General features: G+C 41.4%; 1 protein-coding gene across 1 annotated transcript; it reads left to right on the top strand.

Moving 5' to 3' along the window:
• Positions 1-20349: 20349 nt before the first annotated feature.
• LOC149319286 (acetylserotonin O-methyltransferase-like) lies at positions 20350-50191 on the top strand. The gene is made up of 13 exons (XM_089508408.1): positions 20350-20415; positions 21385-21559; positions 23670-23799; positions 23922-23990; positions 25176-25294; positions 26799-26936; positions 31454-31576; positions 32962-33147; positions 35208-35265; positions 44874-44992; positions 46214-46351; positions 48121-48243; positions 49956-50191. Exons 1-13 carry the CDS (start codon positions 20350-20352, stop codon positions 50162-50164), a joined length of 1653 nt encoding a protein of 550 aa, XP_089364534.1. The 3' UTR covers positions 50165-50191.
• Positions 50192-51342: the final 1151 nt, after the last annotated feature.

The following is a 51342-nucleotide window of genomic DNA, read 5'->3' as shown; positions in this document are numbered from 1 at the left end:
GTAACCAGCTGTGGGCGGGGCTGGTGTTCCAGGCTGCATGCTGCCCTAGGAAAAGGGGAAGTTCTGGCCCACGTGCGAAACAAACTTACTGGACTCCAACAGAACTACTCTTCCCTTTCCCTTGTGCCAAACAAACAAAAGCCCAATTGGTCAACAAGTCTCCCTTTCCTAAGTCCTGGGAGTCAACACTTTAGTCCACCCTCTTCTCGGCCCCGGCGTCCTCAGGGTCTCGGCCTTTCTGCCCTCCAGAGTCGGCCTTGTCGTGTTCCTGGGGAGGAGGGCCAAACTCCCACCTCTCCCCTTTTGGGTCCCACCACTCGTCCTCCAGATCCCTGGCTGGCGGTTGTGCCCAGTCCTCCTCGTCTGAGTAGGAATAGACACCCTCTGTCCGCAGGTTCTGCAACTCTACCTCCTGGTGAGGTCCACGCCTTCGGAAGCTGGGTCTGGTTTGGAGAGACACTGGGACACCGTCCCTCCCTGGGCTCCTCTTGACCTGCACTGTCCCTCTCTTGTCCGCTGCTCCCCGACCTCCTCTTCCGTGACGTCTCCCTCTCCCCGTGCACCACTGTCCCTCCTCCTTTATTTCCCCCTCAGGGACCCTTGGCTCCTCCCTCTCTAGCTCCGCCCCATGGAACGTCCCTCCCTCCTCCTCCACCTGGTCCACTTCTGTCCTCTCAGCTCTCCCAGCTTCAGGGCTCCCCTCACAACATAACCCCCCCTCCAAGAGTGTTGATGGGCGTGATGCTGTCCAGGTGGCCTGTCGGGAGAAAAAATCAGCATTAGCATGTAACAGGCCTTGCCGATGTTGTACCGTGAAGGCACATGGTTGCAATGCTAAGTACCATCTAGTAATACGAGGGTTAGTATCCTTCATTGAGGCCAACCATGTCAATGGAGCATGATCCGTTATAAGCTGAAATGGGCCCCCCCCACAAATAGTAGCGAAGCGTTGTAACCGCCCATTTGATAGCTAGCGCTTCTCTCTCTATGGCCGCATACCGTTGTTCGGCCAGCTTCAACTTTTTGCTTAAATACAGTATCGGATGTTCTCCATCCTCACCCTGCTGTGACAGCACTGCCCCCAACCCCCACTCTGAGGCGTCCGTTTGCAAAATAAAAGGTTTAGAGAAATCAGGAGCTCTCAAAACGGGGTAACTGCACAAATGTGCCTTCAATTTTTCAAAGACTTCTTGCTCCACTCTTCCCCACCTAACCCTTTGGGGTTGCCCCTTTTTGGTTAAGTTGGTCAAAGGGGATGCCAAGTGCGCAAAATGGGGAATAAATCACCTATAATACCCCGCTAAGCCCAAAAATTGTCAAATTTGTTTTTTTGTTTGTGGAATCCCCCACTCCTGTACCTTCTCCACCTTGTCTTCTAAAGGCTTGATACCACCTTGCCCCACCCTACGTCCCAAGTACTTCACCTCCTTGCAGGCTATGGCACACTTTTTTGGGTTGGCCGTTAGCCCTGCTTGCCGCAAGGCCTCTAACACCTTGCCTAAGTGTATTAAGTGCTCCTCCCAGGAATCACTAAAAATAATGATGTCATCTATGTATGCGGCTGCACAAAAGGATAAATCCTGCAAAACCTTATCCATTAACCGTTGGAAGGTAGCTGCCGCCCCATGTAAGCCAAAGGGCATCTGGGTGAACTGGAACACCCTTTAGGGGTGGCAAACGCTGTTTTTTCTTTGTCCTCTGGTCGTAACATGATCTGCCAATACCCCTTTGTGAGGTCAATGGAGGAGAGGTACTTAGCTTGCCCCAAACGCTCTAGCAAATTTATGGCCCCCGGCATTGGGTAAGCATCAAACTTCGAGACCCTATTTACCTGCCTGAAGTCCACACAGAACCTGACTGACCCATCCGGTTTGGGCACCATCACAGGTAGACTACGCCAAGGACTTTTAGACGGCTCAATCACCCCCAGTTTCAGCATTGCCTCCACTTCCTTATTAATAAGCTCCTGCACCCGCCAGGGCCAAGAACGCAATGGCAACCTCACTACTGTACCAGGCTCCGTGTATATGGCATGCTGTATCACCCCAGTGCAGCCTGGTTCCCCTTGAAAGACTTCTTTGAAACGATTTTGCAAACCTCTCACCTGTTGTTGTTGTTCGTTTAAAGGTGATAAGATGGGAATGTCTCCTGTTTCAAAGAAGTCTTCTGCCTGGGGCCCTATTAACCACTCCTCCTCTTCCTCCGACTCCGTTTCAACTTACCCGAACAGAGCCTCTCGAACCCTCCAGGCCTTCAGGAGATTAATGTGAAAAATCCTGGTCTTAGGCGGATCTCCTCCCATCTTCACCTCATAATCCACAGGGCCTAGTCTCCTTACCACCTCGAAGGGCCCTTGCCACCTCGCAAACAACTTCGCCTTCTGGGCCGGTAACAACACCAACACTTGCTGGCCCACTTGTAAGCTTCTCTCCTTCACTTTACCATCAAAATAGCGCTTTTGCCCCTCCTGAGCTTTTTCCAAATTTTCACAAGCTAACTGCCCTATTTCTTTAAGATGCTGCCTCATCCTTAAGACAAACTGGAGCTCTTACTGAGAGGTGGGGGCTTCCTCTTCCCATCCTTCCTTGAGAATATCTAATATTCCCCTGGGTCTCCGCCCATAAACCAACTCAAAGGGGGAAAACCCCAACAACGACTAGGGTACTTCCCGGAAGGCAAACAACAATGGTTCCACCAATTGAGGCCAAGTCTTGGGGTGTTTCTCCACGAACTTCTTCAACATCCCTTTTAAGGTTCTATTAAAGGGTTCCACCAAGCCATTGGCCTGCGGGTGGTAAACTGTCGTCCTTAGGGGTCTAACCTTCAAAAGTTCCCACATCTTCTTGAGGGTCTGACTCATGAAATTGGACCCTTGGTCTGTCAAAATCTCCCTTGGGAACCTTACTCGGGAAAATATCTTTACCAGCCCCTGTGCAACTCTAGTCGCCTGGGTCGACCTTAAGGGTATGGCCTCTGGATAGCGAGTGGCGCAGTCTACAACCACCAACAGGTAGCGGAATCTCCCCGTGGCTTGTTCCAAGGGCCCCACGAGATCCGGGAAAAAGGTTCTTCAATGATGGGCATGGGAATCAGTTTTCCCCCAGGCGGCCCCTTTTCCTGAAACAACTGAGACTGGTGGCACGAGTTACAAAAGGCCTTTACCTCAGCGTACACCCCTGGCCAAAAAAATCACTGCAGTACCCTTTGTGTTGTTTTCTCTACCCCTAAATGTCCAGCCATGGGAACCTCATGTGCCAGTCACATCACCTCCCCTCTTAAGGCTTTTAGGCGTTAATACTTTTTATTGGTTATATCACAACATAAGTATTCAATAATAAACAATACAGAGAGTTTAAAGCTTGTTTTACCAAGCTATTAAGATAAACAAATCACATAATATACGTCTTCTGTGTTTTTTTAGATCAAATTATGACTCAATAATAAAAACAAGACTTCCGTCTCTTTCTTGGGGTATTTACATCAAATCACTTCCTCTAGGATGGTTACATAACAGGATTAAGAAAAAAAGCTGAAGAGGAAAAGAAACATTCATGAGTAATAATGTTACAAGTCAAGAGAACACTCTAGTCTTTATAACAAATTATCCATAGCAAATCCAATTGTATCATAGACACAACATTTCTGCTTTGAAGGCTCTAAAACCAATCCACTAGATACTGAAAACAAATGGAAAAATTACTTCTACCCTTTAGTCTCAGTTTAAACCATTGATTATATATTGGTTAAAGAGAAAAGCCAGAGAGGGTAATAGAAATTGAGGCATTTACAAAGCTCTGAAGAAATGAGACAACCGAAGATTAATCCAGACAGTTGTAGGAAACGGATCACAACAGTTGAAGTTGAAGATCAGCAGTGGTCAAGTGCGAATTCAGGGGTTTCTAGCCCTTAAACAAATTCACGAACAAGGCCCCCTTTGTGAACAACTGCACTCTCCCCTGGCACTGCTGAGTTAAGGGTCTTGGGGAAAGATTTAAAGTATATCCATCTTTGGGATTTCATATTTCAAAGCTAGCTTTATTCAGTTCCCATTCCCCCCCCCCCCCCCCCGACATTTACCACACTTTCCCATTCTTCTTTTCTCCTATACCTACTATAGTTTTTAACATTGCAAGAAATCTTGTCTAAGTCTCTATACTCTTCGATCTTCTGCATCCAAATATCCCAAGATGGGGTTTTGTCCGTTTTCCACCTTTTGGCAATTTCAATCCTTGCTGCGGTTATACAATATAATAAAACTCTCCAACATTGTTTCTCATCATGTTTTTTAAGTAAAGATGTCATATTTAAAAGGTAGAGCCTTGGATCGTGTGGTATATTTATTTTAAACATCTTTTGCATAGTATCGTGAACAAGCCTCCAAAATGACTGAATTTCCTTACATGTCCACCAAATGTGAATCATATCACCTCTTTCATATCCACACCTCCAACAATTCCCATTTCCTGAGCAATATTTTTTTTTTAATTTTCCAAGGAGTGCAGTACCATCTATTATGCATTTTCATTAGATTTTCCTTAGGCTCTTGAGCTATTGTAAACTTATTAGTGTTTGCACAGGCATTATGCCACTCCTCCAACATTATTTCGTGTCCAACATCCTGAGCCCATTTGACCATATAGTCCTTAATTACGTCGTGTTCTAGTATTCTACTTTTAAGCAGTTTGTAGAACTTAGATTTTTTTTTTTATATCAGGCTGCCAAATTAACTAATCCAGTTCATTCGTCGTGGTTTCAATCCCTCCATGATCTTTATCTTTCTTAAATTGCATTTTGATTTGAAGATAACTAAACCAATGCAAATTATATCCCTCTTTGATAAGTCTCTCTCTGGTTTTTAAATCCATATTCCCCTGATGGTTTTTAACTAATAAATCCTTATAGGAAAGCCAGTTGTTGTTGCCTTTAATTTGCCAGTTAGAAAAAAAGGCTTCCTGGGGAGACATCCAAATCGGAATCTTAAAGTAAAAAAATTCTTTAATTTTGTTCCAGACCATTAATAACGGTTTCCTGAAAGGGTGGTTATAAAAGGTCTTATCATTAACTGATTTATTATAACATAGATATGCGTGCCAACCATAGTTTAGTTGGATGTTTTCAAAATCTATACTCTCGTGATCGTCTAATTTTATCCAACTTTGAATCCACATTAATGAGCAAGACCAATAGTAAGATTTTAGATCGGGGAGGGCCTGACCACCATTGTCTTTCGAATCTTTTAAATTATTCCATTTAATCCTGGGTTTGGAGCCTTTCCACACATATTGTTTCAAATCTCTTTCCCATTCCAATTTTTTTTAATGTTTTATTTCAATTGATAAATTTAGAAACAAAAACATTAATTTGGGTAAAACCTTCATTTTTGTAACCGCAATCCTTCCTAAAATTGACAGGTTTAAATTATTCCATCTAGCTAATTTTTCTTTGATTTCTTTCCATACTGTTTTATAGTTGTTGTCAAAAAATTGTCTGTTATCGTTTGTTAGTATAACACCTAAATACCTAATCTGTTTTTCAATCTTAAAACCAGATTTCTCCACTAACTTTCGTTTTTCCTCATTATTTAAGTTTTTAGTGATCATTACAGTTTTATTTTTATTAATTTTTAACCCTGCGGTTTTGCCAAATTGATTAAGCTCCTGTTGGAGTGTGTCTATATTAACTAACGGGTCTTCCAATAAGATCGCCACATTGTCCGCGAACGCCTTGGCTTTTGAATGCTTTCCTTTACTTTTGATTCCTACTAATTTGTCATTGTGGTTAATGGCCAACATCAAAATTTCAATTGCCGAAATAAATAACAGAGGGGACAGGGGGCATCCTTGTCTCACACCTCTCTTGATTTCAAACTCTTGGGTTTTCTGATCATTAATCCAAATGAAAGCTTTTTGTCTAGTGTAGATTTGTTGTATAATGTTGATAAATCTTTCACCTATATTCATATCTTTTAAAACTTTCAACAAAAAATCCCATCTTAGACTATCAAAAGCTTTCTCCATATCGACTGTAATCAGCGCAAACTTTCTTTCTTTATGGATATGGTAATAGTGGAGGGAGTTCACAATCGATCTAATATTATATCTTAATTGTCTCCCGGGAAGAAAGCCATTCTGATCTTTACCAATTACGTTATTTAGAATGTTTTTAAATCTGGCAGCAAGGATGTCCATGTACATTTTATAATCAACATTAAGTAAACTAATGGGTCTGTAATTTGAGAGTTTAGTGTCGTCTTTGCCTGGTTTAGGAATAACCGAAATCCTAGCTAACTGCCAAGTATGGGGTGTTCCTTCTTTTTCTATAGAATTATATAAGGCGTGCAGTGGATCCAGTAATTCTGACTTAAACAATTTATAAAAAGCAGAAGAATAGCCATCAACCCCAGGAGCTTTACCCTCCTTTAATCTCCCTATTGCGTCCAGTATTTCCTGTTTAGATATCTCCTTGTCTAGGGCAATCCTCTGTTCCGGGGTGATTTTCTTAATATTTTTAGACTTTAAATATTGGCTAATAGAATCTCCTGACGTTTCCTCATGTTTCTGATCGTACAATAATTTGTAATAATTTCTAAATGCTTTCACAATTTCTTTCTGGTCTGTAATGATTTTATCACCAAGATTAATTTTAGCAATGACTTTTTTTGTTCTAGTTCCCGCTAATTTCCTCGCGAGCCATTTCCCTGCTTTGTTACTATTCTCAAAAAAAATTGTTTAGATTGTCTCAGATCTTTTGTAATTTCATCATTAAATTTGGCTTGTATTTGTCTTTGGAGAATTTTAATTTCATTCAGAAGTTTTTTATTATTAGGGTGATGTATCAATTCCTCCTCTTTCTTTTTTAAAGACTCTAGAGTTTTCTTTTCCTTTGCTCATCTTTCCTTCTTAATTTCGTAATTTCTTTTCATAAACAGGCCCCTAAAAACTGCTTTGCCTGCATCCCAAACAAACTTCGTAGGAGTTTCTGGAACAGAGTTCAAACAAAACTTTTGATCTCTCCTTTCATATAATCCACAAATGTTTCATCTCTAAATAACCCATTCTGTAATTTCCACACAAACTCTTTTTTTTTCTTCTAAGTCCAATGTCATATCAATAAGACTGTGGTCTGAAATGGCTCTGGGGTCTATTTCCATTTTTTTAAACTTTGATAGCTAAATTTCTTGAAACCAAAAATAAGTCAATTCTCGACCACGCTTTATGAACACTTGAAAAAAAGGTGAAACCAGGTTTTTCATTATTCTTATAAGTCCACAGATCTTCCAATTCATGATCAGAGATCATGTCAAAACAACTTTTAGGTAAATTTCTTTGAGTTCTATTTTTCCTACTCTTCTCAGATTTCCTGTCTCTCTTAGATTTTATAACCCCATTTAAGTCTCCCGCTACTATAATACGTTCTTTATTAATCGACTTAAGTTCTGTATTTAATTTGCAAAAAAAAGTGTCTTTGTTTGACAGAGGGCCATACACATTGGCAATAACAAATGTCTTATATCCTGTATTTATTTCTAAAATAATATACCTTCCTTCCGGATCTTTTTTCAGTAAATTAACAAGAAAATTTTTATTAACATATATCGCCACACCTCTCTTTCTTTTTTCTAAAGAAGCTTCAAAATAATTTCCCAATATTGGATTTTTCATGAATTTCTGGTCTCTACTATTTATTTTTGTCTCCTGAAGACAAACAACATCATATCTCCTCCTCTCTAGTAAATGGAAAACCTGTTTCCTTTTTATTATTATTATTAATACCCCCTACGTTCCAAGACGCAATAGTAATCATTATGGATCAGTGTAGAAATGAGGTTATAATATCAACAATGAACTAATAATAACAATGAGATAGTATTACAATTATTCTAATAGCATGTACAACCAAGAGAAGAAAGGTAACAACCTTATCCCTCGACATGGCTCCCTTTTATTCGCCCGACTCTTCAATTAATTCCGTTATGTTTTCTGCTAGCTCTGCAGGTCCTTCTTTGAGGCTAGTATTTGGCTTCTTTCTGTGCTTTTTATAGGAGGCCGGGTTGTTTTCCTCCGTTTGTTCTTCTCCTTTCGTTTCCTTGAGTAAACACTTTTTGTAAAATTCTTTAGCCTTTTCCAATGAAAACGTCTTTTATTATTGAAATAAAAAATCAGTCCTTCCAGGAATTCCCAGCGGTAAGAAATATCGTTCTTCTGCAACAGCGCTACTAGAAATTTATATTGTTGCCTTAATTTCAAAGTTTGAACAGGTAGGTCTTTGAAGATACCCACTTGGATGTCATCTATGACCAACTTTTCCTTGTAGTTCTTTTGAATAATTTTATCTTTCAATCTTGTGCTATTAAAGGCAATAAGAATGTCCCTCGGTAGACCTTTATCTTTGGCCACTCTAGAGTTCACTCTAAACAAAAAATCTAATTGAGCTTCAATAGTATCTTGGAATGTTTCCAAAAAATCAGCCAGAGCAGGTATTAATCTTTCGTCCAGTCTTTCATTTTCCTCCTCTGGTAAACCTCAGATTTTTAAAGATTTATTTCTTTGCTTTAATTCATGGCTTATAAAGAACCGTTCTTTATTCCTTTGTAAGTTCTCCACCCCCTCCACTCTTTCCTCTAATTCCTCTGTCTTCCTCACAATTTCTTGAACATCCTCTCTGATTTCCTGGAAGTCTTTACTCAAGTTGTCAAATCTATTTACTAACTCTTGCAGTTTTTTTTGTAAATCCTGTCTTATCTCTTCTCTAAGAGATTTCTGTTCTTCCCTGATTTCAGCTTTGAAATTTTTCTTAAATTCCCGCAGTTCCTCAAGGATAATAACATTCAAGTCTTGTTGATAATTTCCCCATTCCGGGAAGTCTTTTTTATTACCTTGTTGGGAACCACGCATGTTTTCTTTCCTATTTTTATTATGTCTGGTTTCCATTCAAGTGATTACAAAAAGAGACTTTAGCTTAAACCCCAGTAGATTAATAAAGGTTTAAACTGTTGGAATCGTACCGTAATGAGGAGGAGGAGTGGAAATCAGGACTAGATAAAGAGGGGAAGAGTGAAGGCAAAAGCAAAAAAAAAAAAAAAAGTCTCTCAAGTCCAGCTGAGTCAACTCTAAATCTGGGTTACCTAATGAGGTGTTAATTAAAGGCCAATTCCCAGCGCTGCTATCAAAGTTCTTCTCAGGTTAATTATAATCCAAAAAATACTTAAAACAAACTTTGTAGGTCGCTCTACCAAATTACTTCTGAATTCTTCTCTTTCTCCTCCAGCGAAATATAACAAGGCAACAAAGAAAGGCGTTTTCTAAAGTGTCTTCAAACTCTAGGGGGAAAAAAAAGTTCAATTCCTGCCTCTTTTAAACAGAGGCTCCTTCTCTTGTGTATGCACTTCAACAAAACTGAGGAGAGGCAATTATTCCACTAGTTCTTTTCTCCCAAGATATAACTTATATTCTTATTACCCTGCTTGAGTCTTCACAGGATTCCTTATCTTGTGGGGAGGATAATTGCCAAGGCAAATGTCTCAGACGAAATCCTTCACGCCGGCTGTCGAACAGCTTTCTTGCAGCCTCTCCCCTCTCCCCCGCAATGGCTCCCTGGTGCGGGCGAAAGAAAGGAAAACCTCTCGAGCTATTGGCTGACCCTCTTCCCCCCGTCTCTCTGACTGGGGGGTACTCCAAAATAAAACCTTAGATGGTAAAAATATATCGGAGTATTCGCGAACAGAGAAAAGGGAGACAGAGCAAATCCAGCTTGCCTCCATATGCCTCGGTTCCTCCCCCGGAAGTCCCCTCTTAAGGCTTTTGAGATCACCAGTTGTTCCTCGCTTTCCCCCCCACCAGTCGCTGGTGGGACCCAATAGAGTAGATCCCCTCTCAGCTCAAAACGGGGTCTCGTTTCTCCCATCCCCACCTGAGCTTGCCTCAAAGCCTCTCTCAGAACGGGATCATCTTGCTGCCATGCCACCACCTGAGCCCTCTTTACTCCAGCCAGGTCTAACACCAGAGGGCCGGCGAGGGTGTCCCCTTCTAAGCCCTCCGCCTCCTGAAGCAACTGCCGCCACTCTGGCCAATCCCGTCCCAGCAGAGCCTCCCGCCTTAACGTAGGGACTACCCCGACCTTGAGTCTCCGGGCCCGCCCTTCCACCTCTATCCACACCCACACTGCCTTATAATGTTTCAGATCCCCATGAATACACCGGACATTCACTGCATGGGCCACCCCAACCCCAGGGGCTTCCCGTACCAATGTCTGACTACATCCTGAGTTTACCAAAGCCTTCACTTCCTTCCCATTTACCCTCATTCGCACTACCCGGGCCGGTGACGGCCCTCTACTTACCTGAGCCACCTCCCAGGAGTCCGCCCATGAACACTCCATCACAGGGCAGTCTCGCCAAACATGCCCTTCCATGCCACAAGTATAACAAACCAGGGGCTTGCGTGGAGTCTCTTTAGACGCTGACTCCCGAGCTCCTTTTACCGTCCCCACGTCTACCTTCGGGGTATCGGACTCCAAACGAGGCACCCCGGCTCCAGGTTCCAGTCTCCCCACTCCTCTTCCGATCCCAGGAGGCCCTTTTCCGTCCCGAACCGGGAACCCTTCCACCGCCCGACGACTCCTTCCTCCTTTACACTCTTCTGCTGCCGAGAACGCCTCCATCAGTGCCACCGCAGCTTCTAGGTTTTTGGGCCAATGGCAGCGGACCCAATTCCGAGCCTGTAGCGGAAGAGCCCCGACAAACTGCTCAACGAGGACGAGCTCTGCTAATTCAACTGCGGACCTTTCCCCAGGCTTGAGCCACTGCAACCCACTCGCCCGAATCTTCTGCCCTAGAGTCCGTGGGTGTATCCCCGGTCGCCACCTCAGCTCCCTCAGGCGTAACTGGTAAGTCTCCTCCGAGATGTTGAGGGTTTGCAAAATAGTCGCTTTCACTTTGTCATAGTCTTGGGCATCTTCGGCCGCCATAGTATCCACTGCTTCCTGGGCCGGGCCGGTAAGACAGGGCTGTCAAAATCAGGGCCCATTGTTCACGAGGCCACTGGGCTGCAGCAGTCACCCTCTCAAAGGTATTGAGGAAGGCCTCCACATCATCCTGGGGCCCCATTTTCATAAGTTTCAATGGATTTAACCCAACAGTCCATGTCAGGCCCCGATCCTGGTTCTCTCCTGCTGCCAGCTGAGGGGCCCTCCACAGCTCTGCCAATTGAGTCACCAACTGAGCTTGTGCTTGCTGCTGGGTATTGCACACCTGCTCCAACACCCGCGTCTGCTGAGCGGAAACATGCTGGAGCAAAAGTTGCTGTTGCTCCACGAACCATGCAAAGAGTTGCTCCTGGGTGGGCCTTGACCCCGCCCTAGGGGCGGTGCCCGCATTCTCCACCAATGTGGGCGGGGCTGGTGTTCCAGGCTGCATGCTGCCCTAAGAAAAGGGGAAGTTCTGGCTCACGTGCGAAACAAACTTACTGGACTCACGTTTGCTTCAACAGTGTTCTTTAATGCACCAACAGAACTACTCTTCCCTTTCCCTTGTGCCAAACAAACAAAAGCCCAATTGGCCAACAAGTCTCCCTTTCCTAAGTCCTGGGAGTCAATACTTTAGTCCACCCTCTTCTCGGCCCTGGCGTCCTCAGGGTCTTGGCCTTTCCGCCCTCCAGAGTGCTTTTCTAAGGGTTCCCAGTCGGCCTTGTCGTGTTCCTGGGGAGGAGGGCCAAACTCCCACCTCTCCCCTTTTGGGTCCCACCACTCGTCCTCCAGATCCCTGGCCGGCGGTCGTGCCCACTCCTCCTCGTCCGAGTAGGAATAGACACTCTCTGTCCGCGGGTTCCGCAACTCTACCTCCTGGTGAGGTCCACGCCTTCGGAAGCTGGGTCTAGTTTGGAGAGACACTGGGACACCGTCCCTCCCTGGGTTCCTCTTGACCTGCACTGTCCCTCTCTCGTCCGCTGCTCCCCGACCTCCTCTTCTGCGACGTCTCCCTCTCCCCGCGCACCACTGTCCCTCCTCCTTTATTTCCCCCTCAGGGACCCTTGGCTCCTCCCTCTCTAGCTCCGCCTTGTGGAACGTCCCTCCCTCCTCCTCCACCTGGCCCACTTCTGCCCTCTCAGCTCTCCCAGCTTCAGGGCTCCCCTCACTACACCAGAAAATCCATTTAACTTTTATTGTGGTACCATCTAGGTACCACATCTTGGTCTTTCAAATGTTCTTGGACCAGTGTGCCTTTTCCATGTGAAACATCCTAGTGTTCGAAAAGTCATAATGACTTCTTAAAACATGCTTGACTCTAGATATCAAATATGAAAATATGAAACCTCATATTCAGCAAGAGGAGTGTAGGGTATGATAACACTATCTTAAGGGGGGCAGTAAGATACTCAGAAGTAGCCTAAATACCCTAAAGGCACCAGATCCCATCTGGTTTTGAAAACTAAACAGGGTCATCTCTGGTTAGTAATTGGATGGGAGACACCAATAAATGCCAGGTGCTGTAGGCTATATTTCTGAGGAAGGAACTGACAAAACCACCTCTGAATATTCCTTGACTAAGAAAACTCTATGAAATTCTTAAGCTGACAGGTGACTCGAAAACACATGCACATGTGACTCAGAAAGACCATTGTGGATCAAGTATAGCATTCCTAATATTATGAACATTTACTACTCTCTGATTTGGTTTGGATCCCAACTCAGCAATCATAATCTAGGTCTATTTGCTATTTGTCTAAAATCTGGCTGGGTTAATCTACTCTCTAGGGTCTGCTAAATCTCCAAACGTTTTGCAGCAAACCAGCATACAATTCTTCGTGAGAAAAACTCCTGAAAAGAGTTGTGGTGAAACCAGAAAGTCCAAGGCTGATGAGTTCAAAAGTATACAAAATTACCTGCTGAGCCAGCTATGTCAGGGTTTTAACCGGAGTGGTGTTTGGGAAACAGTTGTCTGTGACCATGACGACTCACAGACTGTGATGTTTACTACATTCCTGTCCCACTAATCTCTTCTTATCTGTGGCATGGGACATAAGTCATTACTGCTTTAGATTCCTTCTCTTGCCTTGAAAAGTCATTTCATTGTCCTCAGTCTTTGGACTTTTTCAAATGAGGCTTGAAAAGTGGAATTAGAGCACGTTAGCAGTGCTTGTGGCCATACCTTATCACAGCCATAATGTGTGACTGTAGTCCATCAATTGCTGGAACAACTTTATTCAGCAGATGTTTTCCTCTCCACACATCTGGTTATGATCCCTATGTCTAATACACAAACTTTATTTCTCCCAGCCTCAGCAACAGGATATCATAAGCCATCATCCTGCATTTACACACATACCTTCCAACACATGGCATGACTATACCTGGACCATGTTCTTGACGTATCAGAGTATTAAAGGATTATTTAAAATTGGATTAATGTCTGAAAGGAGCAGCTTTGCCTTAGAAATGGTTGAACCTTATGTGTGCCAACAACAACAGAATTGAATTGCGTGCACATTTTTTAGCAAGGGCAGATCAGACTCTCATCACATTTTGATGTTCTGAAACAATACACATTACTATCTAAAGATGGAAATCCTTCTAAAACCTTGAGTTAAATGACATATTGTAAATCAACATGCACATTTCTGTAGCAACATGTCCTAAAGTTTTTCTAGATTGAATTGCTTCTTTGGCATCTGAGGGTATTCTTTGTGTGTTATCCTCCATAATTGCTACTTTGCAAATCAGCAGACATATCTATTGGCCCAGAAGCTATAAAAAGTATACCTAATTGTTTGGAAATTGTTGCTTCTTTCCCTGCTAGCTTTCACAAGTACATAGTTTTATGCTCTCACACAGTTCCCACATTTTTCAGACTATGATTCTTTGTAAATATAGCCCAGTGTAAAACTCCAGTGTCATGCTTAGGCGCACACAACAGCAGCAGTCAACCTGGAAGCAGTAGGAACATATTAACTAATAGTTTCCCAGTGCAGTGGCCATGCTGGATGTGGAAGGGGTGTACCTGTGCCTTCATGCCAACCAGCCTGTAAGTATAACTATTGCACTGTCCAAATAGCACACAAAGCAGTTACTCACTCAATCCCTCTTTGTTCTCCATCTTTGGAGCTTATCCCATTAACAAATATACCAGCGTATCTCTTCCAGCCTGAATTCAGGATCTGGGATGCCCCCGGATGTTATCATATCTAAGGCCCCATTCCCACTGGCTTATAAAGTGGATCAAGACGCGGATTATAGGGGCATCGTTCCCATTTGAGCGTGCATTTGATTATCATTGCACCAATTTAGTTCCCATTGGAATTTGGATCTGATCCCCATGTATTTGATTTTTCCTTGGAAAACCCAAATCAGTGGTGGATAAACTGGTTTTAAAGGGGTGCACATTTTTAGAGATTTTTCCTGCACCTCCTGAGTCCGATTCAGGGCAAATGAATGGGAATGACAAGGGTGTCTGATTTGGGAATTTGGGGATGGGAGGAGCAGTGCTTAAGGGGCTGGTCTAGGGGTGTCACCCACTTTGTTCTCTTTCCTGCATTACTGGCACCATTTTCTCCCGCTTGCATAGCCTTTCCCCCGGTGGAGAGGGAAGCAGGGTAAGGCGATCACATGTGTAGACAATTTTTTTTTAAATCAAGCTTTCGATCGCTTAGGTGCTCTGTCAGGTGTCCAAACATATCAAACTGCTATATTTACCTCCAAATACGGTAAACACATTGCCAGTCTTTATGATTCTGTTGAAAATACTCCAAACTCATTAGCAGCTGATCTTATGATAGAGGTTTCTTCTCTTCCCCTTTGGCCTCCGGTTTCGCACTCAGAGATAAAGAGTCTTATCACCCAACTCAAACCAGCTCGTGCCCCAGGTGCAGACTTTATAACTGGTGAAGTACTTAAAAACAATCTTGATTGGTGGGTTCCGGTCCTCTCTAAATTATTTACGGCCATTGATAGATCTGCTTCCATTCCAAAAGACTGGGGCTTGGCCATCATAATCCCGATATATAAAAAAGGTAATAGATCCGATCCCTCTAATTTTCAACCGATTAATCTCTTGAGTTTGGTGAGTAAATTGTACACAAAACACCTTTTAAATAAGTTTTTAGATTGGCTCGAGTCCGAAGATATTTCGTTGGCTGAACAGGCAGGCTTTAGGCCTGGACGATCCACTATTGACCATGCAATGATATTGCAATATCTTGTTGAGAAATACCTCCATTATGGTCAACCATTATATGCGGCATTTATAGATTTTAAATCCGCCTTTGATTCAGTTAATAGATCTAGATTGTGGGAGAAACTATTGTGCACTAATATAGATAAAAGACTCCTCTTGCTTCTTATTAAGATCCATGAGAATTCTAATATTAAGGTCAGATGCAGTCTCCAAGGACATGTTTCCAAGGCAATTCCTGTTAAGACGGGTGTAAAGCAAGGATGGTCGGTTACAGACCGCCGCTTTGCAGTGGTCTGCCGGCTCTGCTGTTTGCTCCACGAGGGAGCAGCAGCAGCCAAACCGCGCGACTCCCTCGCGGAGCAAAAAAGAAGCTCCAAAATGGAGCTTCTTCCTGCAGCGCACTTATGACGCCGCGAAACGCCAATGGCACACTCGCAACGTCATAAGCGCCGCGCGACATGCGGACACACAGCGTCCGCTATGTCAATATGGCGGCAGCCTTGTGGAATGGCCACCGCCATATTATACGTATTGACTATGTACTAGGATTAGAGGGGTGCAGAAGCACCGCCCCTTCCTAACCCTAATACGTAGTCAATATGTATTTTATGGCGGTTTGTAACCCGCCGATGTGTCCTAGCCCCCACTTTATTTAATTTTTACATTAATTCCCTTGTTTCTGCCTTGAACAATCTTTCTTTTCATCCTCCAAAGCTGGCTAATAAGCATATCAACTCATTGCTCTATGCAGATGATGTCGTTATCCTCTCATTATCCCCCATTAGACTTAAAAGAGCCCTAAATTCTCTTGCTTTGTTCTGTAAAGAGGAGAAATTAACAATTAACTCCTCTAAGACTAAGATTCTTACTTTTGCTCACTGCCCCAAATTGAGACAATGGAGACTTGATAGACAACACATAGAGCAGGTTAAGACTTTCAAATATCTAGGGATTGTATTTCATACCTCTGGTAGGAGAACAGCTCATTCAGAACTTGTCATCAGTAATGCCCAAAGAACTATAACGGCTATTTTAAGATTTTTTTTCACTAAAGGTGCTCAGTTTATTCCGGTTGCAATCAAACTGTTTAATGCCAAGGTTCACCCTCAATTGCTATACGGAGCCCAATTGGGACCATATAGTAACATAAATGTAATTGAACGTGCGCAAACTAAGTTCCTTAAGAGGATCTTTCAGGTTGCCCATTGTGTTCCGAATGCTGTTCTTAGAAGGGAGGCTGGGACTATTAAAATAGAATCTAGTATGTGGATTAGTATACTCACCTATTGGCAAAAATTGCATAAAACTTCTGGAGGTCTGACAAATTTAATTTTCCTGGATTCTTTTAAATCCTCTTGGGAAATTTCCCTTCTTAAGAAATTAAATGAGCTTGGTCTCAATAAAAATAAAATTTTAAAGCTCGACGCCGATAGAGCTAAATCTACTATTAAACAAAAAAATCCTAGGAGCAGAAAGATACATGGACTCCACTTCCCTCTCAAAATATGTCATGTTCAGTGCTCAAGTTTTGGTCCCCTCCTCAGCTCCATATCTATTCCATGTTACTCTCCCAAAGTTTAGAAGGGCTCTAACTCTGGCACATTTCAATGTGTTGCCCACAGCCATGTTGGAAGGTAGATTTAAAAAAACACCTTTTGAAATCCGTTTTTGCCCATGTGGCTTGGGTGCAGTTGAAACCAATGAGCATGTTTTCCTTTATTGTCAATTCTATAGAGACATTCGTCACCAACTTTACACTACTGAGTAAATTCCCAGGTAAAACTGACTCCTTCTATTTACGTCTCCTATTGGATAACAATGATTCTACAGTATCCCATAAGGTGGCTAAATTTTGTTACATTGTTTGTAAACTGTGCCCTCAACTGACAAATGGTCATTTTATTACCATGTAGAAAGAACTGTTTGATACTGTACACGTACAGTCTACCATCAATTTATATTTTAATTTGTTATTGTTATATTGATATGTTGCTTGTGTGATTTTGTTTTTATACTGGTCAATGACTGAATAAATTTTATTACTTACTTACTATTACTATTACATTACGCCCCCCTGCAACCTCCCCCCTGCTCCACGTGCATAGATCGACGTGTGAGGAGACCCATTGAACACCATTTTTAACTATTATTTTTTCTTTTTCTTTTTTACATGCCTGCTCGATCACCCCCCAAACAGCCCAGGGAGCAATGGGGGAGGCAAAGGGACTTGGGGGGATGGGGGCTCCCTTTCCCCTTTCCCAGAGGCACTCTGGGAAGACACAGGAGAGCCCGGGAGGCAAAGGGACATGGGGGGGGAGAGAATAGAGGCTCCTTCTCCCATTCCCAGAGGGGAAAAGCACCTAAGCGATTGATTGGCCTAGGCGCTTGATTGACAGCTGCTTTTTTTTAAAAAGAAGTTCCGGAAGGGCAATGGGAACGGGGAGCAAAAAAGTCTGCTTCAAATTACAACCAAGAAAATTTCAATGGGAACGAGAACACGGGTCAAAAAACCCCGAGTCTGTTTGTACCCTTTCATAATGGGAATGAAGGACCAGATTCGAATACGACTTGGAAAAAAAATCGAGTCAGAATCGCAGCAATATAAGCCACTTTTTTTGCCCAGTGGGAATGGGGCCCAAATCGCCACCTATCTCGCCGGAATGCCACTGCCCAGATGTATCCTGGGTCAAAGCCTTGCTCAACCAGCATTTCTTAAAGGCCTCTCTGTTTCGCAATAGAGACATTGAGCAAGTACAGCCCAGCAATAAGATAAGATGGGGAAAGCATGACCCAAAGGCAGCAATGAAATAAAAATAAGCAGATTAAGCATTAGCAGCTTGGTATTTAGGAATACTTTACATTTTTAAATAGAAACTGTTTAAATATTATGGTTTTAAGATTGTAAGATTTATGATTTTTAAAATGTGGGGCTGTTGAGCACTGCCAACCTGAGAAGAGGCTTGTGAAACTGCATTAATTTACCATACAAGAGTTAAATAGCATCTATCAAAGGCATTAACTTCATTTTCCTTAGTATACCATCTAGTTTGACTCTCAATAAACAGATAATTTTGTTCAAATTCTTATAAACACTTTTGTTTTCCTTTTCCCCCCTAGAAGGCTGTCAGATTTTCATTTTCGATCCACCTATGTCCTTTGCACATTTCCACTTTGTACACATTTTCCACCGCTTTCCTTCTATACTTCATCACTATTGCTTTTCCTCCCAAAGTTAGTGAATTGGATCTTTCTTTTCACGTTTGTTGTTGTTGTTGTTAACTGCCCTTGAGTCATGGCGACCCCGTAAATGAGACATCCTCAAGAATCCCTATCCTCCACTGCCTTACCCAGATCCTGCAAGCCCTTGCCCATAACCCTCATGATTGAGTCTATTCATCTGGTTTGTGGTCTTCCCCTCTTTCTTCTACCCTCTACCTTTCCTAGCATTATTGTTTTTTCCTAGTGATCTATGCCTTCTCATGTGCCCAAAGTACGATAATCTCAACTTCATCATCTTAGCTTCCAAGGAGAGCCCTGGTCTTATCTGTTCAAGAACTCATTTGTTTGTTTTCTTGGCTCTCCATTGTATCCTAAGTACTCTTCTCCAGCAGCACATTTCAAATTAGTTGATTTTCTTTCTGATTGCTTCTTTCACTCTCCAGCTCTCACATTGTACATGGTGAATGGGAATACAATGGCCTGACTTTAGTGCTCAGGAGTATTTCTTTGCTCTTCAGTATCTTTTCCAGTTCTTTCATAGCTGCCCTTCCCATTCCTAGTCTTCTTCAATTTCCTCACTGTCTAGATTGAATTTGTGTATTTCTTCTGTGGTCATTATTTTTGTTTTCTTTATGTTCAGCATCAGACCTGCCTTTTCACTTTCATCTTTACCTTCCTTATTAACTGTTTCAATTCCTGAACGTCTTCTGCTAATATTATGATGTTGTCCACATATCTTAGGTTGTTAATGTTGTTTTCTCCTATCTTCACTCCTCCTTTTTCTGATTCTAATTCTGCTTTTCTTATGATGTTTTCAGCAAATAAGTTAAACAAGTAAAGTGATAGGATGCAGCCTTGCTTGACCCCTTTTCCTATTGGGAACCACTCTGTTTCCCCAAATTCTGTTGTGACAGTGGCCTACTGTCATTGGTACAGATTCCCCATCAGGACTATCAGCTGTAGTGGTACGCCCATATCTTTGAGTGCATTCCATAGTTTTTCATGATCTATACAATCAAATACTTTGCTATAGTATATGAAACACATGCTAATTATTTCTTGGAATTCTTTGGTGTGCTCCATTAGCCATGGCATGTTTACAATGTGGTTCCTACTGCCCCTTCCTTTTCCAAATCCTGCTTGCACCTTTGGAATTTCTTTCTCCATGTATGTTTGGAGTCTATGCTGCAGAATTTTAAACATTATTTTGCTTGCATGTGAGATTAGTGCTATTGTCCTATAGTTGCTGCAGTCCTTTGTATCTCCTTTCTTGTGGATTGGTATGTATATTGGGGGTTTCCAGTCTGTTGGCCACTGCTTTGTTTTCCATATTTGTTGGCATATTTCAGTTAGCACTAAAGTTGCATCTATCTATAGGCAGTATATCAGTTCAATTGGGATATCATCTGTTCCCGGTGATTTATTTTTTTCATTTCCTTTATTGCAGATTCCACTTCTTAAGTTTAAATGGGGAATTCTGGACAACTGTAGCACATGCTCACAAATTTGATTCCCCATTTTTGGCATCAAACAGTTAACCATTTCTTAAAGACTTCTATGTTTCACAATAGAGACACTGAGTAAGTACAGCCCAGCAATAATTAATAATAATAATAATAATTTGTTTTATTTATATACCGCTATTCCAAAGATCATAGCAGTGAACAGCAAGTAAGCTAATTAGCAAGTAAGCTAATTTGCCCCCAACAGTCTGGGTACTCATTTTAGCGACCTCGGAAGGATGCAAGCCTGAGTCGAGCTTGGGCCCTTTTGCTGGTCTTGAACTCGCAACCTTGTGGTTTTGAGTGAATGGCTGCAGTACAGGCATTTAACCACTGCGCCACCAGGGCTCAATAAAATAAGAGGGGTCTTCCGTATAGCACCAAAGAGAACTTTCTGCCTTGATACGTGGCAAAACCACACCATCATCTGAAGGGGAATTGTGTCAGAAAGCAGTGAAGAGTATGGATTCTGAAGAAGAGATGCTTAAAATCTTATTTAAACAAGAACATGGATTTCTAATTTCAAAGGTAAAATCAGTAGATAACATGTATGCAAATGTTAATGCTTTTATAACTATGAAAACTTCATGTTTTTAATGAATTGGTTTCCCTGATATGACTTCACATTTGAATTATCTTACAGAGGCCAAAACTTTCTAACATGTTTGAAATATCATTTCATTTTTCTGAGAACTTGAAATTTGATGTCTCAATAACTTGCTTCTAATATGAAATAATGGAGAAATCCAAAAGTATTTTCGTGCTGTCCTAGCACACAAGGAATACTCCTGGTTGCTTACCACATGTCTTTCAGCGTAATTTTGTTGATGAAAACATAAGGAGAGCAAATACAAGATTTTCAAATTATCAGGTGGAGCAGGGCAGTCCTACTGTTTGGATAGATGGGACACAGCCCACCTCAACCCCAAGACTCCTTTCACTCAACAAATGAGCAGAAGTTGTATTCAGGCCTTGACAGGAAAGCAAATTAGGGAGGAGATGGAGGCTCTGCTTACAAACCACTCATTATTGTCTTTTGTTACCCTGCCTACATCTTTTATCTCTTGTATAATTGCATTTTTTAAGGAAATAATATTCTGCCTTCAAGGACTTTGCACAGAATGGCCTCCAATTTTGCCAAGTCTCCACATTTCATTGGTATATTTAAAAGTTGCGGAAACAAACTGCAGAGCTTGGAATACAATCTTCCAGGACCTGCTTGATATAACAATAGTATTTGTGTAATAAAACCATCTTCCTTAAAAGTGTCCCTATTATCTGGAATGTGATCACTTTTGTTATGTAAATAGATGTTTGTCTATCCCTTACAAATTTAAAAATGGGTCCTAACAGCAGCAACAGCAACAAAGGCCCCAAACAGACTGGTGGCTTGTGGCCACTTCTTTTGCCCCGTCTGCATGACCCCAAAGTTAACCTTTATATCTGCCAAGTATCTAAACTTTTTCCTTTTGTACACATTACTGCTTTGGTTTGCAGATTATGTTTACTGCCTGTGAGTTGGGAGTATTTGATCTGCTTTTGGAGTCAGGAGACACCTTGACCTCCGCAGCTATCGCTGAACGCCTGGGCACCAGCAACATGGGAATGGAGAGGCTGCTGGAGGCCTGTGTGGGTTTAAAGTTACTAAGACTAGAGAAGAAGGACAATGAAGGTAACCATATCAGTAGAAGAAAACAACTTGGGTTGTCCTTTGCTGTCACTACACTGAATTGTGTAGTCAAGATGATCCCAGACCTTGAGGTTTCTGGGCCAAAACCTGCAACCTAGGGAATGCTCCCAGTTATGCATTAAGTACCAGCCACAGTGGCTCACAGCTTGTTGTTCGAACACACACACAGAACGTATCTTCCCATTTGCAAATTAAGACTTAGCTAAAGAAGTTTTTCCCAGATCAAGGTGAAATGAGGGCATACTTTCCTCTCACTTCCTATAAATAATGTTTAAATCTAGACTACTGGCTACTAGCTAGTAGCTGTATGAAGAGCAGAACAGAGACTGAGGCCCTCTGCCACAAAGACAGAGAGGGAAAGAAGAAACTAAGGGCCTTATCACACGAGGGATTTTGCAGTTCAGATCTGGAATCACTGCGGGTCCAACCATGCGTATTCATATTATAACGTGATGTATTATCAGATATGATTGCTTTCTATGGGGGGGGGGGGTCGTTCCAAGGCGGATCCACAGTCAATTCAGAGTGACTCCTCATTTTTGAGAATTTGGTAACAATTCACAAAAATTGTTTACAAGCTCACTATGATTTCACTTTGAATTGGTCTGGTGTGGAAGATCACCCCGATCTTGCCCCCAGTGACCCCCTGCCACCTTTCCCATCATCTCCTGCCTTCTCCTTCACCCCAATCTCACCCCCTCTGGCACTCTGCCACCTGTCCCATCATCCCCTGCCTGCTCCTTCACCGCAGTCTCGCCCCCAGTGACCCCCTGCCACCTTTCCCATCATCCCCTGTCTCCACCCTGATCTCACCCGCTCTGGCAGCCTGCCACCTGTCCCATCATCCCCTGCCTCCTCCTTCACCCTGATCTCACCCCCAGTGACCCCCTGCCACCTGTCCCATCATCCCCTGTCTCCACCCTGATCTCACCCGCTCTGGCAGCCTGCCACCTGTCCCATCATCCCCTGCCTCCACCCCGATCTCACCCCCAGTGACCCCCTGCCACCTGTCCCATCATCCCCTGCCTGCTCCTTCACCCCAATCTTGCCCCCAGTGACCCCCTGCCACCTGTCCCAACATTCCTTGCCTCCTCCTTCACCCTGATCTCACCCCCTCTGGCACTCTGCCACCTGTCCCATCATCCCCTGCCTCCTCCTTCCCCCTGATCTCACCCCCTCTGCCACTCTGCCACCTGTCCCATCATCCCCTGCTTCCTCCTTCAACCCTATCTTGCCCCCAGTGACCCCTGCGACCTGTCCCATCATCCCCCGCCTGCTCCTTCACGCCGATCTTGCTGCCTCTGCCACCCTGCCACCTGTCCCATCATTCCCTGCCTCCTCCTTCACCCTGATGAAGGATGACAGCTAAGGAGGGGGCAGGAAAGGATGTCAGCATCCAGAGCCCCACTGACCATGCGCAAGGGTGCCAATTTGAATCGTTGAATCCCTTTGGTATGGTAATACAATGTGCACTCAGTCTGCTTTTCCCAAATAGAGACCACAGTTTCATTCCTCAGGTATGATAATACATCACGTGAATTGCTTTGGATCCGAAGTGACTCTGCTACCCCCTCGCTTCAGAAGGACTTTGAATTGGAGCTGCTGTTTCACGTGTGATAAGGCCCTAAGTAAATAAACCATGGACACCTTGAAGTATGTTGGCAAGTTTTGGCAACCAGTAAATTAATCCTTGCAAATTTCCTCTTACTTAGAGCTGAGCCCCCAAAACTACAGAATTTGTACCCTTGTCTCCTGCCTGGAGGTGACCACTGAAAACTGGAGACTCAGGAACAGGTCTTGAGATCTGACAAACCTTTGTTGTCTTCAAGTAATTTCTGACTTATGGGGTTTTCTTGGCAAGATTTGTTCAGGGGTGTATATGGCTTTGCCTTCCTTTGAGGCTGAGAAAGTGTGTCCTGCCCAGAGGTCACCCGGTGGTTTTTCCATGACTGTGCAGGGATATGAACCATGGTCTCCAGAGTCATTATGCAACACTTGATTCCACTAGGGCTGCTCTCCCTATTTTCACCTATCTCTTATTTTATTTCTCTCATGGTTTTACAATAGAATGTTTTATCTCCTTTATTTTAAGGTCTTTATGGAAACACAGACCTTGCCAACCTCTGCCTTGCTAAATCAAGCCCTAAGTCTCAGTATCAATACATGAAGTTCTGCTCTGAGCACTTCTATCCAAATTTACAGTACTTGGCACAGGCTGTGAGGTAAGGAGTGAACTGCAAATAACCTCTAAAGGTTGGGAAAGTTGCTTTCAAGTTGCTTTTTTATTTACAGCAACTGTATTAATGAGAGATATCCAAGTGACCCAGTTATTCTTCTATTTCAGGGAAGGAAAAGAACAGATCCAATCAATATGTGGCACTTCAGAAAAAGATTTTTATAAAGCCACGAGCAGGTAACTAGTATTTTGTATCTGATACCTGAAGATACCTTCTTTAGGATAATGTAAACCTTGCATAACTATGCAAAACATTTTTGTTTGTTGTTGTTAACTGCCCTTGAGTCAAGCCCAACTAATGGTGACCCTGTGGATGAGACGTCTCCAAGCCCCTCTGTCCTCCACTGCTCTTCTCAAGTCCTGTAAATTCAGGCTTGAATTCTCCCTGATTGAGTCTATGCATCTGGCATGAGGTCTTCCTATGTTTCTGCTGCCTTCCACCTTCCTCAGCATGACTCACTTTTCCAGTGAGCCGAGCCTTCTTATCATGCAGCCAAAATATGACAGCCTCATTTTTGTCATATTGGCCCATTACAAACGGGCATAAAGTACGGACTGGGTCTGTATTAGGATTAGAAAGTGGCGTCCTTTCCAGACGCCCCTAACCCTAATACAGACCCAGTCTGTACAAAATGGCGGCGCCTGTTCCACACGGGGGCCGCCATCTCTACGTAGCGGACGCACTGCATCCGCACGTGCACAGCATATATGATGCTGCGAGTGCGCCATTGGCACCTTGTGGTGTCATATCTGCACCGTGGGAAGAAGCGCCATTTTGGGGCTTCTTTTTGCTCTGCGAGGGAGCCACGCGGTTGGCTGCTGCGGCTCCCTCGTGGAGCAACCGGCAGCGGCGTGAGACTTCCCCTTCTGGGCGGTCTGTAACGCACCATAGACTTCCGTGGAAAGTTCAGGCTTGATATGTTCTGTCTTTTTTGCTGTCCATGGTATCCTCAGTACTCTTTTCCTGCACTGCATCTCAAATGAGTTTTCCTCACATTTGCTTTTTTTACTGTCTGGCTCTCACATCTATACATGGTGATGGGAAATACAATGAATTTGATTATTCTAGCTTTTGTTTTCAGTTGTATATTTTGACACTTTAGGATCATGTCCAGTACTTTCATGGCTTGTTGTTAAGCTCTCTGTTATAGTACTGAGTGACCTAACAGGTCAAATGGGGTTAGTTTGCTTATTATTTTTAAAACATTTGAAATCAGAATCCCAATAGCCATGCAAAATTGTTGATAATGGTATTCTTTTTTGCTTATTACAAGTGTTATCCTGCATGTTTGCAGCTATATGTCAGACTTTGTATTCAGCCATTCTTTCTGCTTATCTTTCATTCTGATTTTGATTTCCCAGTTCAAAGGAAAAGCTGCAAAGATTCTCCAGTGCCCTCGAGGATGCCTGGAGTCTGTATGGTGAGGAAGTAATGTCTGCAATGGATCTTTCTTGTTTCCACATTGTTTGTGATTTGGGAGGTAAGTAGCAGAAATTTTACTAAAAAGCTGCTTTTCTTTATTTGGAATTTCAACACTATTGATTTGGGGGATGGCCTGTTAAGTTGACTTTCATCCCTGTGATTCTTTGGTGGCAAAAGTAGTATAGCTCCACCTCAGTACCACTGTATGTTCTATCATTACTTTAATACAGATTATTTCCTTTATTCAAGAGCCAGCATGGTGTAGTGGTTTGAGTGCTGTACTATGACTCTGGAGACCAGGGTTCATATCCCCACTCAGCAATGAAAATTCACTGGATGAACCTGGGCAAGCCATAACAGATTACTGCACTGACAAAAAAACTCAACTGCTCCCCAATGGGATACAGTTGAGTTGTGGGTTGCTACAGGCAATAAATACCTCATATTCTATCATACTTAATTTGTTGCCAGTGCAGCTGGGTTGTAATCACCTGGTGGCATCGACGGCGAATTAAATATGGTAGAACCCAGGAGCTAGTGAGAGAAAAGTGGGAAGAGAACGAGGAACACCATTGCATCCTCCTCTCTCTCTCCCTCTCTCTCTCTCTCTCCCTCTCTCCCTCTCTCCCTCTCTGTGTGTGTGTGTGTGTGTGTATCTCAGAGTCTGTCTCACAGCAGCAGGCTCTGAAGGGCCAGAAAACATGGGTATTCACCATCCCTCCAGCTCTTCATTCAACATTCATCTTTCCCCCATTTCTTCCGAATGCAAAACTGAAAGGAGAAACTCAAGAGCTCCATGGAAGCTTTCTGTTGCTCCCTCCCCCCCCCCCCCCAAACTGGATAAAATTGCTGCTGCTAGTAAGAGAGGGAAAGGGAGAAGAATCTGGGAAGGGCAGCTCCCGTGTTTGCAAATCGACTCATTGATGTTGTTCAGAGCTGGGATGCAGCCAGGATGCAGTCGCCCGGCAGCATTGGCAGCATTTTGAATGAATAGCTGGAGCCACACTTGGTAACACCAACCCTAGTGATGCCACTATATGGGAATTACATTTTGTGAGTAACAGTACAAAAAAAAGCATTACTAAGGATTCTGTATGGTGTCGTAATGGGAGGTCAGTGAGGGAGAGGGTGACACCATGGGTTATTGCATCAGGTGACACCAACCCTAGTGATGCCACTGAGTGGTATCACAACCATATTCTTTTGTTGTTCATAACTGGCATAAAAATAACTTCATCTCAGGCTGACTCTATGAATGAGAGGCTTCCAAGTCACCTTAACATCAATAGCCCTGTTCAGGTCCTGCAGACTCAGAGCTGTGGCTTTCTTGGATTGAGTGCATCCATTTGGAATGCTGTCATTCTCTTTTTGTACTGCCTTTTATTTTACCAAGCATTATTGTCTTTTTTTTAGTGAGTCATGTCTTTCCATATATAATAATAATCTGTACCCTAGTTTCAAAAGAAATTAAAATTCCTGAACAAAATTTCATACAGAAAATTTAGGAAGAAGTTCAAAAGACATTTATTTGTTTGTTTTCCATTCTGTTCTTTTTTTTAAAGGATGTAGTGATGCGTTTGCGAAAAAATATATTTCATTGTACCCAAATTCTAAAGTGACCATTTTTGACCTACCTGAAGTGGTGGAAACAACAAAGCATCTTGCGTCATCAGAGGAACAGCGGATTACTTTTCAGGGTGGTAAGATATGGTTTTTGCAGACATAGCTAGATTTAAAATTTAGATACTACTTCCCTCTACAAGGCAGATACCTGTATAAAAAGCATCAGGGATCACCAGTGTATACTTCATTAAGTTATGGAGCAGAGAAGCATCAATACTTATATAAAGTGATCAGTGAAAGAGGAGGCAATTGGGTATTAGATGAGCCCTTCCATTTCCCCTGTCTTCCTATCATTAGGCCAAATGCCTTCTTGGATTTTGAGGTCACTTCTTTCCTCTTAAAGAAATTGGGCTGTCTCTTTGGTCCTCTTTGTTCAGCCTCAGGAAATGTTTGTAGTTTACATAACATGCATGATAGACAGCTTTCTTGTAACCAACTACTGTATTGCTCCACTCCTTTGGTCTATCTCCTTTCCTATCCTAAGATGGATTTCCTGAGACAATCAACATTCTCCCCCTCTTTCTATCCTTAGGTATCTTTCTTAGATGGTGAGGTCACTTCTGAGTTAAAGAAGCTGATTTCAGAGACATAGCCAAGTTAATCTGGGATATCAGTATGCAAAGAGATCTTGTGGCATTTTTGACTGTGCAAAAGAAGTTGTGCATAAACTTTCACAGACTTGATCTGCTTCCTCTGTTCACTCCATGCATCTGAGAAAGTAGACCAAGGTCCAAAGCACATTGAAGAAATAATCCAGTTTGAGGCTGCTTTAACTGCCCTGGTTCAGTGCAATGCAATCCTGGGAATTGTAGTTTATTATGGCACTAGAGCTCTCTGACAAGATATGGCTAAATGTCTCACAAAACGACAGTTCCTGGGATTGCCAAGTATTATGTCAGGGCAGTTAAAGTGGTCTCTCACAGGATTATTTCTGCATTGTATTTTGGTCCCAGGTGTATGGAGATTTTCAGATGGCGGGGGCAGGAGTAAAAGGGATATTCCCAGCAAAGTCACACAATTGTGCCGAAGATTTTCAGACAACGTAGCACTGATCCCTAGCTTCTTCTGGGAAGAACCAGGAATGCTCCAGCTACAAACCATTTACAGGGCTTTCCCATGAATAGTTTGTTGCTGGAGCATTCCTGGTTCTTCCTAGAAGAAGTCCTGGATCAGTGTGACATCATCTGAAAATCTTCAGTTCAATTGCACGACTTTACTGGGAGAATGTCTTTCACTCTCGGCTTTTTTCCCCATCTGAAAATCTCCTTAGAAAGCTTGTGCTACAACATCTTTTGCACAATTAATCTAAAAGGTGCTACAATAACTCGTTGCTTAATGAAGCTGGTTTGTCTCTTTGTTCACCTTTGTCCAGCCTCAGGAATAGTTGACAGTTTATCCAAAATACATGACAGATAACTTTATTGTTAACAAGTATTGCTCAGCTCATTTTGTCTATCTCCTTCCCTATCCCAAGATGGATTTCCAGAAACAGTAAAGGTAACTTTCCCGTTTTAATACCTCATATTCAGAGTACTCCTATTCCTACCATACACTCATATTGTACTAGTCCCACTGTACTCTGCATAATACAAATGCTGTAATGTTCCTACAGTTGTCACTTTCACAAGGCTTTCCATTAGTCAGAGTCAGGCACCAGAAAGCATGGCAGTTCTCTAACCACCCCTCTTGCGCTCACAGCCATCCCCTCTGCTCTATGTGTGCCTCACAGTTTATAATGCACCTTCCAAATTGGTCTAAGTCTAACCTGCGGACCTCAGCACAGGGGAAGACGTTATCTTTTCAACAGTGGTAAAGTAAAATTCTGCTCTCAAACCAGCATTGCTCCTGTACATGGAATGGCATAAGGGTTCCTATCCTTTGCGACAGGCAATAAAGCTGCTTAGCGTATGGCCTCAGTATCCATGGGTTCAGTGTCTGCAAATTTGAGCAACTGCAGATTGAAATGAAGAAAGAGTTGTTTGTTTGTTTTTTACCTGTGATTGATTGCAGGCAAACTGAAAAGCTGTCCCAGGCAATAGTGGATGCTGTGGTGACAAGACCTGAACGCCAGGCAAACACTCTTTCTTTTTTGGCTGTGGTAATTCTGCTCTTTCCTTCAAAAGACAGAGGTGGGGGCTGGTGTCCTCACAACAGCAAGCAGGAAAAATGTGTGCCTTGCACTCGGGGCTTGCTGCCATCGCTCTTTTCCCCCCTTGGAAGTCAGTTCCAGGAAGGAGTTAGCAGGGGAGTTAGCAAGCGCTTGGCACTTGGAGCTTTGAGCCCCTTCAGATAGTGGCAGTGTTCCCACTTGCAATTTACAACGCTTTAAAATACACTGGTATCAGTTAAATCGATTCAAAATAACCCTGGTCTTATCCCGCGTTCCGAATCGCTTTTTTTCCTTCGTTCTCATTTACCAACTGATTCGCTTTAAGTGATCCTCTTTCGTTCCTATTCAAATAAAACGGTGTATATACAAACCGGTTTTAGCCTTATTTCGTTCCCACTCACCATTTTGGGGCTGTCAATCAAAGCAACGTCATTATAACATCCCTTTTAAATTTCACGGTTTGTTATAAAAGAGCCAATGAGGAGGCGCTTAAAGTGCTTATGAGTCCTGCAATTATTTGTGGGGAAGGATGGTTGAGGGAGAGAAAACTGCCTCCCCAAAGCACTTGCCTTGGAAGAAAGACCCCAGGCTGGGGGAGGCAGCGCTGCCTTGGGTCTGAGATGGCAAGGAGGGAAGGAGAAGTTGGCACGGGCCGTTTCTCTTTCCCTCCTTGCCTTCCCAAACTGAAGGCAGCGCTGCCTTGGGTCTGAGATGGCAAGGAGGGAAGGAGAAGTTGGCACGGGCCGTTTCTCTTTCCCTCCTTGCCTTCCCAAACCGAAGGCAGCGCTGCCTTGGGTCTGAGATGGCAAGGAGGGAAGGAGAAGTTGGCACGGGCCGTTTCTCCTTCCCTCCTTGCCTTCCCAAACCGAAGGCAGTGCTGCCTTGGGTCTGAGATGGCAAGGAGGGAAGGAGAAGTTTGCATTGGCCGTTTCTCTTTCCCTCCTTGCCTTCCCAAACCGAAGGCAGCGCTGCCTTGGGTCTGAGATGGCAAGGAGGGAAGGAGAAGTTGGCACGGGCTGTTTCTCTTTCCCTCCTTGCCTTCCCAAACCAAAGGCAGTGCTGCCTTGGGTCTGAGGTGGCAAGGAGGGAAGGAGAAGTTGGCACGGGCCGTTTCTCTTTCCCTCCTTGCCTTCCCAAGCCGAAGGCAGTGCTGCCTTGGGTCTGAGATGGCAAGGAGGGAAGGAGAAGTTGGCACGGGCCGTTTCTCTTTCCCTCCTTGCCTTCCCAAGCCGAAGGCAGTGCTGCCTTGGGTCTGAGATGGCAAGGAGGGAAGGAGAAGTTGGCACGGGCCGTTTCTCCTTCCCTCCTTGCCTTCCCAAACCAAAGGCAGCGCTGCCTTGGGTCTGAGATGGCAAGGAGGGAAGGAGAAGTTGGCACGTCACGGGTCTGGGAATAATGCCCAAATGTCCTCCATTTTGATCATGCTTAAGAAACATGCATTTATAGTAACATTTTTTAAAAACATCAATTTTTTGCGCATGTCCTCCAATTTTTAAAAATGTGCCCTACATTTGAAAATGTTGTCTTACATTTTTCCTACATTTGTCCAGGTTAGGAGGTCCAGACTTATGGCAACCCTACTTTAAGAGTCCTTTGGCAGATGCAGGCGCTGGAGTGGCCGGGACTTCAGGCGCTTAAAGCGCTGAAGAGATTAAGCGCCTGTAAACCATTAAATTAAAAAATAAAAAAATCCTTATCAGCGGACAAAAGGGTGAGGGAAGCAAAGATGGCGACAGCCACGACGGATGGGGACAAGAAAGGGAGACTCCCCCGAGCCAGCCCATCGCGCTCCGCTCCTCCCATCCAGCTAACCCGATTTCTGAGGCTGATCGTTCCTACTTCAATAATCCAATTCCTATCTCGAATCAAGGAAAAAATGTAGGTTCGACCCTTCTATTTTTTTAACACGGGTTATACGCCTTTAAAACGGATTAAATTAAAATCCGCTTTACAATTCGCATTTTAGTGGGAACGATTGCGGGTTGCTCTAGAACTGTTCTAGAGTTAATTCGGTTTCTAATAGGAACGATGTACCTTGGAATCGATTTGTAGCACAGAATATAAGCCAATGGGAACACCCCCGATGAAGTCAATCATGGAATGATGCTGGTCAAAACTGTATCTTCTGTGCTGAAGCATAATAAAACCTTCATCCAAAAACATCCTTCCTGCACCAGGCTAAAGCTTTAGGATGGAGGAAGGTAGCTGCAAAAAGCCTCAAGCTCCAGGACTTGTGGCTTCTATGTCCCTTACTAACCCTTTCCTCGGATTGATTTCCATCAGCCATGGGCACAGGGGAGGGAGGGGAGGTGGCAGTGATTTTAAATTTTAAATATCGATTTGGGCAGCTCCATTTTTTTATATGTACATGGGAGGGGAAGGGTATCCTGGAAACTCTGACAGATAGAGAGGGCTCATTATAGTTCTAGATATAAAAAGTGTTTTCCAGAAGGTTGAAATAATTGATGTCTTCTTATACTGCAGGTGATTTTTTTAATGATCAAGTTCCAGAAGCTGATCTGTATACATTGGCTAGAGTTCTTCATGGCTGGGATGATGAGAAATGTGTAACTCTGCTAAATAAATTAAACAAGGCCTGTAAACCTGGTATGTGTATTTAGATTTCCTCCTTGAAATTTCTTTCTTTCTTTCTTTTTGCTCTCTGGAAGCATCCTTCCTTCTTCCAGTGTCTTCAAAGTATCAAGTGAATACAATATTCTCAGGCCCATTATCTACATAGGGCCATTAACCCATGGGCTGACTTGCCCTAGAAGCAACAGTAAATGACTCATGTTGCGAAGAAAGTTTTCATCATCTAATTTGAGGTGGGATCAAATTATTCTGTTATAATAATCAGTTAAAGGAGGGGTGGGCAAAGTATAGTACTCCATTTGCTTTTGAATTGCTTTTTCTATCATCCTTCATAAGCACAGCTAATGGTGAGAAATGCTGGAGTTGCAGTCCAACAACATAACTATCAGAGCCAGGATAAACCACTGCATTGCAGGAACATTGTTCCTGAGTGGTTATTGGAGCCATCGTGTCACTATTGGTCCTTTTCTATATAGTGAACCTCTGCATATTCTGGGGCTGTTCTATTTCTGAGAAGATATAAGAATATGTCCTTTCTTAATATGGTTGGAATTTGGTAAAGAGTTCATCTAGCCTGGACAAATACACCAGGATATAGAGTTTTCAATGGAACTGTGGAAACTATAGTATAAAAACTGTTGTGGTTGTTTTTTACAAGAGTGGAAACACTGTGTATGAGATCTTGCTGCCAAGGAAGACTACACAATTTGTAGCAGTTCCCTTTCTGGGCCCCAAAGATGGAGGGAAGTCATTGACCTGGGCTGCAGGGAGGAAACCTTTGCCTTCTAGACACCATGGGAAATGGCAGTATCAGTGTACAGTTACCCACCCACATTCACTGGTTTTCCATTTGCATATTTGATGATTCATTGATTTGATTAATATGTTCTCGCTAGGAATCTGTAGGTCTTCCAGTGTGATTGTATGGTCAGCTTCCACCGCAGAGTCATGCTGGAGAACCTAGAGATTCTTAGAGAAGTATGCTCTTAGATTTTTTTAAAAACAGCATTTACAATTTGTATTTAATTAAATTGTGCTTTTCTTCACTTTTGCAGGGGAGGAGGCTGTGCCCCTAATCCCTGTTGATGTTGCAGACTAACTGTAGTCCCTTGCTATTCCTATCTCACCCTCCAAATGATCCCACCCCCCATTATCATTATATTTAACTAGATAGTGATGGGAAGATTAAGATTTCCCATTCATGGGTTCTGAGGTGTGCATCTGTATATGTAGAAGTCATTGTGGGCCAAAAACCTTGAGAACCAGAAAACACATCTTATTTCTTTATATACTGGCACACAGTATATAAGTTTTTATTATGAGAGGAACCATGTTCAAAACTTTCCAAAAAGGTGTAGAAATAGGTAATGATATTATCTCTTTCCCAACTCACTTAACAGGAGGTGGTGTGTTAATAGTGGACACAATTCTCAATGAAGACAGAAATGGGCCTTTAGAAGTCCACATCTACTCCATACTGATGTTGCTTTACACTAAAGGAAAAGAACGGACCTCATCTGAGTACAATGCACTCCTTGGTGCAGCTGGCTTCAAGGTGATTCAGTTCAAGAAAGGAAGACTCTTTGGTGTTGTTTTGGGAAGAAAATAAAGTGATCTCTCCATTCTTATTCAAGACCTTAAAGAGGGATGGGAAGCTTTTGGCTGTTTGGATGTTGTTGGACTCCACTTACTCTCATCTCCCACTCACCTGGCCAGTGGTGATATATGATGGGAGTAAGAGTTCATCATCATGTAGAATTCCATTGGTTCCCTACAGAAATCTAAAACAACAAATTATTAAAATAATTTGTGACTGTTTTTAATTAATGTTTGACAATAACAATCTAATTTACAGTCAAAATAATATACAATCAGAGATTTAAAAAACCGGAGCGGGAAAGACAAAGAAGTGAAAAAGAAGGAGGAAAAGAAAAAGAAAGAAAGAATGGAAAGAGAGAGAAAGAGAATGAGAAAGAGAAAAGAAAAAAAGACCTATAATTGATGCATAGGAGGGCTCTGACCTCCCAATTCTGACTGTAATAAAAAAAAAAAAGGGGGGGGGGGAGAAAAGAAATTATTCTACCTTTACAGATCCAACTAAATAATTCTACTAAAATTACTAATAGACATCACCACAAATTATTATATCATTAGATTTCTTGTTGCTCAAAAAGTCCATAAACCATTCACAATTTTTCATAAAGTCTTCAATTGTGAGTTTTATCCTTAAAACTCGCAATGGGGCCATTCAGACTACCGTTTACTCCAGTTCAGGAACTGGATTAAAAGCAGGAAGTTCATATTGGCCCTGATTCTTCTATATCTGAATTTGAGGTTTGCACACCTGTTCAGGGGCAAATGCCCCTTGGCACAGGTCTTTTGAAAGTGGAGTTTTACCTGTATCTTTTGAGAAAAACCTGGTCTTGGCAAATATGAACTTGGCCCCGGTCATGTTTGGGTCAAGTTCAGGGGAAGGATTAGGTCAGAGGGAGGGCAGAGGACAGAACATGCCTCCCCTTCATCGGGGTGAAGGAGGAGGAGGAGGATGAAGGAGCAGGAGGAAGGGAGCCATGGAGGGCAGGATCAGGGCAAAGGAGGAGGAGCAGGAAGGAGCAGGAGGAAGGGAGCCATGGAGGGCAGGATCAGGGTGAAGGAGGAAGAGGAGGCGGAGGAAGGAGCAGGGCGAAGGGTCAAGTTCAGGGGAGGGATTAGGTGAGAGGGACTGCAGAGGGCGGAACATGCCTCCCCTTCATCGAGGTGAAGGAGGAGGAGGAGGAAAGAGCAGGAGGAATGGTGCCATGGAGGACAGGATCAGGGCAAAAGAGGAGGAGGAGGAGGAGGAAGGAGCAGAACGAAGGGTCAAGTTCAGGGGAGGGATTAAGTCAGAGGGAGGGCAGAGAGCGTGAACATGCCTCTCCTCTCGCAGGCAGTTTTCTCTCTCTCTCTCTTTTTTCTTTGTATTTTTTTTGACAGACTATGCGAATAGTTCTATTGATACATTTTGATAGTGTGTCTGCTTGTGCTACATTTCCCTTTCATTTGCTTGCTCCCAGCATGGCATCTCACTTTGCAAGAGGTTTTTTTTAAAAAAAAATTGTGTGTGTGTGTGTGTGTGTGTGTGTGTGTGTGTGTGTAATATGCGAATGCTACAATGCGAATGTTACAAATGTTTCTCTTTCAATCTGGCAAATTGACAGAATGCTTTTGCTATGTATATGTATGTTATGTGAGGCATTCTGGGGTGGCAAAGCAAGAGGATGCAGAGGTGGCATTCTGAGGTGAGGATAGATGGCATTTTGGGGTTGAAAACAGAGGCAGAGCAAGGAGATCCAAAGAGGAGGGAAGGATAGATTGCATTTTGGGGTGGCAATTGGAGGGAAAACAAAGCAAGAGGATTCAGATGTCATTTTTTCAGTGGAACAATGTGAATAACCTCACTCACGCATTCAGGGTTTGTCATTCACACTATGGAACCACATCTCACTGCAAACCACATGTCTCCATATCTATGCAAGTTCAGTTGCTCACATGTGCCAGCACCTTTCAGCTGGGCAGAGGCTCCTCCTCGCACCATTTGAAGGAGTCAGCATCTTTTTCTCTCTCTCCCTTTTCCATCTCTGGCTCTTTTCTCCTCTCTTGGTTTCAGCGGTGGCTCTTCCACTTGGAAAGGGGCAGCACTTTCTGACCATGGATCTGTTGAAGATGTGAATGTATTTGAAATGCATTGAAGGCATGCAGAGTTTAACTCTGAATTATCCCGGGTCTATTCGCATTGGTTATTCACAGTGCCGACAATACAGATGTTTTCTTTAAAAGCTCAGAAAAAACTCCAATATCAATTATCCCAGGAAAAGTGGGGGTTTTTTTGCAGCCCCTCCCAAATTTAATTGGGTGTATTTGGGATGAATGTGAACAACAGAGATTCATCCTAGATTATTTTCACCACCTGAAGAGGGCCTCCAGACAGTGAAAAAAAAAAAAATCCTAGATGAACATGGGTTGAATCTTTGTTGTTCACATGCCCTTGGTCAAGAAGTTACAACTTTACAGCTCGTTAAAGAACTTAACAAGGATTTGGTGGCTTTGTGTTAAGATGCCAGTTCTGATAACTGGAAGGTTGGCAGTTTGAGGCCTGAGTGCTGCATGATAGGGTAAACTCCTGTCACTAGTCTCAGCTTCAGCCAACCTAGCAGTTCAAAAGCATGCAAATGCAAATAGATAGACAGGTCCCATTTCTCAGTGGGAAGGTAACAGCGTTCAGTGCAGTCATGCTGGCCAGATGACCACCAGAGCAGTCCTCAGACAATACTGAGCACTGCCCCCCACAGTCAGTTATGACTAGATATTCATGTCAAGGGACAACCTTTACCTTTAAAGTGTTTATGAAAGCATTAAGCAACAAATAGCTTGTATATTTAACAGATAGTGAAGAGAATTCATTACATCAGTACCCATACCTCCCTCTTTGTTGCTGATTCCTCTGCCCTCATGGGATGCACCACATTACACAAAGGGCAGAACAAAGCAGTCACCCAGGTGATTCTTCCTCTCTCCTTCCCTTGGCTCAGACTGATTCAGTACACTGCAGAATTCATACAATTTGACGCTGCTTTAACTGTCATAGCTCCATCCCGTGGAATGCTGGGATTTGTAATTTGTTGTGGCACTAGAGCTCTCTGGCACTGAAAGCTAAATATCTCTCAAAAGTACAAATCCCCGGTTTCCAGAGCATTGGGTCATGACAGTTAAAGCGGTATGAAACTGTATTCATGCTGCAGTGCAGGTGCAGCCCTAGTAACATATAACAGGCAGAAACACAGTTATAATACATTCGAAAGTAGCAAAGCATAGCCTTGGGTGTTACAGGCAAAAATGTAACCCAGCCAGTACAAGACAACACATGCTTTTTGGCTGCTTGGAGAATCCAGCCTCACCCTCATACACTCACAGGGACTGGCCAATTCTCTCTGTCTCTCTTTCTGACATCAGCAGAGTAGAATGGAAGAAAGCAGAAAAGGCAGGCTAAACATTTCCAAGTCTTTTTCCAACCCAGCAGACATGACTTTCTAACATAGCTCATGTTTTCATTGTGATTCTTGTCTATTTGTCTTTCTGCATCTGACAAAACAGAGTAAGTAGAATTAGAGCAGAATAGTAGCATTCTTTGGTTGTACCTTACCACATGACACTGAGTCTGCCCAGTAATTGGTCTGTAGTCCATTCATTGCTGGAACATTCCTGCTCATTGACAGGAAAATCTCATCAGTGCCTCCCAATTAAGCTGTTTTTTCCATAGTCCTAGCAGGTGTGATAAATAATATTCCAGAAGCAATTCCGATATGCAGGCAGTCATGTGGTGCAAGTGGCATGGGTCTGTGTCTCTTTCCCATTCCCCCTCCCTCTTGAGATTGCCATACAGTCTGTTCTTCTATTTTCCCCATTTTACTTAATGGATTGTCATGATTACACAAATGAAAATGAAAATCAATAAAATGAAAATAAATGTGGGCTGAAATGCATGGTGGAAAGGGCATATAGCAGGGAGACAAGCCTATGGAGGCCAGCATGTGGAGGCCAGAATAGAAGCAGCACCATGGTGATTTGGAAGAGCTGAGCGATAATGACTGTCCCCAACCCAGTATTTTCTGTTTCCTAGACTGATATGATTGTGGTGCCTTACAAGCCCGGTATGATAAAGTTCTAAAACTATCAAAGCTGATGCTACAACTTCTTTCACTCAGTCTCACAGTTGTTACAAGATCCCTTTGCATGTCTTCTGTCTGTCTCTCTCAACTATCCATAACTACCTGTTTGTTGCGGGCTGCTCTATTTCCAGATGCACCAGATTCCACAAAAAGCAGAACAATGCAATCACCCAAGTAATTTTTCCTCTCTCCTTGCTCCTAGCTCTGATTGAGGGGGGTCTTTCACACATTGTTTTCAGTGCGACTATGCAAATAATCTCATTCATGCATCCTGGCTTTGTTCACACCATTGAACCGCATCTAAGTGCAAGTCTTTGAGATCAGTTGCTCACACATCACCACTCGAATAAAGATGGAATTGATGATGTGAATTTATTTGAAGCACATTCAAGGCATGCAGAGTTTTATCCTGGTTTATCCCGGGTTTATTCACATTGGTTATTCACACAGCTGAGAATGCAAATCTTTTAGAAAAACTCGGAAACTCCCTGTCATCAATGTTCCCAAGTTAAGTGGGCTTTTTTTCAGTCTCCCACGTCTAATAATATGCATTCAAAAATGCATGTGAACAACATTTTTTGTGTGTTTTAAATGTGGGGGCCTTGAGCACTTGGTCTACCTGGTACTATATCAGTTGTATTAATCTGATTTTCTTCAACATGCCATCTAGTTTGACTCTACAGAGTGAGTTTTGGTGTTCCACTTTTTCAAATTCTTTGAAACTCTTCTGTTTCCCTTTCCTTTTCTAGAAGGCTGTCAAATTTTTATTTTAGATTCTCCTATGTCCTTTTCATATTCCTACTTTGGACACATTTTCTCCACCTTCCTTTTTTACTTGAATGTCACTATTGCTCATTTCCCAAAAGGTAGTCATTTGGCTCTTTCTTCTTCTTTCTTTTCTCATATTCCAGTTTAAATGGGAATTTTCTGGACAAATGTGGCACAGTTTTGCAAATCTTGTTCACCATTTTTTTTATTTTTAATTTTATACAAGTTATTCCACATTGGAGTTTATCATACAAATATATAACATAAATATACATAAATCGTTCACATATCACGTAGTGATGCTCTTAAATAAAGGAAGAAAACATTATAGATTCCATTTTCGTCTTTAACTCTGGGCATAGAAGATTTACTTTCTGTAATATATTACCTTCATTTACGGGAACCACTTTTCCCTAATTTTACCCCATTTTTTTTCATATGCTTGGTTAGACCTCCCCGTTGTGAGTAGTGTAAGTTCATCCATTATAATGAATTCCTGTACTTTACATTTCCAGACTAGTAATTCCGGTATAATACTTGTTTTCCAGTATCTTGCAAGCATCATTCGGGCTGCCGTAATCATATACAATATTATACTTATCTGATCTCTGTTTAAATTACCATAAATTATATCGGTGATATTTAGTAAGAACAATTCAAGAGATAAGGGAATGTTGATCTCTAACACTTCTTGTATTTCTTTGTGAATTTTCTGCCAATATTTCTGCACTTCCCCACATTCCCACCACATGTGATACATCGTTCTAATTTTCCCTTTACATTTCCAACAAAAAGGACTACAACTTGAATTCATTTTGGAGAGGCGAGAGGGGGTTAAGTACCATCTGTAAAACACTTTAAGGAAATTTTCTTTAAGAGTGTTACACCTTGTAAACCTTTGAGTATTTTCCCAGGTCTTTTCCCACATTGTAATAGGGATTGTTTTCCCTATGTTTTGCATCCATTTTATCATAGCTTCCTTAATGGATTCCTCTTGCATTTCAATATTCAGTAATACTTTACATGTCTTTTTAATAAACCCCTTTTCTCCTCCCAAAATGATTTTATCAAATTCTATCCATTTTGGCTCTATTCCACCCATATTGATATCCTTATTGAAATCCTTTCTTAATTGTGCATATTGGAGCCAATTCATTTTGCTTCCTTGCTGCTCTAGTTGGGATTGAGTCTTCATTTCTATTTTCCCACTGATCGTTATCAGGTATTCATTATATTTTAACCAACTGTACCCTTCCTTGTAGTCATTTTTATGGAATGCTTCCTGCGGGGAGTGCCATCTTGGAATTTTTGAATACAGAAACTTCTTATAATGGTTCCATGTTTTAATTATCACTTTCCTTATGCTATGTTTCTTAAAGATTCTATCTGGCTGATCTTGTCATAAATACATATGCCATCCTGCTTTTAGGTCTGCCCCTTCCAATTCCAACAGTTTCGGGTTTTCTAACATCATCCATTCTCTTGCCCAAAGTAAATTGCATGCTTTGTAATAAATTTCTAGGTTGGTGAGTCCCATTTCACCTTTTTCCTTTTTGTCTTGGAGTACCTTCAATTTTATCCTCGCTTTTTTCCCTTTCCAGAGAAATTTACTTATATCCTTATTCCAGGCTGTAAACACAGATTTGTTTTCAATTATAGGAAGAGTCTGGAACAAAAATAGCATTTTAGGAAGAATGCACATTTGTATTGTTGCGATTCTACCAAGTAGAGACAGATGCCTGTTATTCCAGTTGTTTAATTCAATCTTAATTTTATCCCATACCTTCTCGTAGTTATTTTTATATAAGTCTTTATTTTGGCTAGTAACTGTAATTCCAAGATATTTGATCTTCTCCACAATTTGAATTTTAGTGTTTTGTCTTAATTTTTCAATTTCATTAAGTGTTAGATTCTTTGTTATAATACCACATTTGTCTTTATTTAATTTGATCCCAGATATATTACCAAATTCATCAATTACTGCTTCCAGATTTTTTAGACTACTTAGAGGTTCTTCTAAAAACCCCCCACTATATCATCTGCTTACGCTCGCAAAAAGTAACAATAATTTTTAATTTTGGGTACTACAATCCCTTTTTTCATTTTTATTTTTTGTATTAATACTTCCATAACTGTAATAAAAAGTAAAGGGGAGAGGGGACAGCCTTGACTTGTTCCTTTAGAGATTAGGCATGTATTGGTTCTTTGTCCATTTACTATTATCTGGGTTTCCTGAGATTTATATGTACATTGTATTCCCTTTAAGAATCTCCCTTTAATCCCACATTCCTATATCAAAGTCAGGAGTATTTCCCAATTTACACTATCAAAGGCTTTCTGTAGAACTAGAAATATTGCTCTGAATTTATTGTACTTGTACCGATCATAATATTCTATAATATTCAATAAAGTCCTAATATTGTTTTTTAAATACCTTCCCGGTAGAAAACCCGCTTGTTCCTCAGAAAGCCAAGTACCTAAGAATTTTTAAAATCTGTCCGCCAAGATTGATGAGTATATTTTGTAAACTATATTCAGTAAGGTGATGGGATGATAATTTGCAGTGTCTTCTGGGTTTTCCCCCTCTTTTGTTAGAAATTGTTTCCAGGTATCAGGGAAGTTACCATCATCAATTTCTTTGATTGTTTTATGGAGCCATGGGGATAATTCATTTTTGAATACCTTGTAATATTTTGCTGTGAAGCCATCTGGGCCTGGAGCTTTGTTATATTTTAGTTTAGAGATAGCTAAGTCTACATCTGCTAAGGTTATCGGTTGGTTTAACATATCTCATTGCATTTTTGATATTTTGCTTAAATTACAACTTCTTATGTATTCAATTTTTTAATTAGTTCTGCCTTTGTTTTCGTATTTTCTGTAAAAAGATTTTTATAAAAAGTCTCTGTTACTCTAATTAAATCCTCCTGCTGCGTGTATGTTTCTTGGTTTTCTATTAGTTTCAAAATTGTTTTATCTCCTTTCTCTTTTCTCAGTTTACTAGCAAGCCATTTGCCTACTTTATTCGCATTTTCAAAATGGAAATGTTTGTAGTCTTGATTTCTTTGTAAATATTCTTTAGATATTTCGTATTCTAGTTAATTTTTAATTAGTTGAATTTGGTCATATAATATTTTATTCTGTGGATTCCTAATATGTTCCTGTTCTTTCATCTTTAGTTTGCTTAACAGATCTTTCTCCTTTTCTTTTCTATTTTTTCTATGTCTTATTTCCTGTTGGATTAGCTGTCCCCTTATCACTGCTTTCGATGCGTCCCAGATTGTCTTCATTGGCATCTCTTTTTGGTAGTTTTGTTGGAAATAACTATTTATTTCTTGTCTTATTTTGTTAGTTATATTTTCATCATTAAATAAATACTCTTGGAGTATCCATGAAATTTCTTTTTTCCCCTCAGGGTTAATTAACGTTATAATTGGGCTATGATCCGATATGAATCTTGGCATTATTTCTGTTTTAATTACTGTTTTACATAGGATTTTAGATATAAACATAATGTCGATTCTGGACCACGAATTGAATCACCCAGAATAAAAAGAAAATTCTTTAATATCTTTATGGTGTAATCTCCATATATCTACCATATCATTTTCCTGCACTAGTTTTAAAGCTGCTTTAGGGAGATCCCCTTGGTTATTATTTTTATTTAATCCAGACAATCTATCACTTTCGGGGTTAATTACCCCATTCCAGTCCCCGGTTACGATTAATTTATCATAATTATAATTTTGTAATTTTTGTTTTAATTCTTTAAAGTACTTAGCTTTTTTGACTAGTGGGGCATATATGTTCAGCATTAATATTTTCCCTATTTGCAATTCTATTTCAACTACCATATACTGGCCGGTATTGTCTTTAAACAGCTCTTTTGATCTAATATTTTTATTAATATATGTTACAACCCCCCTTTTTTTCATGAACACAGGATGCTACATATGAAACTCCCAACTGACTATTTTTAACGTACTACTCTCTTTGCTTTTAATGTGAGTTTCTTGTAAACAAACTATGTTTGCGTTTTGCTTATGTAAGAAATGAAATACTTTGTTTCTTTTAGCTGTATCATTTAAGCCATTCACATTCCATGACAAGATCTTAATTGACATTTTAATTAAAGTTTATAAGTTTCCCTTCGTACTCCCCCTCCCTTCCCCCCTTTCCCCGATGTTAATTCCCTTCTTCACTACTTTTTTGTTTTCTTTCCTTCCCCCCCCCCACTCTGTTTTCTGGGGGTGGGTCTGTTGAGTGTTACTCAATGGTGTTGTTCACCATTTTTTGACATCAAACAGTTAACAATTTCTTAACGGCTCCCATGTTTCACAATAGGGACATTGAGAAAGTACAGCACAGCAAGAAGATAAAAGGGTCTTCCTTGTGGCACTAAAGAAAGGTTTCTGCCTTGATATGTTTAAAACCACACAATAATCTAAGCAGGACTTGTGTGAGAAAGGAGTGGAAAAGGATGGATTCTGAAGAAGAAATGCTTAAAAGCTTATTTCAGCAACAACATGGATTTTTAATTTCAAAGGTAAGATCAGTAGATAATGTCCATGAAAATGTTAGAGCGTTAAAAATGATCAAAGCATCACTTTTTTAGTGAATGTGTGGTCTTTTTTTGTACATCTTTGCTTCATTAAAAGTATTTATTTATTTATTTATTTATTTATTTATTTATTCATTCATTTCATTTCATTTCATTTCATTTCATTTGTATGCTGCCTATCTCCCTGGAAGGACCAAAGGCGGCCCACAGATAAGATATTTAAACTCTCAATAAATTCAAAAATGCACACTTTTTGTTACGCTGCTGATGCACCTTGGAGCCCAGGGGGTCACATGTGCATCCCATGCTTTACTTGTTAACTCATAGGATTCCTTGATTCACTTCCCACAGGGTTGTTCTAAAGCTGCTGCTGGGGCTGCCAGAGAAAAAGCCAGGTACATTAGAGCTGGCACGGAAGAAATAAAAGGCTTTCTGCTGACTCTCTCTCAGTAAAGAGCATTACTGGGATGTGTAACTATGTGTGTGAAATCCCCACCCCACCCAGAGGAAGGAGTATGTGCATGTTTGTAGGTACAGTTGTCATTGTGTGTCTTCAAATTGCTCCTACATATGATATCTCAAAGCAAATCTATCATGGGGTTATCTTGGCATGACTTGTTCAGAGGGAAGTTACCAGCAGGTTGGTTGGTAGGACTTGCCCAAAGTCACCCAGTGGGTTTTCATGGCTGAGATTCAAACTCTAGTCTCCAGAAGTCCTAGTCCAACACTCAGACCAATCACACTAACTCTCATGATGGATATATATGTATCACACTAACTCTCATGATGGTCATATATATCCATCAGGTAAGTACAGTTGGCCCTCCTTATACACAGATTTTTTATATACAGATTCAAGTACCCACGACTTGAAAATATTCCAAAAAAGTAAAAATTTCAAATATCAAATCTTGATTTTTCCATTTTATAAAAGGGACACCATTTTGCTATGCCATTGTATTTAATGGGACTTGAGCATACACGGATTTTGTTATTCACGGGGTTCCTGGAACCAAACCCAAGTGGATAGCAAGGGTCCACTGTATAATAGGTAAGCGGGGAACTCTGGGAGCTCAAAACTGGTGGATTTGCAAGGATTTTATCTTTAGTATATGATAGTGTTTTGTTTTATTGTTTTGTTCTTGATTATGGATGCCATTCCATCTATTTTTGGCACACAGCTCGGGATGGCACACATATCAACTGGAGAATTTCCTTTTGCCAAAAGATAACACCATTCATCTATTCCATGTTTTAATGAGCAATTCTCTTACCCCTACAGTTCATATGAAGTCCAAACCCCTTTAGAGTTCACATGGAGTTCAAACGTTTTCTTTCTAACATTGCTAACTAATTCTTTTTATATAGGCATGTGTGTTATTAACTCTCTCTCCTTCTCTCTCTGTTGAATCCAAATATTACTTCTCTCACAAATTGTTTTTCTGCTTTGACAATCCTCGATTAGAGGAGTTCAAAAAGTTTATGTTTCTGCCTCATTCACGGAATTTACAGGGCTCTTGATGATGACGTTCTCCCATTGCAGCTCTTCCTTTTTATTCCAACCGTACATTACAACATTTTACAAATGAATACTGGGGCACATGGGGCCATACAACAGCAGAGCATGGTAATAATAGCATTTTTCTTCCTAATGAGGAAGAATGCACATGGCTCCTGGTGCAAAACATAATATAATATAATATAATATCATATAATATATAAAATATTCAAAATATAGGGACCAGGAATACACTCTACCTCAAGGAGACAGAGGGGCTGTACAGACGGGGGTGGGATGCCACACCTTTTTGCCCTGGATTGGGGCCACGGCAACCGTATGCCGCGGCCTCCGCAGGGAGCAAAAAGAAGCAGAAAAAAGCTTGATCTTTTTGCTTCTTGGAATGGGCATCATGGCCGTGCTGGTGTGCCCTTCTGACGCCCCTTTCATGCTGCACTGTTTGAGTACTGCGCCAGAAGTGCGTCATCATGGCGCACACCATCTAGAAGGGTGTGCACCAAAGCCGTTAGGGCTTGGAGCATGCGGATGCTAAGCCTTCACCATGCCCACAGGCCAGCACAATGTTTTTTTAACAGAGGCTGTGTGGCTATCTGTTGGGGGTGCTTTTAATGGTGTTCCTGCCTGGTAGGGAGTTGGACTTGATATTCTTTAGGTGTCTTCCAACTCTATGATTTTCTGATTCTGTGAATCTGCAGTTGTATATCAGAATTTGTATGCAGTCATTTTTCCTGTTTATTTTCCATTCTGATTTTGATTTCCTAGTTCAAAGGAAGAGCTGCAAAGATTCTCCAGTGCTATGGAGGATGCTTGGAGTCTGTATGGTGAGGATGTAATGTCTGCTTTGGATCTGTCTTGTTTCCATGTTGTTTGTGATTTGGGAGGTAAGTAGCAGAAATTCTCAGCTGTCTTTCTTTCTTTATTTGGAGTTTGAATCCCTATTGACTTGAGGGGTGACCTCTCAGGTTGCCTTTCATTCCTGTGATTCTTTGACATTAAAAGTGGTAGTAACCCCTATACCACTGTCTATTCTATAATTACTTTAATACACAATATTTCCTTTATTCAAGATTCAGCATGTTGTAGTGGTTAGAGCATTGGACTATAACTCTGGAGAGTAGAGTTCAATTCACTGCTGAACTACTGTTAGATCTTGGGCAAGTCATACACTCCCAGCATCAGAGGAAGCCAAAGGCAGATCTCTGAACAAATATGGCCAAGAAGATCCTATTATGGGTTCAGTTTATCATAGGGTTTCTGACATTTCCTCCTCTGGCTATGGATGCAATTCTTCATTAATTTCATTCTGTAAGGAAGTAATGAGTATTTTTAGGAATTTCTTCTCACTGGAAAAAGATATCTTCAAAAACTATTCATTTATTAACAGATTATTTGCCTTCCCTCTGCCTGCTCAAATCTGCCTTATCTTTACATGAAGTTTTCCTCTCTCTCTCCCTCGCTTTCTCTTTTTGAACAAAAAATGCATATTTTGTGCAGTATAAGTCCTGGACTGTAAAGATTCTTGTCAATCCAGGATTCACCTTGTCAGGGTTTCCTGACAATTGAGGAACACATTTTTCAACCATTTGCCAAATATTTTTATAATACTCTTTCCATCTCTAATTCTGGCAAATTTCCACCAACAGATACACCCAAACTGATATTAGCTAAGTGTGCTGAATTCAGCAGTGTCAGGCCTTTGAAATAAGGACTCTGTGATAAATTTCTCTAGCATACCTAGTGGTAGCAAGCCATATTCTTTCATTATTGACAATGAATTGACTACAATTTAAGACAACCTCAAGAATTAGAGACTACCAAGTCATCTATCATCAGGGCATGACTTCCTTCATCAAGTCTATCCATCTGTGATGCAATGTACTTCTTTTCCTACTGCCTTCTATCTTACGGAGCATTTTTGTCTTTTCTAGTAAGTCGTAGCTTCTCTTTTACATCTTAATAATCTGTGACTCTAGTCTTGAAAGAAATTGAATTTACTGAATGAAATTTCATGCAGAAAGTTTAGGAAGAAGTTCAAAAGACATAAAATAATTGTGTGTTGTTTTGTTTGTTTTATTTCACATTCTGTTCTTTTTTTTTTTAAGGAAGTAGTGATGCCCTTGCAAAAAAATATATTTCATTGTACCCAAATTCCAAGGTGACCATTTTTGACCTTCCTGAAGTGGTGGAAAGAGCAAAGAATCTTGTGTCCTCAGAAGAACAGCGGATTACTTTCCAGGGCGGTAAGATATATTTCTGCAGTCATACATAGGTTAAAATTTAGATAATGAGGGAGTGAGGGGGTGTGTAGGGGCTAATTTTGTATTGCAATTTTTACTGTACACCGCTATGATCATTGCGGAATAGCGGTCTATAAATAAAACTTATTATTATTATTATTATTATTATTATTATTACTTAAAGTGATCAGTGGAAGTGGAAGTAATTGGGCACTTCCATCTCCCGGTATGGAAACAAAAAGTCTAGGGGGGATAAAAATGAAAAGCTCAGTAATTTTATTAAAACCAAGTAAACCAATAGGAAGCAAGAGGAATGAGAGAAGATATAATGTATGCAATCCTGTGGACAGACAGGCTTGTGTTGGCCTGTATGCCATGCCCTAATGTAAACAAGGCTGGTGTTGCCAATAAGTACTAGGCTTGAGAACTGCAAATCCAAAATAGTATAACAAACAAAAGGAGGTGTCAAACATACAAAGTGCTAGAGCAATAGCAGCTAAATTCCTTTACACCTCCCAGAAGGTAAATAAAAGGGATAGCACAGTAAGCCCAATTACAATTGAAAAATGAACTAACAAAGACCAAACATGTTTCGACTTAGAAGTCTTCATCAGTGGTCATGGTAAACTGTAAAGATAAAATAGGTATGGATCACATATCAGCAAAATATAAACAATAAGGGGGGCCATATAATTAAAAACACATAATGCAGAAATACCTGATATTGCAGCCTTGTAAAATATATCATATAGTATGTTGGGACATCCAGTTGCAATAAGCCAGTTGTTTGTCCTCTTGGACTTAGTATGGTACCTAGAGGGGATATATATATATATATATATATATATATATATATATGCATGACAGACAGCTTTCTTGTAATCTATTGCTCAACTCCTTCTGCTTATCTGCTCTCCTATCCCAAGGTGGATTTCCTGATACTATCAATGCAACTTTCCCTTTTTAATACCCAGAACATCCTGAGTACTCCTGTCCCTACCATCGGCCTATATTGTACTTGTCCCATTGTACTCTGCACAAAACAAATCTTGTACATTCCTATAGTTGTCACCTGCAGAAGGCTTTTTCCTCAGGTGGCAGTTGCTGGGAGAAAGCAGTGGGAGCTCTCTGGCCAGTTGTCCTGAGCTCTTAGCCATCCCTTCTGCCTCACAGTTTTTACTTCACCCTCTAAATTGGTCTAAAATAACCTGCTGACCTCAGCACAGGGGAAGACAGGGCCCTTTCAACAATGGTAAAGTAAAATTCTGCTCTCAAACCAGCATGCTTCTGTACATGGAATGTCATTAGGACTTTTATTCTTTCCTACCAGCAGTAAATCTTCTTCGTTTATACAGTATCCATGAGTATCTGTAGATTTGAGCAGCCGCAGATTGAAATGAAGAAACTTCTTTTTAAACCTGGATTGATTGCAGCCAGGCCAAGAAGCTATACCAGGGCAGTAGAGGAAGTTGTGGTGAGGAGACCTGGACACCAGGTGAACATTCTTCCTGTTTCAGCAGATATAATGCATGCCTGTTACCCAGGACTTACCACTATAGCTCTTCAACTGCCCTAGGGCTGTTTCTCAGCCTGGCTACTGTTGAGTGCAAGTAATTTAAAATTTTACATGCTGACTAGAGCATCCTCATTTTTTGGTATACTCAGAGAGTCCTGGAATCAAACCCTCATGGATACTGGGAACACATTGTACTGCTAAATAAAAATAGCATATTACAAAAGGTAGAAATAATTTGTCTCTTCCTATATTACAGCTGATTTTTTTAATGATCCAGTCCCTGAAGCTGATCTGTATATATTGGCTAGAATTCTCCATGACTGGGATGATGCGAAGTGTTTGACTCTACTAACTAAACTATACAAGGCCTGTAAACCTGGTATGTGTTCTTAGATAGTATAAGATGAGGACAAGGCTTCTCTTTGCAGAATCTGATGAAGAAGTGAGCACTCATCAAGCCTCTGATAGACAAGGTCTCGCTATATGTATTGTTTTTAATTTGTTTGCTGGAGTCTCAGTTTCTCAAATGTTGAGAAACAGCATGCTGTCCAGACTGGTGTCCACAGCAATTAGCAGCAATAAAGCAGGGTTTGAGGTATGATTCTTATATGCAGGGAACAGAGATTCAACCTTCGGCTTTTTGCATTCCAAGCGTGAGCTCGACCACTGAGCTATTCTATTTTCCCCCTTGAAATCTTCTTTCTGTTCTCTGGAGGCATCCTTCATTATTCCAATGTGTTCCAAATATCAAGTGAATGCAACATTCTCAGGCCCATTATCTGCGGCGCATCATTAACCCATATTAACCCCAGAAGCAGTGTGTATAAGACTCTGCATTGTAAGAATTTTGTTCCTAAGTGGTTATCAGAGCCATCATGTCTTATAGGCAATCCTGGGCCCTTTCCCAGATATATAGAACCTGCACAATGTGTGTGTGTGTGTGTGTGTGTGTGTGTGTGTGTGTGTGTATTTGCAAGAGTGGGAACATTCTATATGAGCTCTTGTAGAGTAGGGGTACACTACCTGTAACTTTTTCCTCTATGCACTCCAAAGTTGGAGGGAAGCCTCTAGTCTGGACTGCAGGGGAATAAACATCGCTAACTAGACACCGTGGGAAATGGCAGTCTCAGTATACAGTCAGCTCCCCACATTCACTGTTTCCCCTTTTGTGGATTTGATGATCTGTGGATTTGATTAGCATGTTCTCTCTAGGAATCTCTAAGTCCTCCACCATGATTATTTGGTCATCTTCCATCATAGAGCCATGCTGGAGGACCTAGAAATTCTTAAAGAATAAAATAGCATTTGTAGTTTTTATTTATATTCAACTATATTTGTGGTTTTCTTCTTTTGTGAAGGGGGGCTGTGCCTGTGAATGTGGGGGGCTGACCATAGTTCCTTGCTATTCCCATCTCACTCTCCAAATGATCCCTCCAATGATCATGAGATCTCCCTGGGTAGAAATAGGAGGATTAAGATTTCCCATTTATATGTGCTGAGGTGTGTAATCATGTACATGGAGAGGTCAGTGTGAGCCAAACACCTTGAGCATATCTTGAGTAGATATCTTCCAAACATTTCTTCTTTCTTTGTACACTGGCACACATTTCTCAAGTACCGTATATACTCGACTATAAATCGACCTCATGTATAAGTCAAGGGTAAGTTTGGGGGGCAAAATTATGGATTTTGATATGACCCGTGGATAAATCGAGGGTAAGACTTAGGGGAATATAGCAAAGGATCTAAAGAATGAAGCAAAGCAAAACCATGTCAAAGAATTTACAAAATTCCAGCATAACTCTTTGTGCTCAGTCTTAAGGCTGGATGGATGAGAGAGTAGAGGGAGTCAGTGCTTCCAGGACAGATTATACTTGCCTTTCACCAGGGGATGGTTTCTTCTTTTAAATAAGAGTTAAGGTACATTACTTACATTGACCCATGGATACGTCGACTCAGGTTTTGGGGGTCAATTTTTTTAACCTAAATTTTTAGTCTTATACCTGAGTATATACAGTATTTTTCATGAGAGGGACTAATTCAAAATATTTGCAAAATTAGGTAATGCTATCTTCTTTTTCCAATTAACAGGTGGTGGTGTATTATTAGTGGAGACAGTTCTCAATGAAGACAGAAGTGGGCCTATAGAAGCCCACATCTACTCCATAAGGATGCTGCTTTATACTGAAGGAAAAGAACGGACCCTTTCTGAGTATAGTGGCCTTCTTGGTGCAGCTGGTTTCAATGAGATTCAGTTCAAGAAAAGAAGATTCTTGGATGTTGTTTTTGGAAGAAAATAGTCTCTTCTTCATTTTTATTCCAGACCTTAGGGGTGGGAAAGTTTCAGCTCATTGGATGTTGTTGGAGTCTGATTCCTATCAGACCCAGCCTATTTTACCATATGATGAGAGTATAAGTTCAGTCAAAGATAAAGAAACCAGGTGAAGAAGAGAAAATGATGGGTAAAGGGGGAAGGAATAAGAAAAAAATAAGTGAGAGAAAAAAGAGTAAGGGAAAAAAAAAAGACACACAACTAATACACAGCAGGGATTTAACCCCCAATCCTGACTGTAATGAAAATAAAAAGAGAAAAAAATATTATTCTACCAGTACAGACCTAAATAAGGTTATTTCTGGCAAGCTTTAACTGGCCCCTAACAGTTATTTCTGGCTAGCTCTAACTTTTTTTGGATGAACATATAAATCATATATATATATATATATATATATATATATATATATATATATAATTTTTATATCTATGGACCACATTCCCACCCACCCCAATATAGCTATATGAATATTGTCTCTAAAATTGTGAGCCCACTTTACCATGTACTCTTTTATGGGTTTATCTTCTGTTTCTAGTTTCAGAAAACATTTATACACTCTTTAAATCACATGATCGTAATCTTTTGCTGTTGTTGTGTGCCTTCAAGTTGTTTCTGGCCTATGCTGAAATTTACATAACTCTAAATAAAACTTATTTTCTCTAACCTCTATAGCTGAGCTTCCCTTGTCTGTTGTTATGTTGTGTTTTGAATTATTGACTGTTGGCAGTAGTCAACATTGCATGAAGAGAATTCCATCCTCCAACCTCCGAGTATCATTTGTTCTTCACAAATTATTTATCAAGGATATATAATCTAATTCATCTTCCAAGACAATTGTCAACACAAACTGATGTCTGTCGACACATAAGTAAGCATGACTTGGTAGAAACAGATTTACTGTAAGGAGGGCATAAATACCTTCCCATCTAATAATAATAATAATTTATTTTATTTATATACCGCTATTCCAGAGATCATAGCGGTGAACAGCAAGTAAGCTAATTTGCAAGTAAGCTAATTAGCCCCCAACAGTCTGGGTACTCATTTTAGCGACCTCAGAAGGATGCAAGCCTGAGTCGAGCTTGGGCCCTTTTGCTGGTCTTGAACTCGCAACCTTGTGGTCTTGAGTGAATGGCTGCAGTACA

This window comes from Sceloporus occidentalis, unplaced genomic scaffold, assembly GCF_023333645.1.
Source record: "Sceloporus occidentalis isolate IW3139 unplaced genomic scaffold, rSceOcc1.0.p SCAF_2, whole genome shotgun sequence".
NCBI lineage: Eukaryota > Metazoa > Chordata > Lepidosauria > Squamata > Phrynosomatidae > Sceloporus > Sceloporus occidentalis.
The sequence above is the reverse complement of the archived record's forward strand: the minus strand, read 5'-3'. Positions and strand labels throughout refer to the sequence as shown.

Excerpts from the sequence above, each read along its gene's own strand:
- LOC149319286 (XM_089508408.1), top strand. The coding sequence starts at position 20,350 with ATGGATTCTGAAGAAGAGATGCTTAAAATCTTATTTAAACAAGAACAT. Across the intron at positions 21,560-23,669 it reads AGAGAAGAAGGACAATGAAG|GTCTTTATGGAAACACAGAC; the intron begins GTAACCATATCA and ends CTTTATTTTAAG. Across the intron at positions 48,244-49,955 it reads ATACAAGGCCTGTAAACCTG|GTGGTGGTGTATTATTAGTG; the intron begins GTATGTGTTCTT and ends TCCAATTAACAG.